This window comes from Aphidius gifuensis, linkage group LG5 (assembly GCF_014905175.1).
Source record: "Aphidius gifuensis isolate YNYX2018 linkage group LG5, ASM1490517v1, whole genome shotgun sequence".
NCBI classification, from domain to species: domain Eukaryota; kingdom Metazoa; phylum Arthropoda; class Insecta; order Hymenoptera; family Braconidae; genus Aphidius; species Aphidius gifuensis.
The window spans coordinates 13,100,412-13,172,500 of record NC_057792.1 but is presented as its reverse complement, the minus strand read 5'-3'; the positions used below and the strand labels follow the sequence as shown (position 1 = coordinate 13,172,500).

At 31.1% G+C, this 72,089-nt stretch overlaps 3 protein-coding genes across 3 annotated transcripts in view; 2 read left to right on the top strand and 1 right to left on the bottom strand.

Moving 5' to 3' along the window:
* Positions 1-3,568, top strand: part of LOC122856418 — a 10,203-nt gene extending 6,635 nt beyond the window's left edge. The window contains exons 3-4 of the mRNA XM_044158087.1: positions 365-2,843; positions 2,904-3,568. Coding sequence (XP_044014022.1) covers positions 365-2,843; positions 2,904-3,568 — 3,144 coding nt within the window. The remainder of the gene's footprint in view (positions 1-364; positions 2,844-2,903) is intronic.
* A 22,580-nt stretch (positions 3,569-26,148) lies between these two features.
* Positions 26,149-26,583, bottom strand: LOC122856417. Its single transcript, XM_044158086.1, has one exon. The coding sequence runs from the start codon at positions 26,581-26,583 to the stop codon at positions 26,149-26,151; it is 435 nt and encodes a 144-aa protein (XP_044014021.1).
* Positions 26,584-45,856: 19,273 nt separating this feature from the next.
* On the top strand, positions 45,857-46,897 carry LOC122856416 (death-associated inhibitor of apoptosis 1-like). Its single transcript, XM_044158085.1, has one exon. It carries the CDS (start codon positions 45,857-45,859, stop codon positions 46,895-46,897), a length of 1,041 nt encoding a protein of 346 aa, XP_044014020.1.
* The last annotated feature ends 25,192 nt before the right edge of the window (positions 46,898-72,089 follow it).

The following is a 72,089-nucleotide window of genomic DNA, read 5'->3' as shown; positions in this document are numbered from 1 at the left end:
CTAAATATGTTTCAAAGAAAAAACTTCTTTAAAATGATTTAGATTTCAGAAAGAAAACATACATCTCCAATACTTCTAGAATAAAAAAACGCCTGATGAATGATCCAAATCTAAAATTAAAAAAAAGGAAGACTCAAGAACTACCAAAAAAAAATCGTTATGAAAAAGATGAAAATTATCGAAAATTACAAAAGCAAAAGAAAGATCTCCGGAAAACTGACCGTTTAAATAATGATGAAATTTACAAAAATCGTAAACGAAAAATAAAAGCTATTTCTATGAAAAATCAATACCATTATGACCCTGTTTGTAAAAAAAAGAAAAATAATTCTAATAAAAATAATTATGCTAAAGAAAAAAAAAGGTCAATTCTGAAAAATCATGGGAAGAAATATTTAAAGAGTTTCAATTAAAGATTGAAGATGGAATGTGCTTTCGTTGTCAATGTTGTGATCGAATGTGGTATTCAAATGGTGTAAAAAAAATTAGTGAAATACATGAATTAGTTCAACAATGCTTTGAAAACATTCAAAATGAATACACAATATGTTACACTTGTAATAAGAGTTTACTGCGAGGTAAAATTCCTGAATTAGCGAGAGTCAATGGTTTTTATTATCCAATTAAACCTGATTTACCACTTTTAAATAGAGTAGAGGGACGATTAATTTCTACACGATTACCATTCTTACAAATTCGTAAACTAGGAGCAGATGGCCAATTCGGACTGAAAGGAAATATCATCAATGTACCCATTGATGTCGATCAAACAGTTTATAGTTTACCGAGAAATATGGATAATGATTGCACAATCAATATACATTTGAAAAAAAGGCTAGCGTTTAAGTCATCGTATTTAAGCGATTACGTGAATACTGGTAAATTAAAAGCCTGGCTAACGTTTCTACAAACTCAAAATTTATTTATTCATCATAAAATTGAAATATCACGCGAATGGAAAATTGAAAATGACATAAATGTCGATGTGAATGATAATGATTTTGAGGAAACAACTGATATACCGATAGATAAATCCTCAACTGTTATATTTAATCCTGATTGTTCATATGCAATCGCTCCTGGAGAAAATCGTACGCCAAAAAGTTCAATATTTGATGACGATGCTGAAGAATTAAGCTTTCCTCAAATATATTACGGACAAAAACGTGTATTTAGTACTAAAAAACAACCAAGTACATATAAAATAGCGAATTCTGAAATTCGTAGATTTGATGGACGCGGTGTATCAAACGATCACCTGTTATATGTTTGGGCAAAAGTCCAACGTGAAAAAATGTTGCAATCAATTAATATCATGTTTCATTTGAAAAAATCAACAAATTTATCAGCTCAGGATGCATTGAATCCTAAAACTATTGAAGACTATATCAATAAAGATTTAGCTTATTTAAAACACTTACCTCACGGACCAGTTTATTGGCAAAATCAAAAAAGAAAAGTAAATGCAATGATTAGACAATTTGGAAAACCAACAATATTTTTAACTATGTCTGCTGCCGAAGAAATACATTGGAATGAATTGATAAAAATACTACATAAAGCTACATATGGAAAAGAATTAACTAATGATGAATTTATGAACATGACATACATGCAAAAAACAAAATTGGTACAGAATGATCCTGTAATTTGTGCCAGTTATTTTGAACATAAAATACAATGTATTTTCAAAACTTCTGATTATGATGAAGGACCGTTCAGTAAATATAAAATTGATCATTATTATTATAGAATCGAATTCCAACACCGAGGATCACCACACGTACATATGTTGATATGGTTGAAAGATGCACCCTCTTATTCATCGCAGAATAAAAACAAAGTAACAGCATTCATTGACGAATTGATATCATGCTCTGAGAATCATAATCAAGTAAACAACCAAAAACACCATCATACTTTCACTTGTCGAAGAACAAATAAATACGGAAATGAAATTTGTCGCTTTGGTATACCATTTTTTCCGATGCCTGAAACAAAAATACTTAATCCATATCCAACAAGTACAAATAAAAAATCGTTTGAAAATGATGTACACAAAATTACAAGTTACTTAGAATGTTTATGTAAAAATCACGAAAAAATAACTTTCGAAGAAATGTTAATGAACACGAAAATGAATTATCCTCGATATGAAAGAGCAGTTCGTAGTACTTTAAAACAAACGAAAGTGTTTTTAAAACGTACTCCAAACGAAATTTTAATCAATAATTACAACGAGAAAATATTAAATATGCTAACAGCAAATATGGACATTCAGTTTATTTCAGATGATTATGCATGTGCAGCATACTGTGTTGATTATATGAATAAAAGTAATCGTGGTATGTCGCAATTACTTCGATCAATATGTGAAGAAGTAAATAAGAATGTGGAATATTTTCCTAAAGATGTCATGAAAAAAATAAGTGGAGCATTTTTAAAAGGTACAGAAGTAAGTACTCAAGAAGCTGCTTGGTCTCTTTTGGGACTATCAATGAGTGTAACTACTGAAAGTGAAATATTTATTCCAACATTCCCAAATCATGAAAGAACTAGATTGTTGAAACATAAAGAAGAATTGTTAAAATTGGATGAAAAAAACACCAACGTATTTGAAAAAAATATAATTGAAAAATATGCGAATAGAGATATGGAAAAATGGAAATCATCGTCGTTGATAGAGTACGCTGCATATATGAGTGGAGAAAAAAAAAAACGAAACAAACCACGTATCATAAGATTTGTAAAATATAAACTTGCTAACGATCCTATCAACTTCTACAGAGAACAGGTTTTATTATATTTTCCATGGTATGGAACGGAACCCAAAACGGATGAATGTAAAAATATTTTTTTAGTTAATGAATCAATTATAAACACAATTAAAGAAAAATACACAGTCAACAATTTTGAAGAAAAATATGAAGAAATAGTAAAAGAACATAAAATCATACAAGAAAATGAAGAGAAAGAATTCGTTAACAACAATAATAACATTGTAAATTGTAATCAAGAACAAGAAGATGATGAATTCACACTACAAGGTCATGAAATAAAAGATGAAGAATTTGAAATGATGAACGATATTCGTTGTAAAATTTTATTAAATGACAACGAATATTTAGAAACTTTGAGAACAGCAAATCGTGAACAAACGGTTCTATTGCAAAAAGTTATGTGGCAATTAAATCATTCTGAGGATAATGAACCGTTGACCGTATTCATCACAGGAGCAGCTGGCTGTGGAAAATCATTTCTGATTAAATGTATAACGCAGATTATTTTAAAACATTACTCTCATTATGATGATTGTGAAGCAGATAAAAAAATTTTATTGACAAGTTTTACAGGAAAAGCTGCTCATAATATCGGTGGCATAACACTTCATAATGCATTTGGATTACTGTTAAACATTCCAAAAGAGTATGTAGAATTAACAGGATTAACATTAAATAAAAAACATCAGTTATTTCGATGTTTAGAATGGCTAATCATTGACGAAATATCTCTGGTTGGATATTACACGCTTAAGTGGATTAATTTGACTACAACAAATAAAAAATAATCAACTCCCGTTTGGGAATATAAATGTATTATTATTTGGGGATTTATATCAATTACCACCAGTCCGTGAAATTGCTATTTACAAAAATCCAACGAACTTGATTGACTGTATAGTAGGAAAATTTTTATGGAATTTATTTGAAATTCACGAACTTACAACAATCATGAGACAAAAAAATTTGGATTTTTCAAATATACTAACCAAAATAGCAAAAGTTATCAGAATATTGCCGAAAGAAAAAGATCAAATAAATTATCAAATAAATCTCAATGGATGTCCGCCTAGAGGCACTATACATCTTCATCCGACGAATGCATTGGTTATCCAACATAATCAAAAATTGATAGAAGAGTCGACAGAAAAATTTACTGCATTTGCTATAGATACCTATGTTGGATCTAAAAATGGTATTGAACTGGAGAACTTTATGACAATGATTAGTCAAAAACCAATTCATAAAACAAGAGGTTTACCAAAAACGGCAGTATTTGTAGTTGGACTCAATTATCGAGTTACAACAAATATTAATATATTAGATGGTTTAGCGAATGGAGTTATTGGCAAAATGAAATACATAGAGATTCGAAAAATGAGAACAGAATAAAATGTGTATGGATTTTATTTCCAGAAGAAATAACAGGACTAATAACAAGACGTGATAAAAAAGCGTATGCAACATCAAAAAATATTCACCATAGTTTAACACCAATTATAAGACAAAAGTTATTAATTTATACTTCATCGAATAAAGAGGGTAATATTTTTAGGAGTCAATAAGTGAACAAATTGTAACAATAATAGATAAATTTTTCTTTTTTTTATTCGCTGCTGTCGTTTTTCAGACAGACAACGACCTTTTTTGGGGGGGAATTGTTACGTCTTGCTATCAATATTATAAATAAATAAATAAATGAATAAAATATTTAGTAAATTCAAGGGCATATAAAATACCGAGTAAGCAGTTAAAATTTTTCCTTTTTATTTTTTGATTATTTTAGCAAAATCAACATTTTACCTTTTTTTCTCACAATATTATGTTTTTTATTTTAAATTATTTTTGCAAACCGTAGTTCAAAGTCACCTTAGCTACTCGATATTTTACATCCGTTGACGTTACAAATAATTCTTTAAGTAAAATATTAAATGCTGACTATCATGAGAACCATCAATTTTGATTGGTCAAAGATGTTTCCACCTAAGATCATCCCTTCTTAATTTATAATTTTTTATGGGAATTATTATTTTTAATTATTAAGGAGCTTCACTCTTGCGACAACTTTTGTTTGGACAATATCTAAATTAAATTTAAATCAATTTTATGAAATCAAATATAATTAAATAAATAATAAAATCAATTGAAGTTTTTCGTTTCTAATAAATAAAATGTTAAAGTGAATTTAAATTAAATAATCTTTGTGCTTAAATTATTATTTTTCGTTTATAAATTGACTGTTCCTAATATTATAAAATTATAGACTGTGACATTTCTCCGGGGTGTTGTTTTCTGTGCTTCGAATTTATTTCACCGTTTGGATTACTCGAGACTACAAACATTAACAGGCGACCATCCAGATTGACACGCTCTCAACAATTGTTTCGGATTGATCTTACATCAAAGTACATCTACAATCATACACATTCCCTCCTAACCCGTTACCCTGTAGGGAATAACAAAATAAGAGGATTTTATAAAAATAAGTTAAATATCAGGCTCATTGATTTGTATTATTTTCAAATTATTATAATATTATTTTTCTAGTTAAACATTCTTCTTTTTTTTTGTTATTTCATAGAAAATATAAATTAATTAGCCTAGTACGTAACACCAAGATTTACAATTTATTTTTATCCAACAATTTTTAATATTTAAAAAAAAAAAAAAAAAAAATGGTAATAATAAATACTAAAATATGATAAATTTCATCAATAAGAGATAAATATTATTTATTCATTTGGAATAATAAATATTGATATATAAAATAGAAAACTCATCGCTCGAATTTAATTAATATAAGCTTTTTAATGCAGTCATAAAATACATATAAATATTTATTGAAAAATTGAATGTTATCCACTCAAGTATATTAATAGATAATATTTTTTTTTTTTAAAATGATGAATAATTATTTTGTCTACTTTATACAACGTGTCATATTGATAATAATATATATAATATTGTTTTATTATAATGATTCGTCATGATGATGATGATTATTATTATTATCACCACCACTAAAAGCACATTTCTATGATCAACGCATATATAATGAACATGTGTTATATTATCTTTTGAGGACATAATACCCGGCGTTAATACACAACCGATATTTATCGTCATAACTAAAATCAGATTATAATCAAATCTATAATAAAACTAGCTTCAATATAAACATCAATAAATTTAATTCATGAATATTCATATAATAGATAGATAGATATATTAAAAAATTATCAAAGATATTTTTGTTTTCTTTGTTTTTTTTTTTTTTTTGTACTCTCAATTGTCGTGTTGAGACTCGATTTGTTTTCACTTATACACGTACTGATACACAAAGTTTTCCTCCCTCTTTTTAACTGGCCATGGCTTTTTTAGTGTTCCGTAGGACACTTATGTTTTCACTTTTCGTGTGACTTTTTGTTATTTCGCGATAAAAATAAAAGTTGTGAATCGAATCGGCTTCTATGAAGCCCATTAGGTTCCATTTTTTTTCCCAAAAGCAATCATCGTATTTATTTTCAATTTTTGGCCCTTATCAGTTGTGATAGTGCCCTTTTTCTACAGGGCCCAATTTCAAATATTGACGGATCGGATCCGGCAATGATTCAATCGACGACGCTTCATCTGTAGACTCTCCGATATTTTTTTTAAATTTTTCGGTCGTTTATTTTTTTTTTTATTAATCAAAATGTAGTGTCAGAATTTGTTTTTGCAAGATATTTTTTGAACCGCCGAACCGAATTAGTTGATGTTAAATGAAATTTATGTTTTTTTTTTTTCCCAAAAGCAATCATCGTATTTATTTCCAATTTTTGGCCCTTATCAGTTGTGATAGTGCCATTTTTCTACAGGGCCCAATTTCAAATATTGACGGATCGGATCCGGCAATGATTCAATCGATGACGCTTTATCTGTTGTAACGAAATTTATTATTTCGTGGGTTCTCGAAATAAATAATCACCCAAATAGATATGGATTATTTATTTGTTAACGTTTACGTATTAATAACTAATGGGAGTTGGCTATTAATAAATAAAGGATCACTAGTGCAAGGCTCTGTGTAGGGTCAAGACTATTATATATGACATCAATGGGGCGCCTATTCGATGTTTATAAGATGTCTTGATACACCAAACCTTATCGCGGCGAATGCCCCACTCCTCCATCGAAGAGATGAAGTCACCGAAGGCTGCGTACGAAGCCCGATCGTAAACCTATCGTACTGCGGGCTAGGAAAGCGTGCTGCGCATGTCCGGGGGCGATAGGTAGGAGAGTGCTACCGAGTGGGGTGAGAGCTCACAGCAGCTAAGCACTGAACGTCGTCGTTAGACGACACAACTTGTCTGGCGTTAATGTCCGGGACGATAGGTGGGAGAGCGCGCGAGTGGGGATTCAGAGGACTCACAGTAGCTTAGCACAGAACGCTATCGTTAGACGACACAACTTGTCTGGCTCTCGAACTGATCACTTCTCTTCTCTTGACTGGCTCTCTTGGTTCACTACTGGTTCTCTCGACATCGTTTGGATCTCTCGTAAAGGTTCTCTAGGTATCAGACGTTAAGTCCTGGTGAAACTCTGCTTGAATTTCCAATGACAGACTAATACTAATGATCACGCTATATGGTTCTCTCATTATAATAATAACAATTATTATATTCTCGCTACATAATATGTATGTGATGGTTAGACCATCATTACACATAAATGTGTATGTGTGAGTTCACGAATGGATCGCTGTAAATAATAATAATAATATTGAGATATATTATTATTGCAATGGCAACGTATGTGTAAGACCTGGTCACGGATGGATCGCTGTATGGTTCCCTATACAAAATACATATCTCACATGTAGAATATTTGCTCCTACACTTATGATACTTGTGACGTCAATATGTTGCTATAGTATAGTCGCAATGTAATATAGGCGTATGTAATACACTATGCTTGGTTCACGATAGTTCCCTCAGGTTTGGTTACGTATTTCATAATCCAATCAGGTGGACCACACCCCTCTACCATTTCTAAGACTGAGTTAGGCTTCCGAATTAGTTCTCGTGACTCCCACGGTTGTTGGCTCCCGAGATAACCAACATGCTCCCCCCGGTGATTTTGAGGAGGATGGTGAGAAATCCTCGTTGCTAACCTTGGCCGATAGTTCTCGCCGCGCAGGTCAGAAAATCGGTTACAAAATGGCTCCCAACGTGGGGCCTGCCGTGAAAGGATTATGAAATAGGGGTTACCTACTGAGGCTGCTTAAAAATCATAGTGAGTGGTTACGTTGTTTATAAAACTGGTGACTGGATACCGTAGTTACCGACGGATACATTAAAACAAGATGGTTACCGAAAACGAAAATTTAAATTTAAAAAAATTTTCAAACTTTCCCGCCAAAAGTGGTTCACGAAAATTCCAATAGATGTCGCTAGGTGCGAAAACCTAGAAGAATGGATAAGTTGTCGGCGAATTTTCTGATTGGCTGACGCCATCAGATGATGTCTGGGTTCTCTTTTGTGATTGGCCGGCACTCCTCATTGGTCGAGAAGGGCTGGGAGTTGCGCAGACGGCAGTTATCAGTTCTCGATGGAAGGGATGACAGCCTATATAAGGAGCTGTCTCAAGCAGAGCAGCTCATTATCGTCTTGGCTACCGTACGACTTGGATCTCTTCTTGAAAGACATTATTGTCTTGGCTACCTTAGGTGTTGGATCTCTCTTTTGAAAAGACATTATCGTCTTGGTTCCCTGACATGGATCTCGTTATGTCTCGAAATAATAGCATTCATTAGCTGAATGAATGGTTCTCTGGCTATCTTCTACTCCCTCAGGTTAGAGGTTGAGAATGGTTCTCGTTTGGTATCTCGATGTATCGAAAACTTAGATGTTGGTTCTCGTTCGATATTTCGATTGTTTTGATTTTAGTTCTCGTCGTATAGCTTGATGGTTCTCTTGTAATGAACCTCTAATAGTTCTGGTTCTCGCCGCAAGTAAGACTTGGCGCGGAAGTTTTACCACTTCCACTCAGTTTGCGCAGAAGTCTTGTGCGTCACTTGGCTCAGAGTAGGATATACGGGTATATAAGTCCAGTCGCGAGCTCAAGTAAGTCACAATCTTGGCTCTCTTTGACTAGTAAGGATCTCTTAAAGAATGGCTACGTCTGTAGAAAGATTCCCTGAAGAAACCTCTGATTCGAAACCTCTAGAAGGCGACGAACAGGAAGGTCCCTCTTGTTCTCGTGGTGATATCTCTAACACCTTGTTGAAGGCTCTCGTTGTTACCGTAAATGATCTCACTGAAAGTCTCAAGACTATGGAGACTCGCCTTGTACACTTGGAACCTCGTCCACGAGGAAGGCCAAGAAAAGATGGCAGTCGTGCTTCATCAGTAAGCAGAGCTGCTCCAAGCCTTCGGGTTATTGAGTCAGCTCCGCTACCTGGAGATGACGAGCTCTCAGAGGATCTCGATCCACGATTCGATGATTTGCTCAACCATCGTGATGATGCTCGCAGAAGATTTCGCAACGATAACGAAGTTCGTAAAATGCCACCAGCAAAGGTATTCGAACTATTGAATCGTTGGGCAAGCTAGAAATGTCCATAGGTCAGTAGAAGAATAGTTGGTTCTGTCAGTTTCGGGTCGAAGAAACTTCTCTCACGGGGAGGAGTGTGTATTTTACATCCGTTGACGTTACAAATAATTCTTTAAGTAAAATATTAAATGCTGACTATCATGAGAACCATCAATTTTGATTGGTCAAAGATGTTTCCACCTAAGATCATCCCTTCTTAATTTATAATTTTTTATGGGAATTATTATATTTAATTATTAAGGAGCTTCACTCTTGCGACAACTTTTGTTTGGACAATATCTAAATTAAATTTAAATCAATTTTATGAAATCAAATATCGTTGCTAACCTTGGCCGATAGTTCTCGCTGCGCAGGTCAGAAAATCGGTTACACTGTAGACTCTACGATATTTTTTAGAAGTTTTTTGGTCGTTTATTTTTTTTTTTATTAATCAAAATGTAGTGTCAGAATTTGTTTTTGCAAGATATTTTTTGAACCGCCGAACCGAATTAGTTGATGTTAAATGAAATTTATGTTTTTTTTTTCCCCAAAAGCAATCATCGTATTTATTTTCGATTTTTCGCTCTTATCAGTTGTGATAGTGCCATTTTTCTACAGGGCCCAATTTCAAATATTGACGGATCGGATCCGGCGATGATTCAATCGACGACGCTTCATCTGTAGACTCTACGATATTTTTTAGAAGTTTTTTGGTCGTTTATTTTTTTTTTTATTAAACAAAATGTAGTGTCAGAATTTGTTTTTGCAAGATATTTTTTGAACCGCCGAACCGAATTAGTTGATGTTAAATGAAATTCATGTTTTTTTTTTTTTCCCAAAAGCAATTATCATATTTATTTTCAATTTTTGGGCCTTATTAGATTTAATATTTCCATTTTTCGATAGGGCCCAATTTCAAATATTGACAGATCGATTCCGGCAATGTTTCAATCGATGACGCTTTATCTGTAGACTTTACGTTATTTTTTTTTAATATTTTGGTCGTTTATTTTTTTTTTTATTAAACAAAATGTAGTGTCAGAATTTGTTTTTGCAAGATATTTTTTGAATCGCCGAACCGAATTAGTTGATATAAAATGAAATTTACGTTTTCTTTTCCCAAAAGCAATCATCGTATTTATTTTCAATTTTTGGGCCTTATTAGATTTAATATCCCCATTTTTCGACAGGGCCCAATTTCAAATATTGACGGATCGATTCCGGCAATGTTTCAATCGATGACGCTTCATCTGTAGACTTTACGTTATTTTTTTGAAATTTTTCAGTCGTTTACTTTTTTTTTTATTAAACAACAGAAATAAACAACATTAGAAAATAAAACAAAACAAAAAAAATAGTCATTTATTTTACAACAAAATGGAAAAACAAATCAAACAACAAAAAAAAAAAAAAAAATCCTACGGAACACTTAGGGTGCACCTTGGGGGACCTGACTATATTTTTTTTTATTGTTTTTCTGGTTTTCTTTATAACCAACACACAATTGCTTTCATTTAAACTTGATCATTCAAATTTTTTTTTTTTTTTTTTATAGAAAATATATTTAGTTTCTGTTGTTTTAATTTTTTTTTTTTTTATTATTATTAAATGTATAAATGTTTGTTTTCATTTTTAAAAATTACAATCTCTTAATTTTAGGTAAAAAAAAGTTAAAACTAATTAACTGATTATCTATCAGTTTGGATAAACCACAAAAAATTAAATTGCCATTTACTTTTACTTTACATATATAAAAAAAAAAGAATGAAGAATGAACAAAAAAAATCACGAGCAAAGTAGACGTTAATTTTTTTAAATATATATTGATAAAAATAAATGTCAAGTGTAAATTAAAAAAAAAAAACTGGTTAATGTTATTTTGAAATTATTGTAGTTGTTCAATGTGTTTTTCTATATATCTAAGATATGGCTTGAATGGTGCAAATTGTTTAGTTGTAGTTACTGAACTTGACATTGCACCATGTGTGTATATCATAACAGTATCAATTAAATCATTCCATCCAGGACTAGAAAATGAAATAATAAAAACATAATTATAAATAAATAATGGAAAAAACAAAAAAAAAAAAATTAGATGATAATAGATAAAACCAATAATTAGAAGCAAAAAATTTATGTAATTATAAAAAATTTTAATTTATAATAATTGAGTAATATAAACAATTTGTACTTACACATTATTTGATATTACATTCATAATATCAGCTTCGAAATTTTCTAATTCTTGTGATTGAGATTGTGTGAATGTAGACATTATTATTATTCAATAAACTTAATTGTCAATTAATATTTACGCAAAATTATAATTTATTGATAAAATAAAAGCACAAAGACCGGTTAATATTATGTATAACCGGTATATTATTTATTTTTTCAATCTTCAGCCGCATACGGCATACAATGGCGTCTATGTATGTAGACCAGTCTGGATTCAGTTCAAAACCAAAACAGAAAAAAAATAGAGTTTGTGTGTGTAGTCATCATCAATCCCAATATTTAAAAAAAATGAAAAACATAAAAATTTTTTTATAGCTTCATCGATGGACGCGCGCGCGCGCACGTGTGTGTGTGTGTGTGTGAAAACTTAAAATATGAAAAAATTGAACAAAAAACTGTCAGCTGTTATCAGACATTTTACTTTTTTATCAATAATATTATAATATATAATTTTAAATATATTTTGTTATTTCTTTAGTGGTGTCCATTTTAGGCATTTTTTGTTTTTTCTTAATATTACATATACGTTTTCATTTATATTTTTTCCTTATGATTTTGTATGATGATTTTTTAACAAAAAAAAATTAATTATATTTAAATTATTTTCCTAGGGTGTCCGTTACATATGATAATATACCATTTATCAACTGTTGGCAAACATGTCCTTGACTGACAATAGATTGTCTCTAGACTTATTCGACCAAGACCAGCAAGTAAAACTGAGTACATATATACCTCTCAATGCAAGTGTTGAATTTCTCACTACAACAATGTATATCCGATAATCTAAAATAAATAAATTAAAAATTAGCTTTGTCAATTAACTTGGCATAAAAATTAAATTAATTACCGGTACAAAAACAATATAAGAATTATGTATCTCTTCACATTCAGCAGTAGACACATGTGAATATTGTATAAGCTGCTAGTGAAATAATAGCAAAAAACGGTGCCAATATACTTCCAGGTATATGATCAATCCGTTGAAGTATCAAAAGTCCAGCACCAAATGTAACACCATACACGGAGAAAAATAATTTGTAAACTTAACAAAAAAAAATGTAAAAATTACATTTTTTTTTTGTGATTGGGGAATCCGTAACATAAAATGTGTAAAAACTACAAAAAAAATATGTAATCAGATCAAAGCCGGAATTCACATTATTAAAATGTAAAATTTACATTTTTTTTCACTAAACATCAGGCTTATTGAAAAAAAATGTAAAAGTTACATTTTTTTTTAGTAAATAAGGGATTCTGCAAAAAAAAATGTAAAAATTACAATTAAAAATTGTTTTCATCGCAGAGATACAGTTTGCATAAAAAAATGTAAAATTAACATTTTTTTTTAATAAATGACATGCTTAGTAAAAAAAAAATGCAAAATGTAAATTTTTTGTTTGTAAATGGAGAGACTGAAATTGTTTTTTTTTTTTTTTTTGTTTGATACGTGTCCTGACCGGGATTTGAACCAACGACTCTACCTAAACCTATTTATCCTATCTTTTAAAAGCAAGCGCCTTATCCCCTAAGCTATCGCGTGTTTATGTTGAAGTGGAAAATTTTTGTCCATATTAAGAATGACCTCCAATAACGACGAAAATAAAACTTTTTATTGATGAATTAGTAACATTAAAGAATTAAAACAAAAATAAAAATTTGCACATTACAAATATTAAAAAGTCGTGTTAAGTCAATTTGTTGAAATAATTCCTTAGTCACATCAATTTCTTAGCTACATCTTTTCCTTAGCTACTGCTTTTCCTTGGACCTTTTTAATTTTTTTTATAAATAGAATACATGTAAATTTATTTTTTAAAAATACAAATGTTCAAGGAAAAGCAGTAGCTAAGGAAAAGATGTAGCTAAGGAATTAATGTGACTAAGGAATTATTTCCATGAAACATAATTCTTCGGCAACCTTCATTTCCTTTTCCTTGGACCTTTGTAATTTTTTTTATAAATAAAATACATGTAAATTTATTTTTTAAAAATACAAATGTCCAAGGGAAAGCAGTAGCTAAGGAAAAGATGTAGCTAAGGAATTAATGTGACTAAGGAATTATTTCCATGAAACATAATTTTTCGGCAACCTTCATTCCTTAGCTACTGCTTTTCCTTGGACCTTTGTAATTTTTTTTATAAATAAAATACATGTAAATTTATTTTTTAAAAATACAAATGTCCAAGGGAAAGCAGTAGCTAAGGAAAAGATGTAGCTAAGGAATTGAGGTTGCCGAAGAATTGTTTCATGGAATCTTTTCCTTAGCTACTGCTTTTCCTTGGACATTTTTATTCATTAATAATAAAATAATATGTATTTTGTTTATTAAATAAATAAAATATCCAAGGAAAATCAGTAGTTAAAGAAAAGATGAATGACTTTCTCACGCACACATGTTTCTTACCAGGCTTCCGAGAAATGAGACAACCTCAATTTTTTACAATAAAAAAATGTAAAATCTACCTCTCAAATTTGTTAATTTCTATAAACTTATTTTTTCAATATACTTTACAGTTTTTAGATGTAAAATTTGCATTTTATTTTTGTGTCTTTTTTTTTTTTCTGAATTACAATTAAAAGCTGCAGATTTTACCAAAAAAATATCTAAAATCGTTAATGTTTATTTTTTTTGTTTTTTTCACCGCATTTATTTCTAATATTCGCATTTTTTAAAGATATATTTCAAATTCATTTTAAGTAAAAAAAAAAAAAATCAATTTTTAACATTTTTATCGTTAAATTTCACCCAATAAAAATGTAAAATTTACAAAAAAAAATGTTTTTTCAGTTTTGTTTTTAAAAATGTAAATCTTACCAAAGAAAATGTAAATTTTTAAATAAATTGTGTCGGATTCCTCAATCGCAAAAAAAAATGCAAAATTTACAAATTATTTTTCTCCATATATGGAACACTGTATCTATCAACTGTCCATCGTGATCACCATTCACTAATATCATCATCAGTTGTTACAAAAAGAGCTTTCCATGGTTTAGTAACAAATACTTTTTCAAAATAAATATGTAATAAATTATTTAAATTAATTGACATTATTAAATCACCATCATTATTATTTTTATTATTATTATTTTGTAATATTTGTAAATTATTGTTTTCTTGTTGTCCCTCTTCTTCTTCTTCTCCTTACTCCTCATCTCCTCCAATTTCTTAAGGATTATTATTATTATTTTCAGTAATTCTTGTATAAAAAAAATCATATCTATTGAATATTAATTGCTGTTATTTAATTATTCAATTGATTAATTTATATTTACCATATATTAGATGTATAAGTCCATGATAGAATATAAAACAAGCAACAAGTAAAGCTGCTAATTTTTTTGCACTTGCTACTGTTATTAATAAACTTATAAAATGTTCAACGGCCGTCATTGAGTCTATTTGTATTTCATTTCATTATCAATACATGTTGTTGTTGATGATGTTGATAATAATAACAATGACAATTTAAAATATTAAATATTATGAATTTTATTTAATTAAAATTTTTGTTAAACTAATTTAATAAATATTATTTGTTATTGAATATTGATTGTTGTTATTTGTTGTCAATTTTTTTTTTTTTTGCGTGTCTCTATGCTTAAGTAGATGAAAATAAGCGACATAATAAAATGATAGAATCGATTGCCATCGGAAAAGGACTTTATTTAACACCACATGAAAGCGGTATAGGACTTTATCTGACTCCAAAAAACTTCAACTGATGCCACCACAAAGAGCTTTAACTGACTGTGATTTATTAAAATTTGCTGAACAATCAAAAATTACTAATTTTCGTGGAGTTTTTATGCGAAATGATATGACAAAAGATGGATCATGGAAACAAGAGTGTGGAATCATTGATTAAGATGATAAAAGGAATCCTGGAACACATTGAGTAGCATATAAAAAACTCAATAAAAATTCAGCAATATACTTTGATAGTTTTGGCAACTTACAACCACTGAAAGATCTTAATGTTAGTTATCTTAATGTTGGTAGCATCAATTATAATCATAAACATTATCAAGATTGGAATACGTATAATTTGGGACATTTATGTCTCGCATTTCTCACTGGAAAACTATAATAGCAGAGGAAAAGAAAATTTCCAATTAGTTATTTATCGACCTTAAGAATGAACGATACATTTACTTTAACTCTCACCGGTATATCTTCAGTCTTAGAAACTGATTACTTTTCACCAATACATTTATCAAGTGAAAAAAATTATTCATTAGCACTAATTTTATTTGTATCATTTAATTCATTACTAAATATCGATCATGAAAATAATATAATTTCATATTTTGACAGTTATGATAAAATTTGAATACCAACTGGAAGTTATGGAATAGATGATTTAGCTGCTTACTTAGAAAAATATCGAATCAAAATTACATATAATAAAAATACTTTACATTCATATATTACAAGTGAAAGAGATATTGATTTTGTGAAACCAAAATCACCAGCACGTTTACTAGGATTTACACCGAGACTATTGAGAGCTAATATAGAATATGAATCAAATTACCCGATTAATATTTTAAAAGTGAATACATTGAGAATCGAGTGCAACATTACAACAGGAGCTTACGTGAATCAACAAAAAGTTCATACAATATATAACTTTTTTCTTGCTGTACCACCTGGTTATAAAATAATTGAAGTAACAGCTAATCCAATCTATTTACCAATTACTGTTAAAACCATTGATAATTTACAACTAAAATATGTTGATCAAAACTGTAAATTAGTGAGTTTTCGTGGTGAAATAATAATCATTACGTTACATATAAAATCATAGGAATGGGAATTTGCTTCAATTTACGCGCAATAAAACGTGGGTCATCGTATAAAAGCAGCACATCATGGACACCTTCAGTCAGTCTGAATCGAGCAGTCAAGAAGTTGACAGCTCAGAATATAAATTACCTGCAGAGTCTAGGTCTCAAAGTAAAAAAAAATTTTGGAGCTTTAATTGGATAAATATAACTTGTCTTAATTGTTTCACACATCAAAATGAGTGATGAAAATATTTTCAATATAAACGCACCAGTTCAATTTAACAATGAAATATCCAACTATGAGCTACATGCTCATCAATCATTTAAATCAAACAGTTTCGATAATAGTGATGAAATAAGAATATCAATACAGAATCAAGATTTGTTTGTTCTACCATCAAAAAGCTATATACATATGAGCGGAAAATTAACGCAACAACATGCTGCTGCAAATGCAGAAGATCCAATTGCTAATATTTTATCTTTAACGTTAGTGAATAATGCTATGTGTTTTCTGTTTGATGAAATGCGTTATGAATTAAATGGAGTTTTGATTGATAAATCAAAGAATGTCGGTATAACATCTACAATGAAAAATTATTTGTCATTAAGTTCAAGAATGAATTATGAAAATGCAGGGTGGATAAATCAAAATGGTATGAAATCAATAAATGATGATGGATATTTTGATATATGCGTTCCATTAAATATGATTTTCGGCTTTGCTGAAGATTATCAAAAAATGATTGTCAATGCGAAACATGAACTGATTATGATACGATCACGTTCAAATATTAATGCGATCGTACGCGATAATGAGACGCGATATGCCAGAATTTGATTTAAAACTTACAAAAAATGAATGGCTTGTACAGTATATAATGCTATCAAACAAAAATATAAACAAAAAGATCCTGTAATTTCTATTGGATTTAGAAGTTGGGATTTATATGAATATCCATTGCTGCCACAAACAACCCATCATATATGGACAGTGAAAACTGCAACTCAACTGGAAAAGCCACGTTATGTTATTCTTGGTTTCCAATCAAATGGAAAAAATGATTGGAAAAAAGATGTAACACATTTTGATCATTGTAAAATAACAAATGCTAAACTTTATCTTAATTCTTATATTTTTCCTTATGGAAATTTAAATCTTGATATTGAAAAAAATCAATTTCCTTCATTATACGATATGTATGCTAATTTTGCGGAGTCTTACTATGGCTTTAAAATAGATTTAGTGTCAAATGATAGTTTTTCTAAAAAATCTCCATTAATTGTTATTGATTGTAGTAAACAAAACGAGTTTTTGAAGACTGGTGCTGTAGATTTACGCTTGGAATTGGAATCAAAAGAAAACTCCCCAAGGAACGACAGCATATTGCTTAATTTTACATGATAAAATAATTGAATATAGACCAATAAGTGGAATAGTACATAAATTAACATAAATTAATTGTAACTAATAGTTTAAATTAAATAAAAAAACAATCGAAAATAATTTGATTTTTAGTGTATTTATTTATTCACATTTCCTCATCATCATCGAAATCCTGTAGATTATATGTACTATCATCTAATGTTACATCTTGGTTATTTTCACCATCAAGAACCACGGTTAGTGTTTCTTTCTTGACAGCATTTTCTAGCTCCTTATATTCTTGATCATCTTGATTGAAATGTGTAGGAAATCTTTTTGGTAGATATGCATAACTTTTATTGTTGATTTCAACTGTTAGCGCTGGACCATACTTTGATGTTGGAATTCTCGCTACTTTAGTAATTTTATAAACTACTTTCCTCTTCAAATCTTTCAATGATTAGCGTTCGTTAGCTTTTTGAAGTTTTTTTGCTTTTGCAAAACTTATTTTTTAAAATCTATAAATGGAAAAGTTGATTTTTAGTTAACAAAATAATTGAAAAACAATGATAATATCCATAAGTTAATATAAATTTATATATGATAAAACTTACTTGTTGGTTTCTGAGACTGGGCGCACTACAGTTGATAGAGTGAATGAAGAGTGATGTTCTGTGCACGAGAATATATACCAAATCTCAGGTCCCCCACCAACGAAAAAGTTCCCTTTCCTCTCTTCACTAAGAGTGGGGAAACGTTGTGATTGGTTAATATTTTGTGGGAGAAGGAAAATCAGGTTTTGTTTATCCCTACCAGAAATTTTTTTAGGAGTGGGGGAACGACGTGATTAGTTGATATTTTGTGGGAGGAGGAAAATCAGGTGATGCTTATCCCAACTAAAAAATTTAAAAAATAAAAATAGTTTTTTATTTTCTATTATTCTAACTCTTTAATTTTTTAATCTTCTTTCTGGAATTTATAACAATAGATGTGAAAAATATTCTTTTGAGAAAAGCTGATAATTCCTGTTTGAACATGTTGTAGTATATTTTCTAACTTTGAATCTTTTAATCCATTGTTGTAAGATGATTCATCAATTTTTATAACAATGAAATCTAGACGGTATTTTTTTGTATTTTTCCTGTTTAAACATGTTAAAGCTTGTTGAAACTTGTTTCTAATATTTTATCATACAAATTAAATTTTTATTTTTTTATATCTTATATTTAAAGGAAAGAAAGAAGGATAATTCTAAAAATTAACAACTTTTGAAATTTTGGTTTTGCATCATTTATTCAAGAATAAAATTCAATTCGCCATTGTCAGTTGGTTCTTTACATTTTAAACAATCTTTTTCTAGTACATAATAAGATATCCCAACTTCATCTTCACAATCATTTTGTATTTGATGTTTTTTACATCGTTTTAATTTTGAAATTGTTGGATTTAAACGTTCTTCTACAGATAATTTTTCCCAAATTTCATCAATGTGATGTGATGCAAATTTTATGATAGCCATCACTGGAAGTGCAGCAATATCTTTTTGTGTCAATTTAGTTATATTTTCCACTGCACAAAAATGTAAAATGGATTTTTTCATGTTGGCTCTTGTTGAAAATTTTTAAATATACCAATATTTGTATCTTTGTGCATTTTTATATGCACATTTGTTAGAACTGCATAAGGGATGTGAATTCATCTGTCGTATTGCTGGATGTTCCGTCTCTAATATTTTAATATCTGGACAACCCAGGTCTTCCAAATTGAAAATTGTCATTGGATTAAAACGTAAAATAAATGTTAACCATTTTTTTCTATCTTCACCTTTGACAAATAAATAATTAAACTTTCCAACTAATTCTTCAATGATTATTGTTGATACGTTATTATATTGATCATGACCAGTTTCCCAAGATATCCCATGATAATTTTTTTCACAATTATTCACAATTTTTTTCACAATTATTCACAATTTTTTTATATTTTTCAGTTAGACGTGATTTTTCACAAGGTGGTTTGACTACACTCATACTTTCTGTAATTTGTCTTGATGATGCAAGAGTTAAGGTTCCAACCTATGAAATGATTGGTCCTCAGTTCGAACCATCATCAAGACAAATTTTTTTTTTTTTTAATTCCATCAACAGTGTTTCTTTATAAAATAGAAAAAAAAATTTTCTTTCGAGCCGGATTCGAACCAGCGACCTCTGGATATCTCTCATATTTTAATTAAACCAATTACAGTGCATTGCTTCTACCAACTGAGCTATCGAAGGCGATTTAGTTTTTCATTATATAATATTTGAAGGAATATTCTTTCACCGACAGGAAATAGCATAATCTCTTGTTCGTTTCAGAGGATAGCGTGCCAAACTCTTATGCCAAAGGTTTGAGTTCAAATCCTGGTTAGGGAAAATATTTTTTTTCCATTAATAATAATAACACAAGATGGCGTCTTTCAAAAACCAAAGATGACATCGAGAAAAAAATCCACTATGGCGTCTTACGAAAAAACCAATATGGCATCAACAAAATCCAATATGGCGACTTACAGAAAAAACCAATATGACGTCTTCAGAAAAATCGGACCCCCATGGCGACATTGCTTTGATTAAATAATTAATGAGAGGACCCCCCGTGGTGATTTGATTCAAGTAATTAATTGATTAATCTAATTTATTAATTCAAGGACCCCCGAGGGTGATTTGACCTAATTAATTAATTAATTGCTCTAATTAAGGACCCCTGGGGTGAGGCCTTGCGGATTCGGCGAAATCAACCGCGAATTACAGCGGGGGTCGCGGGGAAGGGGTGTCACGGCAGGGGATCACGGCGGGGGGGGGGCCAGAACTCTCCTATGTACACTACTCGCCATCCAAGTCAGAAAATCAGTTAAAACGTATGGAGTTTGCTATTTCTCAATTCTTTCACTTCGCGGTTTTAATCACAATTCTATTACTGACTTTTATTTATATATATATATTTTTTTTTTTGCATCAAAGTTTTTTTAAAATTTTATTTAAATAATGAATAATATATCTCACCTTCAATTGTAATGTTGTCTGTTTTGCATCAGCTGTTGAAACATTTTGTTAAGATTTTTCATTGGCTTGTGGAGTTTCACAAGGTTTTCCACCATCAAGATCAGCATTGACAAGTTCATTATCATTTTCTCCTGATTTTTTTTCAATTGATAAACCGGAAATATAAAGAATATAAAATATTAATTAATTGATTTGTATCAGAGAGGAATTTTTTTGTTATTTTTATTTGGTAAAGTGATGTCACTCTGATTGTTACTCAACACTAAAAAAGTGTCCACAATAACCAAGTATCAAGTGAAAACTAAAATGGTTTTATATATATATTTTTTTTTTTTTGTACAAAGTTTTTTTTTAATTTTATTTAAATAATAAATAATATATTTTACCTTCAATTGTAATGTTTTCTTGTGCATCAAGTTTTGCATCAGCTGTTGAAACATTTTGTTGAGATTTTTCATTGGCTTGTGGAGTTTCACAAGGTGTTCCACTATCAAGATCAGCATTGACAAGTTCATTATCTTTTGGGGTACATTTATGAGCTGTCTTTTTTCTTTTAATGCTGTTGTTTGTTCTGTACGTTGCCGGTCTTTTTTTTTTTGGCTTCACGTTGTTGGTTGCCAATATCTCGTTGTACGTCTGATCGTGATTGTGCTTAAAATTAAAAGTCTCAACAAATTCTAATTTTTTTCCACATTTTGTAGCAAAAATTTTATGCTGCGCTTTGCAGCCAGTATTCCATGGTACGAGACTGAAAATAATCATATAATTTAAAAAAAAAAATATAATTTACTATGAAGTTAAAACCGCGATCCATTAGAATTAATCTAAAAATTATTCATTATTAAATTATTAGAATGTCATACTTATTCTACAATGCTTTTCTATAATTATAAATAAAAAACCCAAAAAGACAAACGAGAAAATAAAAAAAAAAAGGAATTCAACACTAAAATAATAAAATTCTACTATCAACTCAACATTTAAAATATAAAAACAGATTGCAATAACAAAAGAACAAAATAATTTTTTTTTTATATTTGTTTCAGAATGACAATTTATTAAAATTGATTATGAAAGAATCAACCCTAAAATTATTCAATTACCTCCCCCGGTTGACATTGACAATAAAAAAAAAGCAAGAACAAAAGAAAAAAAAAAAAAACAAAAGAAACAATAACTTGTATTATGGTGACAATTTTGTATCTTCAGCCCTTTTTTTATTAGTCACATTGACTGTTGCACAATTGAATTTCACGTATTGATTTCGATCAATTTTTTCACGTTCTTGGACATATTCATCTTAAGACTCAAATGTTTCGTTTCGGATTATTTCACTTTCCTCTGTGAAATCCATTTTTTATTTAATTTGCACTTAAAATATACAAAAAAAAAAGTGTATTCAGTGTGCGTTGTCTATTTAAATATTACAGTTGCTGAAGCAACTGTGCCTTCCCTGCGGGGGGAATTTTAATTTCTTCTTTAATATATATTAAAATTCGTGACTACAAATTTATTTCATTCTCTATTGTTACAATGATTATTGTTACAGCTAAAATTTATTTAATTTTCATTCATTTTGCTTGTTCCTTCTAATGGGTCATCTCCATGTCCAGAATCGCTTTCTCCTAACCTTTTAAACTCTCTGTTTTTATTCATTTTGTTGTACTATGATTTTAGCCTGTCAATGTTAAATATTTATTACAAAATTGTCGAGTTCGATTGTATTTATTCTATTTACTTTTTTCTCTCGGTTGATCAGGATTTAACGTTTTAGTTGTTGCTGAAGTCGTCATTATATTTTTAATTTTTTTATATTCATTTATTTTCAATTCCTTTAATACTAGCACATCACCCTTTTTTCCCTAGAAATTTTCTGCCTTTTCATTCCATATAGTTAGTTCAATCTAAAATATATTTTCTTTGGTAAATTTATTATCTTTATTTAGTTTAATCAAACTTTTTTTCATTTAAATTTTATTTTACTTCATAATCACTGTCGTCTGCTAATGTTATTGTTCTTTATTTTAATAACCGTCCTGACATTGCATATATAAATTCCACTTTATTTATTGCTATTATGATTGCGATGATATCTAAATAATGTCATTATTACTATTGAATAGTTTTCTTTTTTTTTTTTTTTTTGCTAAAATTATTTTGCCTGCAAATGAATTAATTGGTATATGTACAATTTCTTGTATTTTTTTAAACTCGAAATTAATGTTTGGTATATTTTCATTTTCCTCATCGTCATCGAATTTTATATTAGCTTCTACTGGTATCATTATTTCTTTATTATTTATTGACCGGGTATTGTTCATTAATTTTTCTCAATAATCCTCCAGTGATCGTATATATTTTGTTTAAATTGAATATTTAATAATTTATCGTGTTAATAAATTTTTTTGTTGAAAAATCTTGTTGAAAAATATGATTTTTCCATGATATTTTGCTATACTTTTCTTTTTTTTTAACTGATATTTTCCTAATATTTTTCTATAATTATCGTATTTTTCTTTATATTCAGGGATTTTTCTATATTTTTGTTTATTCGTTTATATATTCTTTATTTTCCTATATTTTTCTTCATTTTCCATATTCATCGTGTTTAGATTGATTAAGGGACTTAGAAAATTTTCAGGGGGGGGGGGCATAATCGATATGTTGCCTTATTTATCGTTTTTTTCTTTATATTCAGTCACTTTTCTATATTTTCCTTTATATTCACTGATATTTTCCCATATTTATCGTTTTTTCTTTATATTCACTGATTTTTCTTCGATATTTTCCCATATGTATCGTATTTTTCTTCATATTCAGTGATTTTTCTTTCATATATACTGATATTTTCCATATTTATCGTATTTTTCTTTATATTCAGTAAGTTTTCCTTGATATTTACTGATATTTCCCTGATATTTTCCCGTAATTATGAGAGTTTTCTTTATATTTACCCCTTTTTTTTATATTTATATTATACTGATATTTTTCCATATTTATCGGTTTTTTCTTCATATTCAGCAATTTTTTCTTTATATTCAGTAATTTTTCTTCTATATTTGCTGATATTTTCCCATACTTATTTCCTTTTTTTTCTTTATATTCACTGATTTTTCTTTGATATTTTTCTATTTTTTTCTACATTGTTCTTTACATTTACTGATATTTTCCCATATGTATCATATTTTTCTTCATATTCAGTGATTTTTCCTTCATATTTACTGATATTTCCCTGATATTTTCTCATAATTATAAGAGTTTTCTTTATATTTAGCGCTTTTTTCTTTATATTTACTGATATTTTTCCATATTTATCGGTTTTTTCTTTATATTCAGTAATTTTTCCTTCATATTTACTGATATTTTCCCATATTTATCGTTTTTCTTCTTTATATTCAGTGATTTTTCTATATTTTTCTTCATATTTAATGATGTTCCCCATATTTATCGTATTTAGATGAAGGGACTTAGAAAATTTTCGGGGCGAGGGAGGGGGGGGGTCTACCATGGTTGGGGGGGGGGTCCAGATGAAAAGCGAAAACAATAGGAAATTAAAATTCCCTAAAAATAAAATGATAATAAAAACGTTGTTTAATGCTGCACTATTTTTTTCTTCTTTTGTTGAGTTGAGGGCCTACCCTCAAGCACGTACTAATATCAACTACGTCACAAATATGACAAATAATAACGGTCAAATATCTTCTTTCTCACTCTTTTTTGATGACTTGAGCTTCAATTTCCTACCGCTACTCGCGCACATCGAATAAAAAAAATAAAGGTACGGTCGCGTTCAGAGACGCTCGTCCCGAGAATAGGGGTTTCATGTTATTGGTCTCCAAGGCGGAGCGCCGCAGTCAGGAGTCGTGTCTGAACGCTCGACTGACCAAAGTCGGGTCAGGCTTCTGTAAACGCCGAGCAGTCACGCACATATACACTACTTCTTTAACTGTATGTGTAGTGTTACTAACTAACTGGTGTAGTGTTTGTGCTAGTGCTATTCACCTTATTGTTTATTGTTATTTGTCAATATGTCATTTACGCAAAACGAAGATGAACTGCTTCTTAAAGCAGTTCAAGAACAACCTGCTTTATATAATTTAGCCAATAAAAATTATAAAGATACAATATACAAAGATCATGGTACAACATTGCTACATCTTTGAAAAAATCGAGTAAGTAACGTAACCTCAATTTTTATTAATGACATAAATAAACATTGAATTTAAACCACTTTCAGTAGAAAATTAAATTTTTAAAATAAATATATATAATTTAATTTTTTTTTCAGTCGAAGCTGTGAAAGCTAGATGGAAAAGTTTACGTGATACTTATAATAAAAGAAGAGAAAGGCTTGGTACTGGTTCACCAAGATGTCCGAAAAAACCATGGTCATTAGAAGCTCATTTGGCCTTTTTGGAGACTGTTGAAAATGAACGAAAGTATGTATTAATAATTTTAAAAATCAAATATATTAAATTAAATAATAATGTATTTATGTATTCATAAATATATCTGTATATATGATTTATTTCACAGGTCAACGAGCAATGTTACTGCTGATACTGATGATGTAAAAGACATTGTTAAAATAAAATGTGAAGATATTGATGATAATGAAGATGGTTATGATAATATTAACGATGAAGATAATATTGATGAACTTATTGGTGGTGATGGTAAAAAAGACGATAGACATCTGTCTACATCATCTGTTGCTTCTGCTGGTTCCACATATTCACGTAAAAGCAAACCTGATGATCTTGTAGCAGAAGAAAAAGTCAAGTTGTATAGATCTTTGCAGGCCGATATATCAAAAGAAGAGAACTCACTTGATTTGTTTTTTAAATCATTATGTGTACAAGTTAAAGAACTTCTTTCTCATCTTGTACCTGATATAAGAATTAAAATGATACAAATAATTTGTGAAATAGAAAAATCTTATAAATTCGATCCTTGTGAGCAACCACAACAGCATCAACATTTAAGTAGTGCTCCATACCTCCAATCTCAACGAGTTAAACTACCACTTATGTTTTTTTCATCTACTTCAACAGATTGCTCTGCAGAATGTGTTACATATACGATTGTATAAAAAAAATAATTCGAATTAAAAAAAAGTAATTTTTTGAATTAAACAAAAAAACGATTTTATATAAATTTATGAATAAATTTATTTTTTCAACTGTGAAAATGTATATTTAATAATATATATTTTATAATATATAATATTTTTTAATTTTGGACATTAATGTTGTTTATAAATCTATATATGCTGATTCATATTGCCAATCAACAGCTCCAGCAGCAGATACAAAATAATCTTTAAATATATTCCGAACAGCATTTCCATTGCGTTTAAGATAGATTTCCATGACCAGTCAGAGATATCATGTTATTCTTTGGCTGACTGTTGTCTTTATTAGAATATTTATGTGATGATATATTTGATTCAAGATATGTATCACGTAACATATTGTGTAAGCAACAACAGACCCAAACAAGGTCACAAGTTGATACTTCCAAGTTTATTGGTTGATAAAAAATTCTAAAAACTTGACTGATAAGACCGAAAGCATTTTCTGTTACCCTTCTAGCACGACTTAATCTGTAATTAAAGACACTTTCAGCACCATTAGTTACAGATGATTTTCTTGTGTATGGTTTCATGATGTTAACAGATAACTTAAATGCTTCGTCAGCTAGTATAACATGTGGTAACACTATATTAGTACCAGGTAGAGCTCTAGGTGGAGGAAATCCAAATGAATTATTTATTATTTTTTGTCCCATAAGAGTTTTTAGAAAAATTCCAGCATCTCTTTCTTTTCCATATGAGCCAACATCAATTGCAATAAATTTATAATTTGCGTCTACGATGGCAAGTAAAACAGTTGGAAAAAAAATCTTTATAATAATGAAATAATGACCCTGAATTTTGTGGAGAACGCATACGGATATGTTTTCCATCTATTGCACAACAGCAGTTTGGAAATTGTCATTTCATCTCAAATTCTTGTGCTTTTTTTGCAAAATCAATTGAATCAGGATTTCGCAAAAATATTGAAATCAATTTTGTTTTTAATACAGCCAATGTTGTTCTAACTATCTGACTGATATAATTATGAGATATTCTAAAACCAAAAGACAGTGATCGAAATGATTCACCAGTGGCTAAAAATCTGGAATAATCAATAATATAAATTTATTCAATGCCATTGTTAAATAAAAAATAAATATAAACATTATGTATGTTTATTTCCTACCTCAAAGTTACTGCTAACTTTTCTTCAACTGGCTCATTAACTCGATTAGAAGGTTGAACAGTCAACAATTAATGATCAAGTTTACAAGATAATCAAATTGATTTATATTAAGACGAAAAAATTGTTGAAATTTTACGCTATTGTTTAAATGACGATTTATTCATATTTGAAAATGACCCTCAGTTTTCCTTGATTTAAATAATTCATTAACAGGTTTTTTTTTTTTTTTAATTTTTTCTCCAGTATCTATTTCAAAATCATCAAGTAATTCTAGCATTCCTAGTACTCGCACAATCTGTCGTCTATCCATTATATATATATTTTTTTTAATAAATAAATAACAAAACATTTATTCCTACTTAAATAACCTCAAAATGTATACATATGACAATCAACTAACTAAATACGTGTATACCAGTATACATTTTATGGCGCTCGCTTACATTAAAGTTGCGAACGCGCCTTGGAGACCACTTGGCTATGAGCGTTCCAAAGCGCCTGATCGAAACGTTCGAACGCGACAGTCGGACAGTAGACGCAAACGCTCCTTGGAGACCGTACCTTAAAGCGCCAAAACATTTTAACGGCGCTGAATTAAGCTGCTAGTAGGGTTGTTGACTGGTGTTTTATTTTTTCAGCATTTTTAACCGGATTTCTAACTAAAAAAAGCGAAGCTTATCAGAGCTAATCACCGTTTGCGCGGGTGATTTTAAATATTTTTTTTTATCTACAATGACGATCTATACTAATTGATAAAAGGTTATTGTTTATATTACATTATTTAATAAGTATATTTAAGAAAATTGTTATTACGAAAGAATTTCATTATCAAATAATTATTTCAACGAAATAAAAAGCTTTTTAATGGCTAAGAAATGGATGTAGCTTACTTATTAATTTATTTAAATTAGATGATAAATTAAAAAAATTTATTTAAGGAAAGGATGTTGCTTACGTGTTACTATTTTTCTTCATTAATTCCTTAACGATATTTGCCATACAAAATTGGAATAATTGTTGTAAATCTTATTAATTGTTATTGATTAATTGCAAAATAAATTAATAAATAATATTTAGATTTCGATAGATAAATATTGAAGAACTGTGGATTCCATTTTCACGATTATATATTAAAACCCACTCGTATTATTTGCCAATATCAATTCCGGAAGATTTTTTAAAATCAGTTTTTTCGTGTTCGATTACAAAAATACTGCACCTCTACTAGGTCGAGTTATTCTATATGTTTTCGGAAGATAAGTTTTTCTAAGCTATTCGTCAGTTCTTATAATATTTTAGAGTATTTTTCATTTCAACTTTAGTGTTGGACATAGTGATCGTTATTTCATTGTTAGTGTTATGTGCCATAATATGATTTCTTGCCACAATTTGTAGTCACAAAGTAAGTATAAATTTGTTTCTGAGCGCGAATATAATTTTCTATCATGATACAAATTCCGAGAAAAACATATATGTAGCAAATAAAAAAATTCGATATGAGTGGGAGAACAATCCTTGTATGAGTCGTGTCTTTTGCATTGCTTTTGAATACGTTGTGTAATCAGCATCGCTTCATTATAGATTTTTTTGTTATTGCGAAATAAAAATTAGAAATTGAAAAAGTTTTAATATATTTCATTATCTTATGAATATTTATTTTTTTGCTGCGTACTTTTTTTTTTTCATTTTAAGTCATTTTGATATTTTTTTTGTGTATATAAAATATTTAAATATGAATTTAGACCAAAGTGAAACAATTCAAGTCAATCAACAATCAGGAAACATTAAAAAAACATATAAAAAACATCAATCACTCGTATATGACGGCCGTCATTATCGCCATAAAGAAACAAATGCCAACGGGACAATGTAAGTTTGAAAATAAAATTTTTATAATTTTTAAAATATACCTATATACAGACTGTCCCATTTTAATTGGATAATGGATTTTTCTCAAAAAATATGGCTCCAATTAAAAAATGATTCGAGCAAAAGTTGTAGGGTTTGGTGGGGGACTTTAATTCATTATGGAATTCATTACGGAATTATGGAATTATGGAGTTCATTACGGAACGATTCCCGGTCAGTACTATATTTTTTTTTTTATTCAAATTTCTTTTCAATAAATACACTTTTCTAATGCTTTTTTAAAGAATTTTCATTCGTTAATGATAATTTATATATATATATATATATGGGGTATTCCAAGTCAAAGCACCGAGTCATCGGCCTGACCCCTACCGATTCACTTGGAAATTTTTTTCTAGGTGTATTTTGGACCAAAAAATGACCTTATTTTTTTTCAATTTTTTCCAAATTCATTTTACACCATAAAATAATTTCTTTTTTCCTGCTATCAAGTATTTCTCAAATTAGACCAGGTTTAAAATTCTGAAATTTTTCCTATATCATCTCGAGGTAAAAACAAGTCACCCATAAAAATTTGGGAATGGGCCGAGAATAATTACTAATTTTTTTATAACTGATTAAAAAAAATTTTTTTTACGAATTTTAAAAATAGAAAAATTTAATAATGGTTTCTTGTAGAGAAATCAAAAATAAAAATAAATGATAGCTTGATGAATTTTGTTTTTCCCTATATTTAAGGATGGAAAGATAGGAAAACTGCGATGCTTGAAATTCAATTTTTGAAGATTTTACCCTTGAAATACGGAAAGAACCAAAATTTGCCCAGATATCATTTATTTTTATTTTTGATTTCTCTACAAGAAACCATTATTAGATTATTCTAAAATTAGATTATTTTAAAATTGGTAAAAAAATTTTTTTTCAATCAGTTATAAAAAAATTAGTAATTATTCTCGGCCCATTCCCAAATTTTTATGGGTGACTTGTTTTTACCTCGAGATGATATAGGAAAAATTTCAGAATTTTAAACCTGGTCTAATTTGTGGAATACTCGATAGTAGGAAAAAAATAATTATTTTATGGTGTAAAAATGGTGGAAAAAAATTGAAAAAAAATAAGGTCGTCTTTTGGTCCAAAATACACCTAGAAAAAAATTTCCAAGTGAATCGGTAGGGGTCAGGCCGATGACTCGGTGATTTGACCTGGAATGCCCCATATATATATATATATATATATATCGTTCATTTAGGGTCCAATGAATTTAGTGTTGTACTTTCTATTATTATGAAAATTGCAATTATCAAATTTAGTGTCACATATTCAGTGTTTGATCTAGCTATCACTAATGATAATTTATATTCAGTATCTGATAAATCTAGTGTTGTACTGATTGTTAATATCATCCATATTTACTTATTTGAGCAAGTACATTTACTGTTAAAATATTTTGGGAGTTAGTGTTGAGTGAAAATTAATGATATTATCGATTATATTTCTTGAATTCAGTGTTTGTTACCCGAGATGAAAATTTAAATATTGAATAACTCGATAGAATTCAAAGTTTTTAAAATTACTTTTATGAATCTCGATAAATAAAGATATGAATGTTTGCAGTCACTGGGTATTTATTCTAATCAAGAAATATAAAAAACGAATATTAAAAGTCATTTTTTTTTTTGATAATATTGCATAAGCGTCTATAAACAGAACCTTCATGGTTTTCTCTCGTGAATTCGTGAAAAAATAAGTTTAATTTTTAATATAACTGAAGATATTGGCGGATTAACGTTCCAGGATGTCCAACGAAAAGCTAAAAGAATAAAGTCGAAAGAATATCCTAAACGCCCAATATCACTCAAACATTTTGGTGAGTTACTCCAAACGGATAAAGGAAAAGCAATGCTGAAATACGATGATGGAAAGGGAGGTTCTGAAATGACAGCAAAAGTAATAACCGTTGCAGAAAAAAGTTGGCCAAAAAATTCGAAACTGTCAAAGGTAAAAATCCACGTCATGAATTATAACTATTTATACTCAAAATTATATAAGTAGAAGGTGGCTCTTCTGGGCGACTTTGTGGAATGCGGTTCCCCCCTTCCTGCCCTCGTGTGTGTTGTGCATGGGTCTATAGTACAGGGTGCATGGGCCTATAGTGTAGGGTAAAAATAAAATAGCATAGGTGCGAGTGAGAGGTATGTGTGTGAGAGAGAGGTATGTGTGTGAGGGGGTGTGTAGTATAGGATGAATGAGATTGTAAGGGCGCGTAGTATGGGTGACGTCACGGGGCAACGGTGAAGTACATATAGAGCATAGGCCAAGCGTAGTATAGAAATAGAATAAGAATAGAGCATAGGTAAGCGTAGTATAGGCATAGAATAAGGAAATCGTACAGGTAGATAGTTTTTTTAGCATAGAGTTTTCAGTTGTTTTTTTTAGTATAGTTTTTTCGGCTTAGTATTTTTAGTATATAGTTTTCAGTAGAGTTTTTTTCGTATAGTTTTTTTGCTTTAGTTTTGAAATACAGGTGTTTAGTTTTATAGTAGGAAAAAAGAGAAGAGTTTCAAGAAAACATAAATAAAAGTAGTTTTTTTAATATAGTTTTTCTGTTTAGTTTTTTTAGTATAGTTTTCCGGTGTTAGTTTTGAAATACATGTGTTTAGTTTTATAGTAGGGTAAAAAAAGAATAGAGTTTTAAGAAAACATAGATAAAAGTAGTTTTTTTTAATTTAGTTTTTAATATAGTTTTCGGAAAATATAAGAATAAAGGAGTTTTTTTTAATATAGTTTTTAGTTTCGTATTTAAATCGTATAAGGGTAGAATAGAAAAAATCATCCCGCTGTTAATTTAGTTTACGAACGACATAAATTTTTCTGAAGTTTAAAATGTTGCTTTTGTTATTTTATTTTTACGACTTGCATGTTTTTCAGATTTTCCTTAAAAAAAGGTAAGTTTTTATCTTAAGATGTTGTATAGGATTTTTTATGAACTGATTTTCTAAAAATTTTTTTGTAGTTTAAAATGATTCTTCTGTTATTTTATTTTTACGAGTTGCATGTTTTTCAGATTTCCATGGCGTGGGTTAATTTTTTTTCGATAGACTTTTTCTAAATGATCCTGCTGTTTATTATCTAATTTTACGAGCGACTTGCGAAGGGTATTTTCAGATTTTTGTACGTGGAAAAGAGTCATAAAAGCAGTAGGTTATTTTTTTGTATTTAAGTAAGTTTTACCGACAAATTTCTAAAAATTTTAAGATACGCCTGTTATTTTTTTTTGATTTTCCGATTTTCTATTGGCAACATCTTAGCAAAAATGGACCAATTAGAAATGATAAGTATTTATGGTGGTGGGAAAATGGGCCTGACTAAAATTATTTTGACTATCATCCCTAAAATTTTCACGACAAGTGTCAGTTGTGTTTTCCGGGTCCACTCAGTCACATCTTAACTAAAATAAAAAATGAAACGCGCACTTGAAACCAACGAAGTTGACTTTAGTTGTAAAAAAAAAAAAGTAGGAGATATCCATGATAAAAAATGGATACATGAAATTTATAAATATCCTGAACTGTTGAGTGAGCTGAAAAATTTAAAGTGTACTGTGATTGCCCGCGGCGATTGGATCCCAGGATTTTTTAAAAAATTTCCTAAAAAAGATAGGGAACTGGGTGATTTTATTCGTGATAAATTACTCGGCAATCCTGTCGATATAGAAGATATAAAAAAATATCCGAAATTAGAAGTGCAGTTTAAAAACATTATACAAAGAGTTAATGATGAAAGTGAAAAAAGTTCAACACAGTGTGAAAATCTGTTGAAGGATTTTGAGAAGGCTGATGAGGATGATATGCTGTTTTTAGGTAAATAAATTTTCAATGATACTTTTTTCTTAACTAATAAATAAAATAAATTTTTAATACTTTTTTTAACAAATAAATTTTCAATAAAAAAAATTTTTTTTAATACTTTTTTTCAACAAATAAATTTTCCATAAATAAATTTTTAATACTTTTTTTTTTAACATATAAATTTTTCAATAAATAAATTTTCAATATTTTTATTGACAAATAAATTTTCAATAAATAAATTTTTAATACTTTTTTAACAAATAAATAAATAAATTTTCTCTTGTTTTTTAAAGACATTGAAATACCGACTGACGAAGTTATGATACACAATGAAATCACAGTTGATGAGACTGTACGAGAAAATCATTATGAAACACCTGTAGATGACCCAGTGGCCGAAAATGAAATACTGACTGGCGAAGTTATGATAGTTACGTATTGCTCAGTTGACGAGACTGTACGAGAAAATAATAATGAAACACCTGTAGATGACCCAGTGGCCGAAAATGAAATACCCGTAGATGTTGAAAAAAATGACATGGCTAACACAGACCGAAAAAATGAAACAGCGGCGGAACTGTTTGCCAATGCACAGTTGGAGATAAAAGAAAATGAACCAGTTGATGAGGAGTTGGATAAGTTTTTAGGAGGTGAAATATTTTTTGTTCATAATATTTTTACGCGTTATAAAATAATAATAATGATGATAATAATTTTATGTTACAGATCTAGTACAAAATGCTCTTGAAGAAAATGGTCTTGAAGAAAAAATATATTCAGAAATTAAAAAACCTGCAATTACGTCGGTGGAAATATTACCTCCAACTAAACGCATTACTATGAATTCTAAAAAAATAACTAAAAAACAAAAAGGTAAATATTTGTAGTAAAAATAATAATAATAATAATAATAATAATAATAATAATAATAAAATATATTTTTTATTACAGAACGCAGTAAAGATGACAATACTGAAAAAGAGGATCCAGTATTACCTATTCGATGCGGGAAACACGGAAAAAAAATGATAGCCGTAGATGATGATGAAGGTAAATATTTTATAAATAAAAAAAAAAATTTAAAATGTAAAAATGATAATAATATTAATCATATATATTTTTTGTATGGTAGATGACGTGGTTATATTGAGCCAATCGTCAACGTCTTCGTCATCATCATCGTCATCGGGGTCGTCATTGTCGTCATCGGAACCACCCCCGATTATAAACGAAAATAATGTTGCTGGGGAGTATGATAAAAAAAATAAATATCGGGCTGAAGCAGGGTCTTCAAACCCCCGTGTCGAGAAACTTAAAAATGATCCTGTAGATACTTCTGATTTTTGCGTTGACTGCGAGGGGTATCAATGCCCAAATAAAGCAGCCACACCATACCACCAGTTTTGTAAAAATTGTCTTGAAAAATGGAAGGCGGGTGAACAACCGCATATCCCACAACCATCACCAGTAGAAATACCAAACACAATAATTGAAAAACGACAGAAATTGGTAGATGCAAGGATAACATGTTTGCAAAACCAAATCCGTGAGCTCGAAGAATCATTAAACAAAACTAAATGTGATCTCTGCTGGGGAGAACCAATTGTAAATGAAATTGGTCATTGTGAACGCTGTGCCCAATTAATAGATAATAATAATAATAATAATAATAATAATAATGAATAAATTGTTTGTATGTCTTTTTAACAGGTATTATTGTATCGAAAAAAAAAATATAATGAAAAAATAAATAAATAAATAAATAAATAAATAAATTGTTTTTATGTCTTTTTTTACAGGTATTATTGTATCGCAAAAAACAAAAAAATATAAAAAAACAATAAATAAATAAATAAAAATTTTGTATACCTTTTTCCTTTTGCCTTCTTTTTACAGATATATTTGTTATTGTTAAAAATTTTTCAGGTTACCCATCATATTTTTTGTTTTCTTTTTACAGCTATCAAATATAATTTTGTTTAGAAATAAAAATTCGTTATTTCTTTTGCTATATTTTTTTCACACTAGAGGGCCAGAGAAACTTTCAATTTTGTCGGGTAAAATATTTTACGAAACAGGTGAATTTAGAAAAAAAATCAGTTTTGCGGTGACCAGTGCAGTGTGAAGATCTTTTTTTCAAGTTGTTGCTAAAAAAAAATGGAGCGTGTTTTAGATGATGATGTTGGAGTTGATAACAGTGCAGAGTGTGAGTTTTTTATTGATAGTCTACTCGATGGTAGTTTGACGAACAATATTATAGATTCACGGTTACAACAAGAGCATTTGGATCAGCATTTACGTGTACCACAAGAATCTGAAGTTTTACAACAACAACCTCTTTTGGATGACGTTGAAGTTGACGATAATTTTATCGATAAATCGAATCATGCAATCGCCATTACAACAACATCATTTAAGTGAGATTTTACAAACAGGTGGTAGTGATAATAATTTTCAGCGCATAGATATTGTTGATGAAACACAGACATTTGTGGCAAAATATAATTTAAATAAACATTTAATAAATTTTAAAGTGAAAGAAATACCGGAAAATACTGTAGTTGAAACATGGATTGAAGAAGCATTTGCAGAAGTATACAAGCTGATCAGAAATTATTCAAATAATGTACGTGATAGAGTTATTCTCAGTTTCAAAACCCCTTCTATGAACTCTGAGGCGCATACTCACTTGACACCTGCCAATAATTTTACATTTGAACGGTTATGGGAGATTGTAAGTAGCATTTGTCAAAGTAATGATCCAGTGCAAGCCAACGATCTATTTACTACTGACTTGGTTGTATTGAAATCAACGACTGGTGGTAGTGTCCCGCACCACATGGCAAAAAAGGCTCGCGGTGCTCTGGAACTGAACCACGATGATCTATATTTATGTTTGCCACGCTCTATTGTAACATGTTTATCTATAAAAAAAAAGAAAAGAACTATGCCGCATTGGTTATTTGGAATTTTGATATTAATGACGGCCATACAATTTTTTTTGATGGTAAAAAAACTTTACTCAATCGCGGAGTTTCGCGTGAAAATATGAAAATTTTAAATATTGTGTATTATCCTGATGACCAACATTTTGCACCTATAAAATATATGCATGTGTTTATGGCTACAAATATAAAATTCTGGTGTGATTGGTGTCGTATCGGGTTTACAAAAAATGAATATCATAAACAATGATGGACAAAATGTGACAAATGCTTAAATTTCCCGACATGTGAAATCAATAACAGTAATGATGATGATTTTAAAAAATGTTTGATATGTAATCGAGTATTTTATAGTGAACAGTGTTATGAAAAACATTTACAACCAGACTCGTATTCAAAAAATTTTTCCGTTTGTAATCGAATTAAAAAATGTAATATTTGTCGTAAAGTCTACGTCCGTGACAGTGAACATTTGTGTCGTTATTATTATTGTGCGCCCTGTCAAGACCACAAACAACCAAACCATCTGTGTTATATGAAGCCACGGCCGATAAAGCAGAGTGCTCGTAAAGAAAAAAAAGTTAACGGATTTTTATTTCTTGATTTTAAAACACGGTCTGAGCTGAGATCATATAAAAATAATAAACAATTAAAAATGCATATCGTCAATTATTTTTGTGCGCAAATAGTGTGTGAAATTTGTTCGGAGTCAGACGGTACAGAAAATTGTCATTGCAGTGAGACGCGCGAATTTACACATCAGGGTGATGACGCCATGGAAAAATTTGTTGATTTAGTTTTAAAGTCAAAATCAAGATACTCAAAATTAATTTGTATAGCTCATAATGGTGGGGGCTATGATGCCCAATTTGTTTTACGTGAAATAATCAAAAGAGTGCCTATAACAAATATTCAAACAATTGTAAAAGGAACTAGGCTTACATTGATATCTTTCGATAATGTCAAATTTATAGACTCGCTAAATTATTTTTTCATGCCATTAAGTGCGCTACCAAAAGCTTTTGGAATCAAAGAATTGACTAAGGGTTTTTTTCCTTTCTTTTTTAATAAACCAGAAAATCAAAATTATATTGGTCCTTCACCGCCTAAAGAAGACTTTGGTGTGCGCGCGCTGACTATTGAAAAACAACAAGAATTTGATAAATGGTATAATGAACGACTTCAGGGCCCACCATTTGATTTTAAACGAGAACTGGCGATGTATTGTAAATCTGATGTAGAATTACTTAAGAAGGCGTGTATTACATATAGAAAATTAATGATGCAAGTAGGGAATGTTTGCCCATTCACCGAAGCTTTAACTGCTGCATCGACTCGTTTATTAATTTATCGTAGAAATTATTTAAAAGAGAATGAGGTAGCACTGATTCCCAAGAATGGATATAGGTTAGGTGACATGCAATCTACCATAGCTATACAATGGCTACTATGGCTTGAACATTCTCAAGGGCTCAAAATAATTCATGCTGGTAGAGGGCGTGAGCGTAGAGTAGGGCCCTATCTGGTCGATGGCATTTCAGAAGATGGCAAAACCATATACTCTTTTTTAGGTTGTTACTATCATGGTTGTGATTGTTTTGAATTGATCAAAGATGTGGATGCAGATTTAAGGGATAATACAACGCTTAGAACGAGGCGTGAGAATACAAAGTACATAAATGCATATTTTAAAAAAGAAGGTTATGAATTGATTATTATTTGGGAATGTGATTTTAAAAGAATGTGTCAAAACAACGTAGATTTGAAGAATTTCTTGAAAACAATTGATAATAATTTTTATAAAGAAGCAATATTGCCTCGTTATGCTTTATTTGGTGGGCGAACTGAAAATTTTTGTGTCTCACATACTGTTACTGGTTCTGAAAAAATATACTACGTGGACGTCACATCACTTTATCCTTCGGTATTGAAGAAAAATATTTACCCGCTAGGCCACCCTAAAGTTTTTGTTCTGGATGATAAACGTGAGCTTTGTCCAGATAATAACATAAGTAATGTGATAGGATTAATTAAATGTCGAGTTTTGCCACCGCCCGATTTATATATACCAGTATTGCCAATGAGATGTCATAAAAAATAATTTTTTCCACTTTGTAACGCATGTACATTAACTTTAAATCAAGAAAATTGTACTCATAATGAATCAGAACGAGCACTTATTGGTACTTGGGTATCTGAGGAGTTGAAAGTAGCGGTTGAGAAAAGGTATAAAATTTTACAAATAAAAGAAATATGGCATTGGGATAAAACAACTCAATATGACCCAAAAACTAGAACTGGTGGTCTATTTACAGGTTACATAAATAAATATTTGAAAATAAAACAAGAAGCTAGCGGTTGGCCTATAGAGTGCGTTGATGCCGCATCAAAACAAGCATACATAGATAATTATAGTAAAGTAGAGGGAATTGATTTAGAGCCTACGAAAATTGAAAAAAATCCTGGTTTACGTCAAGTTAGTAAAAATAACTTGAATTCGCTTTGGGGTAGGCTAGCTATGGATAATATTTCGGATATGTACAGTATTATTCAAAATATTCAAGATTTTAATAAAATTATTGAAAATGCCAATATTAAAGTTTCTTGCATAACTATTATCGATGATGATACACTATTTGTCAATTGAAAATATGTTGAAAGTTGTGATAGAACTGATAGCTCAACTAATCCAGTTCTAGGCGCATTCACGACTGCGCATGCGCGCTTAGAATTATACAAATATCTTGATAAAGTTCAGTCACGAGTATTGTATGTTGATACTGACTCTATAGTTTTTATTTCTGAGAATGAAAATGATAAACTGCCATTAGGTAATTATTTAGGTGATCTCACTGATGAGCTTGATGGTGGTTAGATAAAAACTTTTATTTCTGGGGGCCCTAAATTTTATAGTTATATTGCTGAAAAACCTGATGGTACAATAAGTGCAATTAAGACTTTAACTGATGGTGAAAACGACAAAATTATTGTAACTTGTGACTCAATACGTAGAACTAAAGAACATGATGTACATACAATATCAGAATCGAAAATTGTACGTGTTACCGGGCCGAAACGGAAATTTACGGCTAACATGAATAATACATTACCGTATGGTTATAATACTATGTATAATAGCGGTAAAAAAAGACATGGGGGCTTAACTACTGAGTATAATACTAGCCTGTATAATACCAGTAAAACAAGACCTAGGGACTTAACGACTGAGTATAATACATGTAATAATACTGTAAATAAACGTGCTAAATATGTTATATGAATAAATCTTGAATAAAAATAAATTGTTTGATGTTTTTATTGAATATACACCCACACCAAATTTTTTTTCAGTTATCATCATGGCTTGGCAAATGACACATCCATTTAAAATTTTTATTTCAGGACCGTCAGGGGCTGGTAAAAGTGTTTGGACTAAACGTTTCTTAAAAGAATTATCGGGATTATAAGATACTGAATTTGACCGTATTATTCTATATTACGCCGAATGGCAACCTGTGTATACTGAATATAAAAATGTTGAATTTCAAGAAGGGTTACCAGACATGAAAGATTTTAATGATATTAAAAAAAAAAAGTTAATCATAATGGATGATTTAATGCGTGAAAGTAGTAGTGGTTCATCTGTATTAGATATATTTATCAAGGGTTCACATCACCGTCATTTAAGTGTATTAGTATTATCACAAAATTTATTCCATGGGGGAAAATTTTATAGGGAAATTTCTTTGAATACAAATTATATTGTTGTTTTCAAAAATCCTCGTGACAAAGCTCAAATTTCTCATCTTGCTAGACAAATATCCCCATTGAATACAAAATTTATTCAAGAAGCTTATTTAGATTCTACATCAGCGCCACATGGTTACTTATTAATTGATTTGAAACAGTCAACACCTGAAAACATTCGTATTAGGACATGTATTTTTCCTAGTGACCCTGTAAATTATGTGTATGTCCCAAAACAAGTACGTGATATAAATAATAGTGATCCATCTTTAAATTTACCAGTTGTACATCTATAATGTCTGACAACACACCAAAGCAGGTGCCTTTGAGAATACCATTTGATCGGAAAAATACAATATTATTAACATCACTTGTTCATGCTAATCCAAAACAGCGTCGAGCAATACTTCAACACAGTGATTCTAGATTTATTCATTGTATTTGTGAAATCATTTTGAATTATTTGAAAGGGGTTTTACCAATAAAAGATAAGGAAAAAAGGAAGCTAAAAAAATATAAGAAAATTTTGAGACAATTAATTTCAAAAATAAGTTGGGCATCTAAAAAGAAAATTATCATAAAGCATTGTATTGGTATTTTAGCCTTATTAATTACGCCTATAATAAATCTTTTATTTAAAAATTTGGCGTGAAAATATGGAGCATACACGTAAGATGGCCCTCGTACCTCACGATTATATAAATAAACTCTAGTCGCTTGAAAATGAAAATCATGCATTAACAAGTATCCAAACACCGGGGGATCCAACATCACGTCTTGATAAAGAACTTACAAAAATTTTAAATTCTTCTAAAAATGATGCAGAAAAATGGAGTGAATATCGTGAGTTATTAAGGCGATTTTTATTTTTTAATAGTGATGGTGACAGACCACATACAAAATTAACATATAAAGATATCGATGATACTACAGAGGATTCATCGTACCCTGTCGAGAATATAATAAAAAGTGTTCCTCCACGATATCAGCAAAAAGCTAAGGCAATAATTGATCATATTAACACTGCGGATATAGATAAGCGTTTTAAATGGGATAAATCTGGTTACATAAGTATAAACAACAATAAAATACCCAATACAAATATTGTTGATTTGTTAAATGATACTTAACGTTATCGTAAAAGTCATAATGCTGTTGGTCAAGAAGAATTTGCAAAGTTTCTCCGTGATATAAATACTCCACGTAATTTTGTAGGTAATGACAATTTCTGAAAGTCACCTATCATTTCAGAAGATGAAGATGATGTAGAGACAATATTGTTTCCAACACCATTAGCCGACCGCCCAAATCACAGAGTTAGTAAAAGACTTGAGCCGCAATTTCCGGATGGTGAGCAACCAACTACTAGTGGTGAACCTGAAGTATCATGGCAAAGACTAAGTCCCGAAAAGGAAAAGTCAAAAAAGACCTCATAAATACTAATGAGAAAAATATAAAAAATAATACACCCATTGCAAATATTTATTATGATTTATGAAATCCTGTTGCTTATACTGGTGCACGTAATATTGTAGCAAAATATCCAGATTTAAGTGATAAAATAAAAGAGTATTTAAATTCACAAGACGCGTATACATTACACAAACCTGTCAAACGTAAATTTCCGCGTTTACATTATAATGTATCAGGCATCGATTCTGTTTGGGAAGCTGATTTAGCAGATTTACAAAGTATAAAATCAGAAAATAATGGTATAACTTTTTTACTTGTTGTTATTGATGTATTTAGTAAATTTTTATGGATTGAACCATTAAAAAATAAAACCGGTCCTGAAGTATGTTCAGGATTTGAACGTATATTTAAAAAGAGCAACGGCCGTATGCCTGTTTTTTTACAGACCGATTCTGGAAGTGAGTTTAAAAACAAAATTATCCAAAAGATGTTAAGCGATGCTAATATTTATTTTCGAGTGGCAAGAAATCCTGACATAAAAGCATCAATTGTAGAACGCGTAATACGTACAATAAAAGAACGTATTTGGCGTTATTTTACACATAAAAGAACACATAAATATATAGATATATTACAACAAATTGTCGATGGGTACAATAATTCTATTCATACATCGATTAAAATGACACCAGCTGCAGTGACGATAAATAATTTGGAAATGGTTAGAAAAAATATAGAAAGTCGTTATGATGATAAAAAAATAGTTGATCGATTTAAATATAAAGTAAATGACCGTGTGCGCATCAGTACAGCGAAAGGTGAATTCCAGAAAGGATATACCCCTTCATGGTCTCAGGAAATATTTAAAATAACGAAAGCTACATCACGTCAAGGCAAACCGATTTATGAGTTAGCCGATTTAGCTGGTGAAGTTATTGATGGTATGTTTTATGAGGTTGAATTGTCTCCAGTCAACAAAAACATTGAAGAAAGTGTATTTAAAATCGAAAAAATTCTAAAAACACGTGGTAAAGGCAAGCGAAAAGAATATTCTGTACACTGGCTGGATTGGCCATCGAAATTTGATAGCTGGATTCCTGCAAGTAATCTACAATGAATAATGACTGAAATTTTTACCTCACACTTGTTAGTAACAAAAGTACTGAATTTTATCCTAATAATAATGCATCAGAATTTAGTATACAACTACCACGTGAAATCAATTTGGAGGGCGAGTGGGTTGTTGGTCTCTGTGATATAAATATACCTATCGGTTTTTTACATGTCTACCCTCAAGAAGGTTGTATAGGTGTTGATGTAACACAGTCTGGGGGTATTACGATATTTTTACCTCATGGCGTTTATCAAAATACTGAGGCAATAATTAATGCCTTGAATGGAGATAAAATACTGAATCAACATTTTGAATTCAAATTTAATTCCCAAACACGCTTTACCAGTATAAAAAAAATTTGTGGTGAAACCTGTGCTTCACATTCAATAACACTAACAAAAAAATTGTCAGATATTCTAGGCTTTAATTACATAGAGTGTGGATTATTATTTTCCAAAAAAATTGTTATACGTCTTAGTGAAAAACCAGCCAGTTTGTTGAGAGCATTGCCAAACTTATTGTATGTTTATTGTGATATTTGTTCACCATATATTATAAGTGATAAAAATAAACAAGTTTTAAGAATTGTACCTTTTGATAGTAATGAATATAGGGAAAAGCGGGGCAAAATGGAACACCCAAAAAAATATTTTGACTCCCATTTTTTTTCATTTTTTCGTTACTTTTCGATTAAAAAAGCCGGAAGAAAATAGATGCAATAAAAAAAAAAATTTTTAGAAAATTTTTTGAGCATTTTTTTTAAGAACAAAGAAAATTATTTTTTATATGTTTTTTTTTGTTCGTCGAGAAAAATGGTGATAAATTAATTTAAAAGCAATTGTTCGTAATTATAAATGAAGAGAAATAAAAAAAAGTTAATTTTTGTGATGAATATCACATTTTATTGAACAACGATAAATAAATTTATAATAATAATTTTTTTTTTTATTTTTAAAAATTATTTATGTTTTTTTTATTAATAAGTAAGAAAAACTAATCGGAAAAAACTATTGTCACACATCGATTTATGTTTTTTCCTTAAGTGTTCCATTTTGCCCCGCTTTCCTCTAAGTATGGTGGGAATTATAATGTGAATTTCCAGCCTCATTATTTACCAGTAATTCAACAGACTTTTCAAACAATATCATGTATTATAAAAGATTCTAATGACCACATAGTCTTATTTGGGGATGACCCTTTGACCATGACGGTTCATTTTCAAAAAATTGATTAATTATGTCAATGTATTTAAAGTATTATGACAATCAAGTCGGTGGTGGTGTAACAACTCATCAACGTCAATACATTACTTATAATCAGCGAGGAAACGGTGTTGGAGGTTTTCTCAAGGGATTGTATAGAACAGTATATCCTATATTACAAAGAGTAGCTATACTTGTTGGTGAAGAGTTGTGGCAGGCTGGAGTTAGTGTATTGGATGATGTACTAACACATAAATCTGATTTTAAAAAATCATTAGAGACACGATTAAAAGAATCTGGTCACCGACTCAAACGTAAAGCAGTAGATAATTTAGAAACATTGTGGAATAACCGTGGGGGTGGTAGCAGTAGTCATAAGAAAAAGCGGCGTCGAAAAAATATTCAAAAAGGCTCTGGTATTAATAAACAAAAGGGTGTGATAAAGAAAAAACGTAATCAGAAAGGTAGTGGTCGTCCACGCGTCAAGAAGCAAAAATCTCGTTCTAGAGTCCAGAAAGGTGGTGGTAAAAAAAAGAGGAAAAATATAAAGAAAAATAATAAAAGAAAAAGATCAATAAAAAAGAAAAATAAACGTAACGTGTACGATATTTTTTCTTAAATAACTATGTCTTTTTTACATAATAATTCGTGTGAGTGTACAAAGTCGGAGCTTGACTTATTTACAATACCTCCAACACAAACAACGATCGAAGATTCTACATGGGCTTATTACAATCCTATTAGTTCAATGAGTGATGATTCGCAAATCGAATTTCATGTACCTGGAACAAGTGAGGAATATATAGACTTACCACATACACTGTTAAAAATTCGTGCTAAGATTGTGGATAAAAATGGGGCAGCAGCACCGGCAATTGACGCTGTAGGGCCAGTTCATTTAACACTCCACAGTCTCTTTCAAAAAGTTGATGTATTATTCAATCAAAAATTAGTATCAACTTCAAATAGCACATATCCTTACAGAGCATACATTGAAACAATTCTTAATTATGGATATGATGCAACAAATAGTCATCTTCAACTAGCGTTATGGTATCCTGACACTCCTGGACGTATGAATACAAATAGTGTTGTTGCTGCAGATGCAAAAAATGAAGGCTTAGTTGCCAGATGTGTTCATACAAATGCCGGAAAACAATTTGAGATGATTGGGCATTTACATGTTGATGTATTGAACCAGGAAAAATTTTTATTGAACGGGATTAAATTGAAAATTAATCTCACACAGTCAAAACAAGAATTTTGTTTAATGGATACCTCAAACGACAAGGATTATAAAATACAAATATTAGAAGCGTCATTGATTGTACGCCGAGTCAAGCTAAATCCTCATATTATGATTGCTCATGCAAAAGCCTTAGCGAAAACGACAGCTAAATATCCCCTTACTAGAGTGGAGGTCAAGAGTTTTTTACTCACCGCAGGAATCCTTGGAAATTGTCTCGAAAATATTATTATTGGTACTTTACCTAAGCGAGTTGTTATAGGATTTGTTGATAACCGGGGCTTCAATGGTAATAGGCTCTATAATCCATTCTACTTCCAACACTTTAATATAAATTTTCTATGTCTCTACGTCGATGGTAAACAAATACCTGGAAAACCGTTGCAGCCTACGTTTTCCACTAATATATTTGATGCTGAGGCATACCACACACTTTTTTCTGGTACTGGTATTCATTTTGGAGACCATGGCATGCAAATAGATAGAGATAGCTATAGAAAAGGTTATACGTTATTTGCTTTTGACTTAACACCAGATCTTTCCGCACATAGTGCTGGTCATTGGAACTTAATTAAGAGTGGTAGCCTCCGTATTGAAGTACGCTTCAGTGAAGCTTCGGCGCAAGTCGTTAATTGTCTTGTTTATGCCGAATATGATAATATTATCGAAATAGACTTCAGCCGTCAAGTTATAATGGATTATAGTAATTAAATATAAAGAAGAGTGAAAATAAAAATATATATTAGTCTAAGCAGCGCAGAATAGCGTGATTCATCTCATGGATACTCAACAGCTAGCTAGAGCTTTACCGTATACAGATATCTCTGTTGGTGGAATTTATCCTGTAGACAAACTACCTTTTGTCTGGCCAAAGCCGTGTGCAATAATTGCAAATACAGACAATCATAACCAACCAGGATCTCATTGGGTCGCATTATTTATCGATCATTTGGCTATGGAATATACTTCGATAGTTTTGGACAAAGACCTACCGATCCACGCTTCAACTATGTCCTTAGAAGGAACACTGTCTGTTACGAGTATAATAATAAAAGGCTTCAAGATTTTTCGTCTAATGTGTGTGGTTGCTATTGCATTGTTGCTCTACATTGGTTTTCCAATGGCGGAAATCTTTCGAGTTTCCAACGCCTGTTTGGCGACGATACTAAACTCAACGACAATACTATAATGACAATGTATAAAAAACTGATTCAAAAAAAAAATATATTTAAAAATAAGCGTTTCCATTTTCTCCGAGGTAGTGGTGCAACTGTACAACATTCTTATTGTAAATTTCGTTGAATAAATAAATAAATAAAATAAATAAAATTGTTTTTTGTTTGAATTATTCCCTCTCCTTAATTTTTAAAAAATATATATAAAGAGAATTTTAAAATTGATGTTTAGTTTAAAAAAATGGCTTCATCAACAAGCATGGTGATGGCAGAACATATCGAAAAACGTACTTGGTTTGAACGTGGTGAAAGATTATTGTATCGTGTAGAAACCAATCGCCGTGAAAGTTTTGAAACATGGCCGTTAGCTCATCTTTTAGATATTTTTGAATTGGCTTCTGCTGGATTCTATTATACCGGAGTTGGTAACTTTGTATGTTGTTTTGAATGTGGAGTTAAAATTAACGATTGGACTTTGGGTGAGAAACCAAGCTGTAGATTTGTACGCCGAATACCATGTGGAAATGTCCCTGTGGGCATCAACCCTGACACCGTGGCTGTACCTACTTTCTACCCTTATCGGAAAAATATTTCTCCTGTAATTTCACCGTCATTCCGTTATTCATATTATTCAGCGGCGGTATCAAGACTTGAACATCGAGAATTTTTAAGTCTTTTTGATTATGTACCACCACCGTACCCTGTTCCACAACCTGAGATTGATGTTAAAACTGCCAAGGTTCGACAATACTTGACTTATGACGTACGCCTGAAATCATATGGATATTGGCCTAGGCACATGAGCCAGACAAAAGAAAAGCTAGCTGAGGCCGGATTTTTCTACACTGGTATTGGTGACTACGTTCAGTGTTATCACTGTGGTAATGGTTTAAAAGATTGGCTCCCAAATGAAGATCCATGGGAAGAACATGCACGTTATTTTAAAGAATGTTATTTTGTACGTGTTATCAAAGGACAAGAATTTATTGATCATTTCAAAATACCTCAAACCGATGATCAACCATCAGACGATGAGGAAGAAGCAGAAAGTTTGACAATCGAATCAAACTCAATAGTCATTATGAGAAATATACCTACGGATTACCACAGTATAGATGAAGATATTGAATTTAAATGTAAAATTTGTTTCGAAAAAAATTTAGGTATATTATTTTTACCATGTAGACATTTTGTTTCTTGTGGAAATTGTTCAACTGATTTAAAAAAATGTGTTATATGTAGAGCAGATATTGAAAAAGTTGTACGACCAATTATTTCATGAATATAAAAATAAAAATAATTTTTTAAACAAATATAACCTGTCTTGTTCACCTATTCATATACCCATGTTGTAAATTAATCGACTGAGTCAATCACAAGCCGTGATTCAGTCAATACCATGGCGTTTACAGCATTTTTGATTTTTTCTGTAGTTGTGAAGATAATTGAATCGAGAATACAAACACCGGGTTTGTATTATGATCATATCAAAAACGTGCGTCTAACGAGTAATAGTCTACAACTTACTACGTATATGGATGTTGACTATCTTCTCAATTTTTTACCGAATATTTTACCTTTGCGTTACTTTGATGCTGATTTGGGCGGAGGTGGTAATTATACTAAAGAAGACCCAGGATTGGCTGGTCTACATAAAATATGTCAAAAGTATGAAGCAGATAAAATTGTAGGAAATAATTGTGACTTTGTATCACGACGCCTTCCTTTTTTGGAACAACAACGAAAAAAAATCGCAATGTATACAGAACAAATTAATTCATTATTTCATAAAGACGTTATAAAAACAAAACGTAATGAACCGATCTACCCTATCGTGGGTGCAATATCAAGCTCTTTATTTGGGATTCTGAATAAAGACGATGCCAAGATGATCAACGAAGAAATCAATAAATTAAAACGTGATAATAAAAAAACAATTTCTGTTTTAAATAATACAACCCATTTATTACAAACAGAGCTACATACAGTGCAGACTCGTCTAAAAAACAATGACGGACTTATCAATTATTTTCGTCCACAAATGGAAGAATTTAGTGTTGGATGGAAAAGCAAGGATACACTTTTATGGAAAGTTCACTTTGAAACTATGGTAAACCTCGGTCGTACCTGGCTTCAGAATATAGAGCTGAGTTATGATGAATATATTAATTCCTTAGAACTCGTAATTCAAATCGACTATTTTGCTAGACTCGGATTAATCCACCCTCGAATAATGTCTAGTAAGAAAATTGAAGATTCTTTGCGTCTTTTTTTACAAAATAATAATAATCAGTATGTACTACCATTATCAATAAATGAAGCGGATATTGATGGTCTGCGGAAAATTGCAAAAATATCTATTACCTACCATGAGAGACGAATTTTACTGAGTATTATGATACCTCTACTATCACCAAAAATTTATTCAATATATGAAATCCATCAAGCACCGATAAAACAACATACTTTCCAATCACATATTGCGGCATACATTAAACCTAAAAGTTCTTTGATTCTTATAGCCCAAGATAAAAGTGAATACAGTACCAACGTTAATATCCAGGCATGTCAATTTTCACTAGTCGTACCAACATTTTTTTGTACTCACTCTTTTTCTTTACAAGATACAAGAAATATAAATTCATGTGAAATTAATTTATTAATGACAAACAAACAAGATAATATGTGAGATTGTGATATTCACTTTTATGAAAATCCTCAACCAAATTTTATTCAATTATATAATAAAAAATGGTTATATAGCATGGTTGAAAATACTGAGTTACGAGTTATTTGTGGTGATGACGTGAAAACCCGCAAACTAAATTATACAGGTATAATAACTGTCAATAGTGGATGTAGAGCCCGTATCGACTCTGTGACATTAGTCGGGGTTCCTGGCATATCCCAAAATAATGATAAAGTCCTCCATCCCTATATTGGTGGATATGATTTTTTAAATTTAGTTGAAGGTATAGATGAAACTAATAAAACAGCGATTGAAAAAATGATTGTCAACTCAAGTCCTCTAAGTCTCAAAGAAATTGTAAAGACATTAAATGCTGTGAAATTTACTGTGACTGAAAAAGAAAAAATTCACGATACTCACCTAAAAATTTTACTGGATCAAATATTATTAGGACTTGTTCTTTTGTACCATATTTTAAAAAAACCAACATTGAATTGTTTTTACACAATAAGAAAAAAAATTAAAAAATTCAACGACATAAAAGTTGAAAATGATGTTGGATCCTCAGACAGACCAACCAACACCGACATCTACTAAAATCTGTAAGCTCTCCCACTCTTATTTGTAAAAAAGTATAAAAGCTTTCGAAAAAAAGTTTATTTCATCAGTTATTCAACATGGCTCAATACGACAGGGTTCTCGTTTTACCATATACAACGGCTCTTAATAAATCTAATACAAAATCATTGTGTGTTGGTCTTGAGTGGACAAGTGGCGAGTATTTCAAATCTGCAATACAAATTATAGCCAGTGATACCAAAAGAAGTATTTTTTTGGATAACGAGACGCAATGGATACCGTTGACGAAAATGTGTAGATCATTTTCATATTATTATGATGGTGACGATTCGAGTCCGGACTTCAAACTCAATTACACTCAACCAGTACATCTTGGAGATTTAACTATAAGTTTTCCAGCCACAGACCATAAACGCGAGCGAGGTATTCTTTTTGAACAAGGGAATGTCCGTTTATTATTTATGAAAAAAACTTTGAGGACATTATCCTCTCTCGGAACATGGGTAGCAGCTTGTCAAAAAATATTGACTCATTATCCTGCAGATATTTACTCGGATGGCATTATAAAATATCTACTAAAAAACTTTGGAGGTGTGCGTATTCATAAAGAAACTCTTCAGCATTATTTACAGATGACTGTTGGGAACCATTTATTTGAGGAAAAACAGAAATCCACTGAAGACAATACAAAACTTGAACCGGGTTTTATGGATCCATGTTTGCCTTTATTGTCTAATGATATTTTAGTCAAGAATTTTGATCAGTTATACGACTTTATTTATCCTGCCACTGCACCAAACAGTTTAAATCCTGTGGAGTATCGTGGACCAACACCTTCCCATTATGTAGACCATATGGTCAACGCCACTAAATAAAAAATGAATGATTTGTATTTAAAAAAATAAATAAATAAATAAATAATAATAATAAATGATTGTATTCAAAAAATAAATAAATAAATAATAATAATAAATGATTGTATTTGAAATATAAATAAATAAAGAAAAAAAAATAATAATAATTAATTCCTTGTATTTGAAAATAATTTGACTTGTATATATTTTTCCCCCCACCTCTATAATAATAATAATAATAAGAATTTTGGATTTATCTGTGTTTTCGAAAAACTACTTCAGTCTTTATTTGGTCGTCGTGGATATCGCTATTTTAATTTATATTTAAAAAAAAAAAAAAAAAGTCTTGAAATTTATTTCCATAGGTTAAGAATAGTATTATATATTTTTATTTTATATTTAAGTTTTGTTTTCAAGCAAAAAAGATTTTAAGAAAAGTTCTATACACCATGTCTGAAACTGACCCAACTATGTAACTATAAAAACCTCTCACTCCCACGCATTGCTTTCTCCATAAGACGTTCTTCTATCCGAGTCCTTATGTTATTCCTTACTCCAGACGTCACCCATGCATTTTTACTACGCGCCCTTACAATCTCATTCATCCTATACTACACACCCCCTCACACACATACCTCTCTCTCACACACATACCTCTCACTCGCACCCTTGCTATTTTATTTTTACCCCATGCATCCTATGCGGGCCCCATGCACAACACACACGAGGGGGGAAGGGGGGGAACCGCATTCCACAAAGTCGCCCAGAAGAGCCACCTTCTACTTATATATATAATTATAATTTTGCTACTAGGGAAATGAAACTACTGACGATACACTGGCCGAACCAACTAGCACGGTAATTATTATTGCTGACAAAAAATTTGTTCGATCAGTTTTGGAGAACCAAGAGTTAAGTGTGCATATATTTACTGATGGGACATTTAGCATAACTATGAGTGAAGTTGCTGCATGTCAGACATACATTATGCAAGCACCATCACATAACCATGTAAGTGCATTAACTCTCGTTTGGCTTATGTCAATAGTAGTGTTGTCATTATTGTCTTATTTTATAATTCATGAAATTTCAGTGTCATCAAATTTTAGTATTCGTGTATCCATTTAATTAACTCAATACAATTTTAGTGTTTCAAAATTTTTGTTATGTTTATACATCTAATTGCTTTGAATTTGAGTGTTCTCTTGAATTTCGATCATGCTATTTTTCTCAGATAATTTAATTAATTGAATATTAGTATTTTATTACAACTTAGTGTTCTTATCGAGCTGAATGTAATTTATTATTTTTATCACTTTTCTATCTGTAAATGTGGTTACCGTCGTTTACACTGAAAAATATAAATAAACGATAAAAGTAATGAAATGCCATATTCTATGCATTATTAATTATGGTTCTTTTTTTGGACTCTGTAGGCGTGGCCTATTAATTACATATTAATGGAACGACGAATTACTGAAGCATATGATGCAGTCTTCAATTTTGTCGTTAACGAATCAGCTCCGGAGCTAAAAGATTTGAAGATAGAGGCTCACATGAATTATGAAGTTGCTGTCCATAACGCCATAAAAAAATATTACTCTGATTTGTTAATTGTAACATGCGCATTCCACTATGTGCAAGTATGTGCACTTATTCATTCATGAATTTATCCAAATTTTATTGCTTTCTAGTTTTACAAACGCGATCTTACAAACCCTGAAAAATGATTTAATTAATCCTCAAATAAAATAAAATTCATAATAATAATATTCGAAATATAAATACTAATAATTATTATTAACTAATAATATTTATATTTGAATATTATTGTCAGTATAAATATTATTATTATTATTATTATTCAGCGTGACATATTCCACAAGTTTCACTTCCCTCGCGCGTACTCGCAACACGCCAATTTTTTTTGTTTAGGCACATGCCAAACAAGCCAAAAAAAAGGAGCACTTGTCGACTTTAAAAAAAATATAAGCGAAACTGAAGAAATAATAAATCGCCGAAAAGAAATAAGTGACGTACTCCGCTTAGTTCAATTGTTGCCATATTTGCCACCCGAAAAAATTGATACAAGTCTTCTTCAATCGTTGCAAAAAAAATTATCAATTGAATCACGTGAACGATTGAAAAAGTACATGGATTACGTTGAGAAGAGTTGAATAAATAATGCGACCTATCCACCGAAAGTATGGTCAGTTTATAAAAAAACGAACGCGACTGAAAACTACAGTGAAAGTCGCAATAAGGACATGACCTTGTACTTTGGACGCCATCCTTACCCTTGGAAATTCATAGGTAAGAATCAATTATTAATTTAAATGCACTTCGACCAATTTATTTCAATGCAGTTGGTTCTAAAGTCGAGGACTGATAAAAAAAATTGATAGTTATTAACAATGCAATATAAACGCATTCAGCAGCTAGCCTAGCTATCGTTAATAATATATTGTATAATATTTAATGCTTGATAAATTTAGTGATATCCTTTTTTGTATTAAAAGGTTTCGTACATATTTAGAGTCCAACGAATTTAGTGTTATGCTTTCTTCCAATTTAGAAGTTATTGTTAGTGTTCCTCAAATGTCTTGATCTAGACTTGAAAATTGATCTAACCTCTAGAATAACCTGTATCTGTTTGTTGTAAATCAAAACTTTCATACCTGGACATCTGAATGTCTGATTTATTGAGCAACTCGATGCCTTTGTAGCGGTGCGAGTCACGCTAGAATCCATTAATGCCTTAATCGAACGTCCTTCGAGTCGTTAGTTAGAAAGTAATTTTGCGGCCAGGACCGAGAGTGTTTTGCAACCTTTCCCAAATACGGTTCAATTCTAATGTATTGTCCTGTCTTGGGGTAATACTAATGGTCGATAAGACAGGGTGCTTTACACGACCGTTTTGGCATTTCCTACATTGAAATGGAAGCATTGTCTAAACGTGAGTCCCGGTTTTCCACTTCGGTAACAGAACAATGTCAGCGGCTCTGGACAAACTCTGAACTGGTGTTCAGTGCTTTTGCAATCATAGCAATACCTGGGTCCCTGGAATTTTGGGTGACCAAATTCATCCAACATTTCGAGATCGGGATCGATAGTTTCTTCGTCATATAGGACTCCATCTTCCTCGAAACCGTGGGCATTGTGTCGTATGTCTTTAGCTGGTCGAGGGTATTCTCGATAAGCCAAGTTTAGACAAATGGATTCTTCCGGTTAACGCGTAGGTTGCCAACTACGGGAGCATTTCATGTTCTTTTCCTGTCTTCGCAGTCTATGCTCTAGTGAATCTAGAGACAGACATTCATCGGACTGTAGACCCAATCAGAATTTAGGCAACAGATTTAGATAGAGTACTTGTACTCTGCGAGTCTCAAGCCATGATGGGAGCGTCTTTGCGAATAACGCTTCAATTTTAGAAATGTATTCGCAGACATTTTCATACCGCCCCTGGGTTCGAGATAGTCCCCATCTCTAGGGTAGCTTGAAGATCGAGATAAGAGAAACAAGTTCTGAAAGCCGTGCGAGCAGCACGCCAGCTACCGAATCGTTTCCATCGCGTAGACGACTACCCAATACTCCTAAAAGTATTCCCTCATCAGCCAGCTGGTATATAACGGCAACCGACGGACTGTGTTCAGTAAAGAATAATAAATGGGCGTGGTCCACCATATTGGTTCAGAAACGTCACTCAGGCGCCATTACCAAAATGTATAAGTTTTTGGTTTTCGCCGGGAGCGTAATAACTTAACCCCGTGGCACCAGTTATTATCGCAAACATTAACCTTTGATAAGCTAACTCGCATAACCTAAGTCAACACGAGAACAAGGATATTGCACCTCGGAGGCTTTACTAGATATCCTCTTGTTGCCTACCCACTCTAGTGCACCAAGCAGTCGAACACAAAGTCTATCCGCAGCTTTATTGGACTTACGCCAGACCACTCTGTGCAATTGACTACTCGATTATAGGTTACCCTGACAGCAAGTAACCACACTAGTGCAAGAGAGCAAGTGATATACAACGTCCTACCTATGTAGCTTAGCAACATTGTGAATCACCCTTGTAAGCATGTACCATACATCGGGAGCTTGGCTAGATTCATCAGCAACATCAACTGGTGTTACCCTAAGAACCTATCGACATCGCATCTAAGTCAGCTTACTCCACCAGCTTCAAAAACATCAACTAGGTCCACCATAGGAGCATGTCAAAGTCACCAAGAATCCAGCCAACTCCACCAAGGAGGTATTCATCGAAGCCAACCAGCCAGCTCCGAAAGACAGCTGACGGCTGGCGGTCAGATGCCAGCGATCACGAGTTTTATCCTCCATCTCCTCTGCCAATTGACTCACTTCATACGACGATCTGTGCGCATTTTTGGAATATTGCGATCGTTTTATCGTCATTTTGAAGCTTAAAAAGAAGCTTTAAAAAAAAATGGTTTGGAAAAATAAGTTTCAGGATTGATTCTAATAGTATTTCTACGAAGAATATTATAGATTAACCGGTAATATCGTATCTTCAATAGTTTTCGAGATATTGAGCTTTGAATGTGAAATATATCGGAATTTTATATTATTCTGATATTTTTTAAAAATAATAAATAAAAAAAAATGAATATCAATGATGATTATAGTAGTATTTTTTACGAAGAAAACAATGTTGATAATAAAATTGCAATATCTTTCATTATAAATATCAATATATTTTGTAACGAAATTTATTATTTCGCCAGTATTAATAATTCCAAGAATCACTGCTAAAGCTCTGTGGAGGGTCAAGTCCGTTCCATGCAGTGTCGATAGCGGCACATAATACGTGAATATTCAATGTCCTCGAACGTGCCTCAAAATCTCATCATGGTGAAGGGCTCCCCTCCATCCGTCGACGAGACGAACTTTCCGAAGGCTGAGAGCGCGATCATATACCTTTTCGTAGTAGTTATATAGGGCCGGTTCTAGGCCATGGTGAGGGGACCAGGGGACAGGGGTCAGGATCGGGGATTCAGATCGGGGGCAGGGGTAAAAATCTCAAAGTTTCTAGAATCTACGAGACGGTTCTAGAACATTCGAAAAGGTTCGTAGAAGATTCGGGATGAATGAGAATATTATTTAATTTTTTTCAATAACAAATAATAATAATTATATATTAATAATAAATAATGATAATAATATTAATAATAGTATAATAATAATAATACTAGTTGATAATGATAATAATATGAATAATAGTAATACTAGTTGATAATGATAATATTAATCAATAGTTATTAAAATAATAATAAATAATATAAATAATAGTTGATAATGATAAATAATAATAATTAATAATAAAAATAATGTATACTAATAAAAACTATTTAAAATAGGAGAAATTTTAAACGAAGTATTAGGGGTCGAGATGAGTACGAAGGTAGCATGCGTTTCTCACTCTAGCCGCGAGCAACACCCACTTATATGCGTAACCGCTCCCTCGCGTATATCCCACCCACGCGCCGCCCCACAACGCTTGACCGCTCCTCCTTATGCATGATACCCGCGTTAAGACTACACATTAAAGATTGAATAATAAAATAAAGTGAACAGATTTTATCAAAGAATTCATTTAAATGTTTCTGGATCATTCAATTGTTATGTAACACTCTCTAATAATTCTTGGCTGCGAAATCTTCTCACATAACAATTGATAAATCCAGAAACCTTGAAATTAAATACTGTTATAAAATCTGTTTACTTGAGAGATTAATTTTTTTTTTGAATGCGAAATAGAAAAAGAGAATAACAATAAAAATGGAAATCAAGTTGACAAATTTTATAGCGGTATTTATTCGAAGTTTTCTGGACTATTCAATTGTCTTGTGAGAAGTCTTTCTTCTGACGGAAAAAGCCTTCTCCGTGACAACTGGATACCTTCAAATATATATATACCGCTTTAAAATCTTATTGCTTGATGATTTGTTTTTTGATAATAAATAAATAATTTTGATGTTATGTTCTATTCGAAAAGTTCTAAACTGATCTTTTCATTTCGATTGTCATGTGAGAAGCCTTTGCCGTCGGAAATTATCAAAAACCTTCTCATATGACAATTGAAAAAAAGATCGACTCAGAATATTTTTTTTCATAAGATATTGTTATAAAACGATTCGCGTATGATTTGACCTCTTTCTTCTACACCCCCTTTCTTCATATATATGAGCCTACACATTTTACTGCTGTCATCATTAATGATTGTGACTCTATCAAATTATATACATATATATTACGAAGAAATAAAAAAACTAATATGTCTGGGTAAGTTCTTATTATAATTGGTTTATTATTAATTTTTTTTTTGAAATTGTTGTTTGGTGATTAAATTGTTTTTTAGTGATTGAGATTTGGAATTAAATTGTTAGTTTTTTTTTATTCATCATTTATAGTTTTCAGTGTAAAAGTGTTAGTGATTATTTTATTTCTATTTTTTTAATGAAAAAATTTTTTTATAGTGTTTTCATGTTATTGAATAAATAAGTGTGAAAAATATTTTTTTATTTTAAACGAGGTTTTGAATTATTACTTTGTGCTTTTTTTTTTTCGTGTTTCATTAAAAAGTGATTGCATGATGAGTGTTTTTTTTTTTTTTTCTTTTTTTGAGAATCAATGATTTTGAATGACGGTTTTTATTTTTTTTTCTGAAAAAGTATTAAAGATATTTAGATTCTTTTTTTGAATTGTTCTTATAAGAGTATATGATCTAAATTTTTAGTTGATAATTAAATTTTTTTTTATTATTGAATGAATGAGAGATGATTTTTTCAAAAATATTTTTTATGATTTGATATTTTCAAAAAACAATTTGAATTTTATTTTTTTAGAATTCTTATTCTTCACATTAGCGGAGACAACCAATTATTAAAAGCTTGGATTCCAGTAGAATGGGAAAAATTCTACAACGATGAGATAATTGATCTCATCATTCATACTGCTAAAGTATTGATGGCTCCAACATGCTCGTTAGAATTGGAATTCCAAAATCACCGATTCAAGATCAAAGAAGATGACAACGAGTTATATTTTATTGAAGAAAAATAAATAAAATACCATGGATACGAAACTACTCTGAATATGAACGTATGCAGTACCAAAAAATACACAATATTGAAAAAAAAATTGAAGGATAATAAAAAAATTAAATTATGAATTAAAAAAAAAAAAAAATACATAATCAGTTTTGAAAAAAAAAAATAATTTACATGATTCTTTTAAAAAAAAAAAAATGTAATCAATTTTTTTGTTTTGTTAAATAAAAAAAAAACATATTACGAAATTTTTTGTGTTTTCAATGATTTTATCAACATATTCTATTTGAAACAAAAAAAAATAAAGTATAAATTGTTTTTTTTATAAATATTTTTCAGCATTCGTTTTGAATTTTCATCTTAGATTTTTTAAAAATATATTTATTTCTTTTCGTGTTAGTTTTTTTTTTTACAATTTTTATAAATTGTTTTTTTTTATTATTTCTATTTATTTTAAAGAAATTGTAAGAAATATTTTTTTTTTTTTTATCAATTTCATTTATTCAAATAATTTTATTTATTCGAATAATTACATTTCCCTTGATAATTTTTCTTTCGTTTTCAAAATTACATTTTCAATCGATTATTCTTAAACAGCGATAAATTCACATATGAAAATGTTCGGTGCTACTTGTTGAGTACGCATACCAAGATGGTCACCATCTACCATAGTTTTGAGCTCCTCAAATTCTTTATCTTTCTCCAAAAATATTGATATCTTATTGGGTAAAAACATATCAAACTCATGTTGAATTGATATCAAACTCATGTTGAATTGTCACAATGCTTTTCACTCCATATTTTGTATTTGCGCTTCGAATTTGAGTGATCTTGTATTCATCTCCAGAAGTTAATTCAGACATTTTTATCAATAGTAAATTGCTGGAGCTACAAGCAACTTTGTTGATTGCTGATAGAAAATCCATTTTATTTTCTGTAAAAAAAAAATTTTTTTTTATATAAAATAAATTATTCTAAAAATAAAAATAAAAAAAATTAATTAAAAAAAAAAATATATACCTTGATTCCTTTTATGATGAGTACTGTTCAAATACTTGAATTAATCTGATGCTGTTGATGTCGATCGCACTCTTTTTATAGTGAAAAAAAAAGTTCTAGAAGAGTCTTCGAAATTTCATTGAATGTTCTAGAATGTTCCATAGAGTAATGTCATCGTATGTATAATGTTTTCGAATGTTCACAAAATGTTTCCGAGTGTTTTAAAATCTTTTTTTATTTTTATTGAAAATCAATTCATTAACTAATTTTTTTAAATAATTAATTAAGAATTAATTGACAAGTTAAATGAAATAATGTATTTTTTTTTTCGTTTTTCTTTTGACAGCTACCGAGTTTAATTCGTTTGTGAGGATCCACTTTACACGGTATGGATACCGAATAATCTTTTGAAATATACGGATATTGATACACTTGAATATGTAATAAAAATTGTTGCAAGACCAAGTGGGAGACAACGTTTAAATACTGTAAATGTTCAGTTTGGAAGAAAACAAGTAGAAGTTGTCAAACGTGATCGAGAAATTTCCTTCATTTATTCCAAAAAAAATTTAAAAAATAAAAAAAACTGAGTAAGTTTGATATATATAAACTATATAAGGAATCAAAAATAAAAAACTATAATTATTTTTTTCAATAAAATATTTCCACTCATTTATTATATGTTAAATATTGTCCTTGATAAAATAATTTCAATAAAATTGACCTTCAATATGACAGATTTTTATCACAAGTCGGGATAAATGAGGTGTTATATGATGTCGGTATATCGTATGAAAAATGATCCCTCGGAAAAAATAATTCATCGAGAATCCATCAAATAATTATTATTATAAAAATCTTTTATTGACGATCAATTTTATTTGACAATTATTTATCAAGGTTAAAAAATTGTTTAGTCTGGACCGATCTTTAGTCGCATATTTCTCGTGAATCCCCTTTCTTCTTATAAAATTTTTTAGACCTTTAAATAAGACCCACAGCCTTATTAGCATCATCATTAATTATTTTGACGTGACATACATTACATCAAGGAATAAAAAAAAGGGAAGATGTCAGGGTAAGTTGGAGTCGTGATCACTGTTTTATTCTTATTTCAAGTTTATAAGTGCAAGTTTTTTTTACGGTTTTTTGTATTTGAAGTGTCAATATTTTTTTTAGTTTATTTTTTTTTTATGTTGTTGAGAAAAAGTTGAACATTAAAATTTGTCATAACTGTGTTAGATTTTTTTAATTTGGAAGTGCAGCTTTTTTGATTATTTATTTTTTTGGGTGATTAATCGGAAAGTGAATAATTGATTTTCTGAAGAATGTTTCATGTGATTGAATGTGTAAATAATCTGGGAGTTATTTTTCAATTTTTTATTCAGTAATCAGAATTTATAGTTTTGTTTCTAAAAGAACTTTTCTATGTGATAAAAAAAAAAAAGGTGTCAAATGTTATTTGTTGTTACTGTTAGGTTTTTCAAGGTCGAAAGTTCAGATTTTTTTTGTTTTTACATTTTTTTATTTCTATTGAAGTTGTCAATAATTTTTTTGTTAATTATTTTTTTAGTTGATTATTTTTAAAGTGATTGAATGTGTGAATAATGCTGAAGTTTTTTTTTTTTTTTATTTTTGTTATTCAATAATTTGAATTTAGAGTTTTATTTTTAAATATTTTTTTTTGAAAATTTCATTACAATGAATTAATAATTTTTAAAATGTAAATAAGGTCTTCAAATTGTCAATTATTTTTTAGTTGATTATTTTTTAAGTAATTGAATGTGTGAATGATCTTAAAGTTTTTTTTTTATTTTTTTGTTATTTAATAATTTGAATTTAAAGTTTTATTTTCAAATATTTTTTTATTAAAAATTTCATTACACTACAATTTATAATTTTTCAATTTTTTTAAAATGTAAATGATTATTTTTATAATTTATTTTTTGGTTTTTTTTTCTAGATTATATATTCTGTTTGTTTCCAATGGAAATCCAGTTACCAAAGCTTTTATGCCATCAGAATGGTGTAACGTGACATTTTTGCATGTTACCTTCTCGGACTAATTATCAAGTATTTTATTTGGTGTATTTATTTGACTCAATTCGAAACACAAAACTAACCAAACCCAATATCCAGAAACGTAAATTATTATTATTTTAGTGTTAAAATCGTGTAGTTTTCAATTCACCCTAAAACTCGAAAAAGGTATGAGTCAAAATCGTGAGGTTTTCAATTTGCCCTAAAACTCTGTATGCTTGACGTTGTCCATGATTCACACGGACAACGCCCCAAAAACTAACCTACAAAATCCACGTGTCTGCTGGGTCTCCAGCTAGACACATGAGTACCCTAATATACGTGAAACAAGAGCTGATCACGAAGCGTGTGCATCTTACCACGTCCCACAGCCAAGATAGAGTGTTCAGCACACGATATTTCGGAGCAGCTTGGATCTACCAAGCTGTCCCCACTCAAAGCTATCCCTCCTCTCTTTATCTTGATAAAAAGGGGGAAAATATACTAAATAATAATCATAATAACATATAATTAAATATTACATAATAAAAATATATATATATAATAAATGAAACGGAGTCGTTAGTTGGAGGATTCGTCTGCTTGGTGTCTTTAACGTGTATAAGGCAGTGAGTCCTCCCCAGACTCCTTCAACGAACCACGACGTCCTTCTCTCATCTCTCGTCAAGTTTAAGGTCCAATTGATTCTTGCTCCTGAAATTCCTGAAACAAATCTAAACAACTTGGACATGGTGCGAAATATAACAAAATAAATTTTTGGAAAAGTATAAAAGTCTTTATTTAACTAGTTAACAACTAAATGTAATCAAGTCTTTTATAATATGGCTCTGGTAAGGATCAACCTTAACCAGTTTCACAGTCTTGTACATAATACTAATAATGTTTTTGGCAACAAGTTGGGTTAATACAGCTACAAAGTGATTCGGTTCCTGAGTAGCCAGGTGCTGAACCAGGTTGACTAAGAGTAGGAAATGGTGGTCCAGGTCTTGGGAAAGGAAATCCAGGACCGTAAAATGGAGGTGTTGCTTCTGAGTAGCCAGGAGCGGGTCCTGCGTATCCAGGAATAGGCCCTGTCCATCCACAATCAATGCAAGTCTGGCGACAGACCCATTCTGGCTGACCAGTAGGTGTGATTCCCCTTTCCATACCTGTCTCCACGGCATATCCTGATGCCATAAATTGGGTGGAGTGTTGACCTTGATAAGGAGATGAACCATCTTGATGATAATCTTGGTTTGGTGTTGGTGGACAATGAATACCACTGTCTTGACTAACACCCGTCCCTATGGCCAATTCTCTTGATGTTGCACGAGAATCTGGACCAGGAGTGTTCGTAAATCTGTTAGAGCCCATAATTGACTCGATTTTGCGGAGACACTGCCAGGTCTTGATTGTTGAGAGGCAGTACTGTCAAAGGTATTTAATCTCAGACGGCCTCGTCCACGACTTTGACCTGCATCCATAACTCCAGACATAACATACTCTGGTGCTGAGTTGACTGGTGCATGTGCTGTTTCCGTAATTTCCAATTTCGGACGGTTATTTTCTCGTGGTTCTGGTTTTGAACTAGCAGCCCGACGTACCGCTAGTTTTGCTACCTCTGATCCAACAGTAGGACAGCGTCGGTCTGGATGCTTACGAGAACCACAATGACGTCAGTGCCAATTATTTTTCGTTTTCTTCTTCTTCTTTTCTGGCTTTGCGAAGTCAAATTTCTCGGTGTTAGGAGTAACTTGAGGTAGTTCAGCTACGGTTGGTGCCACTTCTGGCTTGGCTGAATTAATTTCAGACGTCTCCAAAGTAGTACGTGGTAGTTCCAATTTGGCTGATACCTCTTCTGCTTCTGCTGGGCCAAGTTTGGCGGTTTCAGGTATAACTGGTGACAGTTCCGCTTTAGTTGATAATTCTTCTAACTTGTGTGAATCACGCTTCAATACTTCAAGTGTTGTTCGGAGCTATCACTGGACTAACATCAGCTGTTGGAACTATTGCCGATTCTTCCAAACAAATTGTTTCCATCTGGAGGTCTCGCTCAATAGTGATATTGAGATACACGACAGTGTCTTCTAATGATAGCACTGGTAATTGCATACCATCTGAAGTGTCATCCATTAAAGGTGAACCTGGCATGTTATTCCAGCAAGTCAAGTTCTCTGGTACTTTGTGAGAGTACGACAGTATCTTGGATGGAACTGCCGATGATTGGTTTCCACCGGCAGTTGCCAAACAAGAAACTTCCTCCATAGGTGAGTCCCCCGATTCTAACAAGGAAGACTCATCCATTCTTGGCTTGCCAGAAAGAGATTCACTATTTGTTGGTGTCGTATCAGTTTTCTGAAAAACTCGAGACCAACGAATACCAGGTGGTACTATTAGAGGACCTGCATAATCTGAAGTTCGTCCGAAAGAAGTTAGGTCTTTTGATGAGTTTGATGGTGGTCTTAACAACTCAGTTACTTTATTCTTGGTGACCTCTGTCGATTTACTCAAAGGAGCCAACGTTGCATCTTGTCTCTTGGCAGGTGTTTTGACCTTGGGTAGAGTAACTGGTGATTGAGTTCTACCTGTTAAACTACCTGCAAAAACACCTACATTTTTCAAGATCCTCCCAGATTCTGTTACATCTGCATATGAGGCATTATCCACTTTTGGTGTGGATATTTCTTTTTGCATTTGTTGAACAAAATCTGGCAGCATGCTTTTGACTCTATCCATTGACAGTGATACTGAGATCGAATCTGGTTTTTTTGTGTGCGATAGTGGAAGCTGAATTGAAGATGATTTTTCAAATCCTACCCCACTCCTAGCGGATCTACCATGCTTGGAGTTTCTATGAGGAGGATGGTCTTTTAATAAAACAGTATCATTACCGGTTATTCTTGGCTTCGTTCCACTACCAGTTCGTCCTTTGATAATTTTCTTTGGAGGATCCAAAGCTTTGAACGTTGAATGAAATGGAAGTTGAATTTCTTTAGATGTAGTAGCTTTTGGGCTATCAAATCTTATGAGTTCTACTCGTGGTATTTTCTCTGTCAATAACACATCAGAGCCAGATTTTGAGACTATTGACTCAAATTCTGAGTCTGTACTTCGGGTACAGTCCAATGTGTCACCTCCAGTTGAAACGGACTCGTGGCTCGCTGATGTATTTGGAACCATATCTATCCATGCAATCAAATCACTTCGAAAGTTTGGTTTCGTTGGAGTAGCTGACAAGGAAGCTCCAATTTCCACTGATTCTTTAGCAGCTGTAGTCGCCTGATCCACCGACTTCTGGTACTGCTTCAGTTTGGAGCAGACACCTGATATAGCAGTGGCGATTTTTGGCTCTGCTGTAGTCAACTTTCTCAGTTGATCTCGAAAAGATTCCAAGTCATCCACCAAAAACAGTTCCGGTGATCGGTACATGGGAAACTGACTTGCTGGTTGTGGTGCTTTTGCACCATCTTCTGCTTCACTCTCGCTATCGGTGTAGTCTAGTTGAAGTGGTGTGGTTCTCATACGGCTGCTGTCTCTTCCAGCTGAACGAGTCTGTCTCCTGAGTATGGCAGTATCACTCAAAGACTTGTTACTTGAACGTAACTCCCTCATCTAAAACAATATAAAACGAGATGTATAACCTTCTAAGTAACAGCGGAATTTCCGGATCGACCAGAGTACTGCTAGGCATTCCTGCTCAGTGACTGAATATCGAGTTTCCGTGTCAGCTATCGTGCGGCTAGCATAAGCAATTACTTTCTCTCCGTCATTTATTGTCTAAGTCAAGACTGCACCTAAACCTACGCTACTTGCATCGGTTTGTAAAAAGAAAGGTACCGAGAAATCTGGACACGCCAAAAGGGAGCGCTGGTAAGCCGGAGTTTTAATTCGCGAAAGCTATTTATTTGTGACTCTCCCCACGTCCAAGGTACTTCTTTTTTGGTCAACTTGGGTAATGGCTCTGCCAAAGACGCAAAGTCTGGTATGAATCTTCTGTACCAGGATGCCATACTAAGAAAACGTTTCAGTTGTTTGAGGTTCAAGGGTGCTGGATAATCCATCACAGCAGCAGTCTTTTCCGGATCAACCTGGAGGCCGCTCTGATTCACGATGAACCCCAAATACTGGACTTCTGAACAAAAGAAATGACTCTTATCACGGTTAATGGTTAAGTTGGCTGATTTTAGGTCTTGTAATAGTTTATCGAGATACACGAGGTGTTCTTCGAAAGTTTTGGTCACAATAATTATATCGTCTAAGTACACGAATACCGATGGATAGTACCTGTGACCCAGCAGCTGATCAGCCAGCCGCTGCATCGTCGCAGGACTATTGGAAATATTATATATAATTAATCCGAAAGGCATCCGGAGGAAGTGATACAATCCATATCCAGGGACGATAAATGCTGTTATTTCCTGAGAAGCAGGCGTGAGTGCGATTTGAAAGAAAGCCTGACTAAGGTCAATGGTGGTGATGTAGTGAGCGAGACGAAGCTCATCAAGAATGGATGACATGTCCGGTATAGGATAAGCATCCTTCTTAGTTATCTCATTTACTTTCCGGGAATCTACGCAAAATCGACATTTATCTTTTCATTTTGGCACCATAACTACTGGGCTTGCCCATTCGCTTTGAGATGGAACAATGATTCCCGTAGCCAACATCTTATCAACTTCCGCTTTCATAGCACTACACATCACCGGATTGGCCCGATGAGGGTTTTGACGTATCGGTAAGTGTCCACTAACGTCAATGTGGTGCATGGTAAGCGGAGTGACGGGAAATGGGGAATCTGGTGGTGGTGCCTCCAGGAGCTTACTCGATAGAAATTCATTCAATTTTAAGTCTTGATCCGGTTCAAGAGTTTTAAGCCCATGACAATAGAGAGCTTTCGACGCGTTGGGGGTTGGTACGAATATGTGCGAATACGTGTTTGACCTCAGGATGGTCCCGGTAAAACCAAGATCTGTCCCCAAAATCAATCACCATTCCAGACGTCTGAAGGAAATCCATTCCTAAGATAAAGTCTTCCGACAAAGATGGCAGTACCAAAACTTCCATCTTCGTGGCTTTATCTGCTACCACTAAAACTACTTGTACCGAATATAATATGGTTTCTACCTGTCCACTTGCTGTAATGACACGTCTCGGAGGTATGGCTTGCTGCTCAAGTCCTGATTGTTCCAGTAACTGAGTCGTAGCTGGACCAACGAATGTTCGGTTTGCCCCCGAATCTACAAGGGCTCGTATAACAAGTGGACCAATAATTAAATCAATGTGAAATGCTGTAGTCTTCTTGTCTGGTGTAGCTTCCACTATCGGTTCTGGTTTTGGAACGAATTCCGCAGCCAGAGGAGACAGTGAGGTTGACAATATTTCTTCCGGAGTTCAATCTCTATGATTTGACACAGAACTCTGGGATACTTTACAAGTCACTTTTGCCGGGGTTAATTCTACCAATTGAGGCTCAGGCACCGGCTCTGTGAGACTCAGCTGTCGTTTCCCTGGTTACAAAATGGACAAGAAGATACTGTTACGCCAGGTCTTTTACAACGATAACAAAATCGGCGACTTGGTTCTTGGCAATCGCGATTAATATGACCTCGAGAGTCACAGTTCCAACACTCGATCTCATTACCTCCTGATCTACCAGGACGTTCAAGCTGAGAATCGAAACCTGGAACTGGTGATAAGTTACGAATAACATTGCGAGGCAACATTACTGGAGACATAGGTGGTGAACACTGGGTTCCTTGTTCCACCTTTGATGGTACTTTCGATAATTTTACACGATCACGATTACGTTCTGATTCGCGATGAAGTGCATGTAACTCAAGATCTTCCTCAAGTCTGTAATCACAGTTAAACTCATAGGGATCATCTTCTTGGAGCAAAGCACGTACTTCGTTGGAGCAAACGTAACAGTACGCGATGTAGGACAAGCAAAACCTGGACATGGTGTACCTACATGTTTTTTCTTTCGTTTTTTTTTTATTTTTTTACATGTAAAATATTGTTTATAAAATTATTTATTGAAAAAAAACTCATGACTAAGAACTAATAATTTTTTCATACATTCACCAATTTTTTTATCAATTGACACGGTGTATCATTATTTTTTTTATTTCACTAAACTTTCATTGAATATTAATTAATTATCATTTTTATTTAATTCAATAGCCATTGATGAATTTTCAATTAAATTATTTCATACATTATTTTTATTTTATACGTCATGCATTTTTTTTTTTTTGATTGTCAAATTTATGTGCAGTTACGGAGGACTCAACATGGTGCACCTACATGTTTTTTCTTTTGTTTTTTTTTTATTTTTTTACATGTAAAATATTGTTTATAAAATTATTTATTGAAAAAAAACCCATGACTAAGAACTAATAATTTTTTCATACATTCACCAATTTTTTTATCAATTGACATTGATGTATCATTATTTTTTTTATTTAACTAAACTTTCATTGAATATTAATTGGTTATTATTTTTATTTAATTCAATAGCCCCTGATGAATTTACAATTAAATTATTCATATGTATTCTCCTCAGTATTTATCATGATATTTTCATTGTCATCATCAACAACAACATTGCTCTTTTTATTATCAATAATATTGATATTATTATCTTGATTGACCTTGTTGTCATTCTATTTCTTTTCAATATCTAGTTGAGTATCATTTTTATTTACACAATCATCATGTAATTTTGTTTTACATGAATCTAAATTTCTAGCTGATATTTGTGGTGGAATATCTCTTCTTGGTACAGTCGGTGGTGGAGATGGTGGTGGTAGCCTTTTTCAATTTAATTTTGAATCTTTTCTTGGTAACAGTTTTGGTAGAAGTATTAGCATGTCAATATTAACATCAGTATCATTTTTTTGACTATCATTTGTATCATCATTAATAATTTGATTAACTGAAATTCTGTTGACATGATTTCTTGCTAGTAATGGTGGTGCAAAATTTTTCGTATTAATTGAATTTAATGATTCTTTTGTTGTATCAAATGTAACATCACCATTAGCACATTCAACAATTGATAGATTATCACGTATTGGATAGAAATATGTTGTTGAATCAGCAGCAAGACCAACTGTATATTAAATATCATTTTCTTTATCTTGATTACATCCCAATAGATTATCTTGAAAATTTGATGGTGGTTGAAGTGTCAATGTTGTTTCTTCTGTTATTCCATTATTTTGTACAGCGATATTTTTAGTTTTTACTGATTGACAATTAATTTTTTTTAATACATTTTAGGTTTGCATATTCATCTGCTCACTACTGATTATGAGTTTTATTTAATCGGACGTTGATGTTGCTACTATCCCGTCCACTCCAACCGTACCGCATAATCCAAATATACACAGTATACGGTGCATTTATTCCGTATACTTTAGATGCTTAGAGTATGCGGTGTGTTGGGAGTGAACAGAATCGTGTCGATAGCAGCGTCCGATACAGTATGCGGTGTGGGTGTATGCGGTGTGTTTTACACAAATTTCACTTTATTTAAAAATGCTGTCAAACTATTATCAATAATACACCGCATACTGCAAGTACATAAATCTAAATTTGTAGCTGATATTTGTGGTGGAATATCTCTTCTTGGTACAATCAGTGATGAAGATGGTGGTGGTAGCCTTTTTCAATTTAATTTTAAATCTTTTCTTGGTAATAGTTTTGGTGGAAGCATTAGCATGTCAATATTAACATCAGCATCAATTTTTTTACTATCATTTGCTATTGCCATCATCCCGTCTACTTCAACCGTACCGCATAATCCAAATATACACAGTATACGGTGCATTTATTCCGTATACTGTAGATACTTAGAGTATGCGGTGTGTTGGGACTGAACAGACTATCACCCATTAGAATGATATGATATTGAGCTTATTTTTTTACTGACATTTGTTTAATTTATTCTAATTATCCTTTTATTATTTAGATAAAACCAATTTAGATACAAACAGCTGCAAATAATTTGTGTTGGGATTGTAATTATTTTAAAAAAGGTGCATTTATTCCGTATACTGTAGATACTTAGAGTATGCGGTATGTTGGGAGTAAACAAAATCGTGTCGATAGCAGCGCCCGATACAGTATGCGGTGTGGGTGTATGCGGTGTTTTTTAACCAAAATTTTAATTTATTTAAAAATGCTGCCAAACTGTTACCGCATACTGCAAGTGCACCGCATACCATAGTAATTATTTAATTTGATGCATTTAATTATTAATTAACGACTATCAAAAACTTAAAACATTTTTATGTATTTATCTATTTATTTTATTCTATTTAAAATAATTTAAATATTAAAGATTATTAATTCAAACAGCCAAAAATGTCGGGAGATGTCATCGCTAATATTTTGAGCGATGTTGTCGCTAATATTTTGAGCGTAACCACGCACGTGTTTTTTGGCGCCATAATAATAATAATTCGTGACACTTGTTTCTGATTGGTCATCTTCAATCGTAATTATCTTGAAAATGAAGCTTCGCAGAAAAAAAATGAAAAATGACGTACATCTTAGAATATTGCGTAGAATAACACTCTATACTTCACGTGCGCGAATTCGCAAACACCCTGTATATTTAACGTAGCGCTTAGTCTCTCGAATCTGAAATATGTACTTGGTTATTTAACAATAACAATTGTTATAATTAAAAAAAAAAAAATTATTTAAAGTGTTTTTATTATAAATAATAATATTATCTACCACATCCATTGGACGATCACTATTTTTTTTCAAATAAATAAAAAGTTATATTAATATTTCTAGCGTAGGGTCTAGCGTTCGAGTCAGCCCAGGTGTAATTTTTTTTTTTATTTCATTTTTAATTTTTTTTTATATTATTATTTATTTTTTTAAATAATATTTCAAGTATGACTCATTTTTGTATGCAGGTGGGAAATATAGGAAAATAATTAAGACATAGGTTATTGACATTTTTTTTTATTTGAACATGTGTTTTCTTTTAATATTCATTTCCGTTCGACGATTCACGGTATTTTTCCCGAATTGGTTTTCCCGAATGGCCTTTTTCCCGAATGACTTTTTTCCCGAAAGTCTGTTTGCCCGAATGCTTTTTGCGCGAATGCATTTCGTCCGAATATTATTGTGCCCGAATTTAAAAAAAAAAAAAAAAACTATTTAAAAAAAGAAAGAACTAATACTAAAATAAAATTTATAAAAAAAAAGAAAGTGCTAATACTAATTTCATTATTTACCGTCATTTGTTTTATTTTATTTGATTCATTATCTTCGTTTTTGAATGTCAAATTTTTGATTAAATTTTATTCAAATTTTTATTTCTTTTTAATATTTTTAAATGATGGATGATATCAAAATTCTGGGGGAAACAAAATTAGTTCATAATAGTTTCGTTTATTTGCGGTCTAAATTACCACTTAAAAATAAAATTTATTGGGAGTGTCAAAGGTTACGTCATAAAGAATGCAAAGCAAGAGCGGTTACTGCATTTCATGCTGGAGAAAATGAACATTACTTTATACGTGAACCAACATTAGACGATCATGCTCATGTTCCCAACCAAGAACAGGTTGAAGCTGAGATTTTAAAAATTTCTTTGAAACGGAAGGCTGAGGACCATCCCCGGCAACCGCCATCTCAAATATTACGTGCAGAGCTAGCTGGACTGTCTGAGGGCGTCCTTGGCCAGCTACCCGAGCGCAATAATGTAAAAAAATCAATGCAAAAAATCCGGAGGTACTTTCTTTTAATTATCTTTTTTAAATACAATATTCATTTATTATTTTTTTAAGAAAAAATTTGCCACTAAATCCAAAAAGTCTTGCTGACTTGGGTACTCTTCCTGATCGATATCAGAAAACACTCACGGGTGATAAATTTCGTTTCAAAAATTTAAAATCGCTTCCAGCTTGTTGTTGAGAAACACCATCCTGACCTGTATTCTGCACTTGGTGAATTTCAAAAAGAACAAGCTGACGCAGAAATAATGATAGCAGAGCTGAGTCTGGGAAGAAAAGTCCGGGCTATGCCGGAAAGAAAATGGATAGATTTCTAGAAAAGAATAATGTCCCTTGTGGCTAGTTATGGATCGTTCCACGAGTTAGAATTTCTAAAAGCTATTGCACATAATATTGTAATCTAATAAATAAATAAATATAAATAAAATAATACACTTGAAAAAAATTTATTCGGGAAAAAGTTTATTCGGGAAAAATGATATTCAGGATTTATATTTCGGGAAAAATGTATTCGGGAAAAAGGTCATTCAGGACGGAGGTCATTCGGGAAAGAAGCCATTCGGGGAATTTGATTCGGGATAAAGGACGGCAACCCGTTCGACATACTTTTCTTACAATATTTAACCAGTTTCGTCAACACTACAATTTTTATTTGAAGACATTTTATTTAAAAAATATTTTTTTATACGTCTAGCATGTACAAGAAAATTGTTCCGTAATTTATGCGTGCGTGGCAACCTGCTTGGATCCGTAGTATACCAACACCACGAATGACAATAGTTTTTTTTTTTCTTGTCTCCACACAGTATATGTATTTCTTGTTCTCCTGGTAAACTATCCTCTTTCATTACTTAATTTTTTCCAGTACGGTGTGAAATGACGAGGAATTTTAATGTCACAATTAAGTAAAGGTGATTCATTAATTTTTGTAATTAGAGAAATTTCACAACCAGCTTGATGTGAGCTCTCATACATCGGATATGATAATGATTCACATATATGTATATTTACACTTGCTTGCCAAAAAGGTAAATCAATTTTATTTTTTACAAGTGTATATTGCGATTGATCTGATGACAAAATCAAATAATTAGCTCTTGGTTTTATTCACGCTGATCCTATCGTATTATTTCCTAATTGTTGAGCAATAGGATACGATCTTAATTTATGTTTATGGTAAATTTTATCATCAGTCGATGGAATTCTCATTGGAACAAATAATCTACCATTGTCATAACCTATATCAATTTGTGATATTTTACTCAAATGACCAGCTACTGCATCTCTGATATTCATAGGCAAATTAAATTCACCGCTATGTTTTGCAAAAAACTCAAGCGAGCCTTCTAATTTCTCTGACGACAATATTTCAGGATGAAGTATATTTAGCTTTGATAAATTAATGGAATCAATTACAACTTTTAAAAAATGATTATATTCATCTACTACAGTAGCAAAGTCATTTAAATAGATAATTGTTTAGTTTAATGATTTAGATTAATGATATAGCTCCCAATATACTTGTTTTTCTTTTTCATCATGATGACCAAACCATTTATTAAAATTTTCTAATCTTATGTAAAACCACCCAAGTGTTGAATTACCTATAGTTGAATATTCTATTAAAATTTTTTTAAATCGTTCTACTTCAGCTGGTAATATATGCGTAAGATTCTCAAGATCTGATACAAAATTTTTTTTCTCTCTCAACATGTTATCAATTTTATTATTGTATAATGCAGATTCCTCATCACTCAAAGATGTGAAAAAAGACTTTCCTATAAAAGTATTTCTATCATTAAATACGTCACGCTTTTGTTTTATATCTTTCTCTATTTCAGGTTGCGTGGAAATTGCTTTTAATTGACGTACATATTCTTCTGTAAAATTTAATTTTAATTGCACTGATCTTTGTCTTTGGATCACTACGTCACACAGGGAGTGCGTATAATGCATCACATGTGTACATTTGTCTTTTAATGTTTTTACAGCAAGAAATACATCATTCATCAAATATGGTTGTTGTTGTATATACCAATCTAATTCTATGAATGTTATTATCTTCCAGTTATTTATTGAAAATTTAAAATCATATAAATAATCGTAAAATAATCCCGCACCTGTTTGTACTTGTTTGACTGTATAGTCATTTTTACTTGCAGCCGAAACACTTAACACGGAAAAAATTATAAATAGATACATTGTACCTTTTTAATAAACTAACATGAAATGCTATTTATCAGCTCTATTTATACTTATTTTATCGTAATTACCGCCACCTGTACTTGAAATATTTATTACAATTATTATTTGAGTGACATACTTGCATGAAATATCCCATATTTACATATTACAATGATACACCTGAGCGTCACAGCTGGATAGAAAGAGAGCAACGAAAAAAGCAGGTATAGGAAAAAATGCAAATGAAAATAGAAACTTCTCTATTCTTTATACAAAAATATATTTTTTCTTTTGACTACAATATTTTTTGTTC

Bases quoted from the DNA above. Each gene is read 5' to 3' on its own strand.
- LOC122856416 (XM_044158085.1), top strand. From the start codon at position 45,857: ATGGCTTCATCAACAAGCATGGTGATGGCAGAACATATCGAAAAACGT.
- LOC122856417 (XM_044158086.1), bottom strand. From the start codon at position 26,583: ATGGGACAAAAAATAATAAATAATTCATTTGGATTTCCTCCACCTAGA.